Source organism: Diceros bicornis, chromosome 11 (assembly GCF_020826845.1).
Source record: "Diceros bicornis minor isolate mBicDic1 chromosome 11, mDicBic1.mat.cur, whole genome shotgun sequence".
NCBI lineage: Eukaryota > Metazoa > Chordata > Mammalia > Perissodactyla > Rhinocerotidae > Diceros > Diceros bicornis.
Genome location: NC_080750.1, coordinates 66,330,866 through 66,400,903, shown reverse-complemented (window position 1 = coordinate 66,400,903; position 70,038 = coordinate 66,330,866). Strand labels below are relative to the sequence as shown.

At 49.9% G+C, this 70,038-nt stretch overlaps 3 protein-coding genes across 6 annotated transcripts in view; 2 read left to right on the top strand and 1 right to left on the bottom strand.

Annotated features, from left to right (window-relative positions):
• Positions 1 to 21,450, top strand: part of EPHX2 (epoxide hydrolase 2) — an 83,334-nt gene extending 61,884 nt beyond the window's left edge. For both annotated transcript variants that reach the window (XM_058550462.1, XM_058550461.1), the window contains 7 exons: positions 10,457 to 10,528; positions 12,379 to 12,412; positions 14,330 to 14,432; positions 16,172 to 16,241; positions 19,007 to 19,087; positions 20,772 to 20,830; positions 20,987 to 21,450. In XM_058550462.1, coding sequence (XP_058406445.1) covers positions 10,457 to 10,528; positions 12,379 to 12,412; positions 14,330 to 14,432; positions 16,172 to 16,241; positions 19,007 to 19,087; positions 20,772 to 20,830; positions 20,987 to 21,065 — 498 coding nt within the window. In that variant the 3' untranslated portion in view covers positions 21,066 to 21,450. The remainder of the gene's footprint in view (positions 1 to 10,456; positions 10,529 to 12,378; positions 12,413 to 14,329; positions 14,433 to 16,171; positions 16,242 to 19,006; positions 19,088 to 20,771; positions 20,831 to 20,986) is intronic.
• Positions 21,451 to 28,876: 7,426 nt separating this feature from the next.
• On the top strand, positions 28,877 to 65,271 carry LOC131411521 (L-gulonolactone oxidase). 2 transcript variants are annotated; one of them, XM_058550465.1, is made up of 12 exons: positions 28,877 to 30,555; positions 31,457 to 31,558; positions 33,785 to 33,910; positions 35,416 to 35,510; positions 38,975 to 39,065; positions 42,301 to 42,486; positions 52,454 to 52,561; positions 53,431 to 53,507; positions 58,585 to 58,734; positions 59,624 to 59,788; positions 61,208 to 61,298; positions 62,295 to 65,271. In XM_058550465.1, exons 1-12 carry the CDS (start codon positions 30,553 to 30,555, stop codon positions 62,421 to 62,423), a joined length of 1,323 nt encoding a protein of 440 aa, XP_058406448.1. In that variant the 5' UTR covers positions 28,877 to 30,552; the 3' UTR covers positions 62,424 to 65,271. The 2 variants fall into 2 exon arrangements, with proteins under 2 accessions (XP_058406448.1, XP_058406449.1); XM_058550466.1 differs by lacking the exon at positions 61,208 to 61,298 and having other exon boundaries at positions 28,878 to 30,555.
• Positions 65,272 to 69,390: 4,119 nt separating this feature from the next.
• The window catches only part of CLU (clusterin), a 15,956-nt gene continuing 15,308 nt past the window's right edge, over positions 69,391 to 70,038 (bottom strand). For both annotated transcript variants that reach the window (XM_058550463.1, XM_058550464.1), the window contains exons 8-9: positions 69,888 to 70,038; positions 69,391 to 69,636 (exon numbers count right to left, since the gene is read on the bottom strand). The exon at positions 69,888 to 70,038 is cut by the window's right edge and continues 25 nt beyond it. In XM_058550463.1, the coding sequence (XP_058406446.1) occupies positions 69,627 to 69,636; positions 69,888 to 70,038 (161 nt within the window). In that variant the 3' untranslated portion in view covers positions 69,391 to 69,626. The remainder of the gene's footprint in view (positions 69,637 to 69,887) is intronic.

Sequence of the window (70,038 nt, the reverse complement as noted above, 5' to 3'; positions counted from 1 at the left end):
TAAATGTCAGAAATGTTTTGACTGGTGTTCCGTGTGAAGAATCAATTTCATTACTCCATCTAACAAATCCTTATGCACCTTCTATTATATGCCAGCTTCAGGAGGGGATCTAGAGATGAGTAACAACCTCTAAGGACTTAAAGAATTCTTGAGGAGACAGGCAGGTAACAAATACCTAGAGAATAAGGCAGCATAAGGGACCGCAGTGGAAGTGCAGCTTCCTCGGGGAGCCCATCAGAAAACGCCGTTACCTTCTACCAAAGGAGAGAGCATTTGCACTGAACCAGGATGATGAGGAGGATTTGGTTGGGTGAGTATGGGGGGTGGGGCGGGACAAGCGGCTGAAGATGCATATAAAACTCGCTTAACCCAGGGACAAAGATCATGGGAGATGAGAGGGAGTTCCTAGCAAAATAGTCAGTGATCCTTGAGGTGAGTTTCAGAAGGTCTGGAACATCTTGAGATTGCCCACAGAATTTAACGCATGCGTGCATTTTTCCAGGGAAAGAGTTCCTAACTTTCATCAGAACCACAGTAGTTCAGTAAAGGCTAGGAGCTGCTGCAGTGGATGGCCTTGGTGTTTCAGGGGAGGTGCAGGGAGCAGCAGCATCAGCATCACCAGGGAGCTTGTTAGAAAGAGGCCCCCTTTGCGGTCTGCCCAACAAGAATGTGTCTTCACAAGGTCCCTCAGGTGACTCACGCATATTAACTACCTGGGGAGGTCCTCCCTGCTTTGACAGCTCGTGTTCTGTGACTCTCACTCAGTTTCTGTGATTCTCTAGCACACTGATCCTCAAGTATCGGGGTACATCAGAATCACCTAGAAGGCTAGTTAAGACACAGATTGCTGGACCCCACCCCCAGACTTCTGATTCAGTCAGTTTTGTTGGGGTCAAAGGGTGCGCATTCTAACAAAGTAATGCAGATGCTGCTGGTCCTGGAGCCACAGCTTGAGAACCACACTGTAGCCCCGGGAAACGGTTAATCCAGCCCTTTTCCAGGTGGTGGTGGGTGGACAGCCGTCCTCAGTGGATTAGAGACCTGGGCAGCTGGTTCCAGTCAAGGGTCGCTGGAGCGGGTCATGGGGCGCGTTGACTGACTCCCTAATGTCGGTTCCCTTTATTGCAGTGATTCTCAAACTCTGATCCACACCCCCTTCACATTCTTAACAATTATCAAGGACCTCAAAGAGCTTTAGTTAATGTGGGTTATATCTCTTGATATTTACCATACTAGAAATCAAAATTTTTAAATATTTATTAATATTCATTTAAAAAATAACAATAATGTACCCATGTTAATGTAAATAAAATTTTTACTTTTTAAAGAAAACTTGATTTTCCTTAAAAAATTTAGTGAGACAGTAGCATTGTTTTACATTTTTCAAGCCCCTTTCATGGCTGGCTTAACAGAGACGGCTGGATTCTCTTTTCTGCTTTCTGCATTCAGTCTGTGATGATAGTGCATGTTGTGGAGCTTCTGGAAAACTCCACTGTACGCTTATGAGAGCATGAGAAATAACACACTGGTATTATTGCAAAAATGGTTTTTCATGGATCCCCTGAAAGGCCCTCAGAGCTCCCCCAAGGTCTCCAGATGTACCTGGTCTTGGGCCAGTTAGTGAACCTTTCAGAGCCTCTGCTTGCTTAGCTGAGAAGACGGGAGAGAACACCATAATGCTGTTGTGTATAGAACTACCTGCCCACAGACACTCAAAACAACAGTAGTTTCAACCTGAGTGTCTGAGAAATACTGCTTTTTAAAAAAAAGTTGTATTAACGTCATTATGGGAGATAGAAAAAAGGAAGTAATAGTATACAATTGTATACAATACGATACAGTAATAATACAAAATATATTGTATTTTGATCAAGCTACATTCAGAGTATTTATCAATAATATTCAGTTTATTAAAAAAATTTCTTATTTCTTAAATTGTTGTAAAAATACATGTAACATAAGGTTTACCGTCTTAGCCATTTTTCAGTGTACAGTTCAGTGGCATTAAGTACATTCACACTGTTGTACAACCGTCACCACCATCTATCTCTAGAACTCTTTTCATCATCACAAACTGAAACTCTGTCCCCATTAAACACTAACTCCCCCTCCCCCCCAGCCCCTGGCAGCCGCTGTTCTACTCTCTGTCTCTATGGATTTCGCTACTTAGGTACCTCATATAAGTGGAATCATACAGTATTTGTCCTTTCCTGACTGGCTTATTTCAGTTAGCATAATGTCCACAGGGTTCATCCATGTTGTAGCAGATGTCAGAATTTCCTTCTTTTTTAAGACTGAATAATATTCCATTGTGAGTACAGACCACGTTTTCTTTATCCATTCATCTGTTGATGGACACTCAGGTTGAAACTACTGTTGTTTTGAGTGTCTGTGGGCAGGTAGTTCTATACACAGCAGCCTTATGGCATTCTCTCCCGTCTTCTCAGCTAAGCAAGCAGAGGCTCTGAAAGGTTCCCTAACTGGCCCAAGACCAGGTACATGACTGGGTCAGGATGTTGACCTAGCCTTGTTGGACTTCAAAGCCTTCCCCTAAGCCATGCTGAGAGGGAGCTTGGACTTTATTCTGTGTGCCCTGCGCATCCAAATGGAGGGGAAGAGCAAACCACGATAAGCTCAAAGTCCTGATTGAAAAAATGACCTTAGGAGAAAGATGCTTAGTAGTAGCTGCCCTAGGAGGGCAAAGTTTTTGGTTTCAAAGATTGTTACAGTCATTGTGAAAAAATCAGTACCTCCATTGTTTTGTTGTAGCGGCTGGTCTAAAATCTGCAGGAAGAGTTTGGGGGATGGTTTTGTTCTTAAAAAACAAGCCTCTTGGCAGGGAAATGTTGGATATTCAATTTAGTGATCTGGCCACTGAAAGGGACCCAGAACTGGGTTTGGGGTGAATCCAGCAGCTGAGGCTGGTCAGGATAGGCACAGTTGGGGCTGAAGGAGAAACCATTCACGAGGTCCTGCCAGCATGTCTGCTACCTGCTCAGTAAGGAAACAGACCAACCAAGTCACTTCCTATCTCTGACCCTCAGTTTCCTCATCTGAAAAAAGATGGTCTAGTGGGATGGTTTTCAAACAGTATGTAATAGCTTCAAACTTAAGCTGAATTCAGGCCAATAAATTAAACATAATAGGTAGAGCAACTCTGTGATTCAGGAGTGGGTGCTGGGAGCCCCTCCTTCCTGCCTTTCTCCTCCCAGCCCAGTTCCCACCACTCAGCAGCCCGGAGGAGTTGTCTGTGAGCTCTCAAGGTGGATCCAGACTCTTTCAGCCCAAGGAAGACTCCGGTCTGTGCTGTGGGTGCACCCGGCCCTCCCACCTCTTGCTCGTGTTTGTTGAGCACTACAGGGTGTGGCTTACAGAAACTCCAGGGTAGAGTCAGCTCCCCTAGCTCTATGAACCCTTAGCCAGCATGTTCACTGTCTCGTCCTGTGAATTTGCCAAATCTGGTGGAAACTAAAATTAAAAGGTATGGGCCAGCCCCCTGGCTTAGCGGTTAAGTGTGCGCTCTGCTACTGGCGGCCTGGGTTCAGATCCCGGGCGCGCACTGACGCACCGCTTGTCTGGCCATGCTGAGGCCGTGTCCCACGTACAGCAACTAGAAGGACGTACAGCTGTGACACACAACTATTTACTGGGGCTTTCGGGAGAAAAAGGGAAAAAAAAAAGGAGGAGGATTGGCAATAGATGTTAGCTCAGGGCCGGTCTTCCTCAGCAAAAAGAGGAGGATTGGCATGGATGTTAGCTCAGGGCTGATCTTCCTCACAAAAAACAAAAAAAAAGTGTTTTTCTTTCCTTCTCAGAAGGGATAATGGGCTTTGTTTGTGTAGTAAGATAGAGATGAGGAGGCGGCAGCTCCGGGCAGCAAGACAAGTAGAATCTGCTGGATAATTTCAGCGTGACCTATTCTATTCTTTGAATCTTAGAATTCTTAGCTTCCTGGTTTAGCCTGGGAATATCTCACAGCCCCTTAGCCCCCCAAATCAGGACGTGTCTAGTATACCCTATTAACCCTCCCAGCACTAGTCCTCTTTACTTCTCCTTAGCAGGATATATGTATTTTTATTTCTTTGGGGAAGAGTATATGGTGTGCACCTGTGTGTGTGTGTGTGTGTGTGTGTGTGTGTGTATGTGTGTGTCTGGAACCATATAACAAGCTATAGGCAGATTTCAAGCACCAAAACCCAGTTTTTTTTTACATTTTTTTATTGACGTCATAATAGTTTATAACGTGAAATTTCAGTTGTACATTATTATTTGTCAATCACCATTTACCCCTTATGCCCACCCCCCACCCCCTTCCCCTCCGGTAGCCACTAATCTGTTCTCTCTGTTCATGTGTTTGCCAAAACCCACTTTTAAGTATTTAACCAGCTGAGAAACTAGGGAATAGAGAGAAATGTGTCGAAAGGAAATTTTAGGTGGTAGTCAAGAGAGGTGGTTTTGCCTGGCAGAAGGGCACCTCGACATCCACAAATGATTTTCTTCTTTCTCCCTCACAGTGTTGAGGCTTCCTTAATCCCTAGAACACAGCCTCCTTCAGGCTACAAAGACAGCTGGTCATTTGTTACATCATTTATTTTTTAAGTAATTCCTGCTTGCTACTTAAAAAAAACAACTGAGTTGCGTAAAATAAAAAGTTAAATCTCCCTTCACTCATCTAGAACTAGCTATTATGAGTAGTTTGGTGAGTATTTCCCAAACATTTTTTTTAATATGCTTTTAATTGTGTGTGTGTGTGAGAGAGAGAGAGAGAGAGAGAGGGAGGGAGAGAGCATAGATATAATCTTTAATATAAATGGAATCATGCTGCTGTTGCATTTAATAGATCTTGGACAGATATATAGATTCACCTCATTCTTTTTAATGGCTGCTTGGGGCTTCATAATACAGATGGACCATGATTTATTTAACCAATCCCCCATTGAAGGACATTATTTTGATTGTTTTTTACAGCTGAATAATACATTTTAAAAGAAAGTGCCACCGAGTGCTACTTATTCACCAGTCTTTAACTATCATGGTTTTAGCTTTTGTGCCTTCCATGGAAGCAACTGTCGGCGTTTCATTTTTGTTCTCTTAAATGGGCAGTGTTCTGTTGGAGTGAAAAGAACCAGACACTGAGGGGCTTGAAGTCCGGAGCCCTCATTTCCAACTTCACCATGATCTGCCTGACTTCCAGCGAGGTCGCCTCTCAGCCTGAGTGTCTCAATCTGAAAGGTGGCCTTCCCAACTTAGTGCTGTTGTGCAGAGCAGAGGGGTGCGCCCAGGGCCAGTGGCTTCAGAGTGCCTCAGGCCTCCTCACAGCCCTCTGAGGCCCGACTCATCTCTCTCGTCTGTCTGGCCAAACCACAGAGAGTAGTAAACAGTTTTCTCTTTTGGCCCAGATTTCAGATGCCTCTATCCACCGGCATCTTCAGTCCCAGGGACAACCACCCCAGCCGTATTTTCTGGCCTATTTTGAGAGAACTCTGGCCCAGAGTTTTAGAGGAATTCAAGTTATTATTATCAAGGTAGACAAAACATGAAGCAGAGTTGCTGGCCCCAACCCACCAATTAGAGGGACGACCCCGTCTTCCCTCAGAGACAGCGTCTCACGGTGTTAGGTGTAGAGGGACGGAAGTTGCTTGAGCTCAGGCCTTGTGGGAGCTGCCATTCGGTTTAAGTGGCTGTCTCCACTGTCTTAGCAACGAGACAATAGACCCGATTCAGTGTGTCCTCTGAAGCAGACCTCTTCTGCATCTTGGGAAGAACAAACGGGAAGGTTAAAGAGGAGAGGTTCCACTGGGGTGGTGCAGAGAGCATGCCTCTGGGAAGAGGTCTGAGTGGGGGCAGGTGGCCTGCTGTGGCCCTCGCAGCTGTAGGGATCGCCCAGCAAATGAGGTGATTGAGAACTCCACCCTGACAGCACTCCGGGTGGAAAGTCTAGACAAAACTTGCTCTTCTTCACTGTATCCTACCTTTCTGGGCCTCTTCTTAAAATGAGTTAAGTAAGTGCATGAGAAGTAAACTAGGGGATGGTGAGGGGTGAAGAGAAGTCTGGGTACTTTGGATCCTGGGACCCTCCAGATCCCCCATCCTGTGGTCAGCATACTTATCATCCTGCTGCTCAGGTAGGGGTATGCGGCCCCACTGACCTGGAGGTTATGCAGATTCTTGCCCCTTTCCCTCCTCATGCAAATCAAGAGACTCTTGAGGTGGTAGATTATTTTTCTAGGGCTGCTGTAACAAATTACCACAAACTTGTTGGCTTAAAACAATAGAAATTTATTCTCTCACAGCTCTGGAGGCTAAAGTCCGAAGTCAAGGTCTCAGCAGATTTGGTTCCTTCCAGGGGCTCTGAGGGAGAATCCATGCCTCTATCCTAGCTTCTGGAGGTTGCCAGAAACCCTTGGCACTTCTTGATTTGTGGCTCCATCTCTCATCTCGAGATCCTAATTTAATTATATCCACAAAAACCCTGTTTCCAAGTATGGTCACATTCATGGGTACTGGGCGTTAAGCCTTGGCCATATCTTTTTAAAGTTAATTTTAATGATCACATTGAGGAGTGTGACAAGATGTCCACACAGACGTGTTTGTCACACAGTTGGAAATATGTCTCGGGAGTAAGGGCAAAGCTGGAGATACCAATCTGGAAGCCATGGAAACCAAGGAGAAGAGAATTAGAGGTTTCCTTCTAGCTATGAGCTTCTGTGATTTCGAGTTTAAAATTAAGGAGGAGGCTGGTTAATAAAAGAGGCCAAGAGATTCTGATGAATTCTCCAAGGTTGGTTTCTTATATGCCCACTGTAGCCACACATTCTGCATCCATGGATATGGAAGGAGACCCTACTAAGGGACTTGAGCATCCACAGATTTTGGTATCCTCGGGGGTCCTGGAACCAATCCCCCATGGACACTAATGGAGACTATACTTCAAGTCATTCAGGTCATTTCTAAGTTGATTCTCGGGGAGTCTTTACTATTAAACAGCCTCAGAGTACTGAGATAAAGCCCCAGGATTCATGGAATTCCAAAGGCTTTGTTCTAGGAGCTTCTTTTAGAACCTAGAGCTGTCTTCAGTTGCCTGCTCCGGGTGATAGCTTTTGGGTAATGGTGGAGCAGATTTGTTCATTTGACTGTTCTGTAGGTTACTGCTTAGCTCCACCTCGAGCTGGAGGTAAACTACTGTGTTTGGGGCATCTGAGCGTGCAGTGGAGGGCAGAAACATAAAAGCCACAATCCATGTGCTCCTTTAGAGACACCCCACCAAAGTCTTTATCTCATACTCCTTCCTTTTTTTCATCTCTTCTTGCCACCCAGCAGGCCTTTGCTGGGTACCTACTATTACCATGCTAAGGCAGTGGGAATAAAAATATGAATAAGATACAGGGTGTGCCCCTAAGAAATTCACAGGCTGTCGAGGGGACCAGATCCAAAACTAGACAATTCTGATGCAATTCAGTAACTTTAATGATGGAGATAATAATAATAATGACCATTTATTGGCATCCCTCTTGTGTGTCAGGCATTGTAAGAAACAGGCAATATCTCATATAATCTTTACAAAACTCCCATTTTATAGATGAGAAAACTGAGGCTCTGGAAGATTAAGTTGCCTAGTTAATAAGTATCAGGACTGGGACTTGAAAACATGTTTGTTGGATTCGGAAGACTATCCTTTAGCTCCTGTGCTCAGGAGCGCAAAGGGAGGAGCCGCATCCAGCTGAGCAGATGGAAAGCTTGTCGTTGGTCTGTGGGACCTTTTATAAATTACAGAGTCACATGGTGTCAGCAGGGCGCAAAACCAGAGTACAAATGTTATCTTCTCCCCTTTCTGGCCTTCACCTTTGTCCTCCTTCTCCCTGTTGGCCTGATGTACTTTCATGTGTGGGTGGGCAGATTTATTTACCTTTTTGCTCTTTGATTTTGTTGTTGACCCTTCTGACATCCGTTTGCCCTTTTAAGGACCATTTCAGGGCCAAAGCCCTGTCCAGACCTCTGGACCTGTGGAGATTCTTCCACACATTGAGCTACATCCCTGAGCTCATGAACAGCGACTGTTACTGGGATGGGGACTGCTCTCAATAAATAAGAAATAAATTGGAATGAATAAGAAAGCCATGGCGATGTGCAGGGCTGACCAGGGCTTTCATCGATCACTTCCTTCCGTGGCTATCTCCTGCATTGGCATTCATCTTGTAGCAGAAGGGCACGATTGATTCTCTATCAGATGAATCTTACAAATGGGAGGGGACTGTAATTAACACAGACATTGCTTCCATCGGAAAATCTCAAACCGCAGATGCAGCACTGCTTGATGATAAATGTCTCCTTTCCTGCAGTGCTGCCCTCTCGTAGGTCTAAAGCTCTTGTGATGTGTGCAAGGACTAAGAGCCGCTGGCCACTAGAACCCCTTGTAGACCTGGCTTGTAGGACCCTGCTCTCTGGGAACATTCCTAGGAGGAGAGGAATAAACATACCTCAGCCTCTACTCTATCCAAGACCAGTCACAGATGCTGCGAGGAATGAGAGGAGTGGAGGCTTTCCTGCTCTCGGGGTGGTCCAGGGAGAGCACTTTAAAGGCTCTGTGGGATCCAAGAAAAGCAGAGTTATTTTATTGTGATGGGGAAGGTGAGACTGCATGGAGAAGGCAGTGTTTGGGACAGGCGTTGAAGGCCAAATGGAGGAGAGTAGTATTCTTGGTGGAAGTTACTTTCTCACCTCGCTTGGTAGACCAGCGAGATGAGAAAGTAGGGCATCCATTCTGCAAACATCGTGCAACCCAGTCTAGCTGGTGCCTGGGTGTGCTCAGGCGAGCAGGTGGAAAGGAGGGAGAAAACAGTAGATTGGTACTATGCTGTAGATGGAATGTTTATGTCCCCCCAGATTCATATGTTGAAATCCTAACCGTGATGTGATGGTATTAGGAGGTGGGTCCTTTGGGAGGTGATTAGGTCTCGAGGGTAGATCCCCCATTAACGGGATTAGTGCCCCTATGAACAATTATATATATTAAAATGGTATTGATAGTTACCCTATAAAAGAGACCCCAGGGAGCTCCCTTGCCCCTTCTGCTACCTGAGGACACAGCGAGAAGACGGTCGTCTATGAGCCTGGAAAAGGGCCTCACCAGGCACCGAATCTGCCAGGGCCTTGATCTCGGACTTCGCAGCCTCAAGAACTGTGAGAAATAAATGTCTGTGTTTATAAGCCACCCGGTCTGTGGTATCCTGTTATAGCAGCCTGAAAAGACTAAGACACACTGCCATACTCTTCCTCAGTTCCTTCCCATAGCACCGGTCCCCTCAGGGACTGTGTTGGGGAAGGGTCTTTATTATTCCTGAGCAGTTGCCCCTGGTGAGTCCCTGCCTCAGAGACAGCTAACTGTCTTTCTTTACACTGCTTCTATAACAGCTTTCAGGTCCAAGGGCTTTCAATTTCTGGAAAAGACATACTGGATTAAAATTTTTCCTTTATGCCCTAAAAAGTCATGGACCCAGGAGACCCCAGCCAGTAGATTAGGATCCACTGAAGGATCTTGAAGGCCCTTACCACCCCCCCGACCACCCCCCGTTTTTAGTCTGGAAATGCTCCTGGATGAGGGATTTGGGTAAGAAAGAGATGAGGGATCCAGACCCTGAGTTTCCAGCAAGAATCTCTCCCCCAACCCTCGCCCGCACCCTCAGACCTCTGTTTTGTACGTTAGCGTCTCTTAGCCCAGTTTGCCAGAGAAGGGACCTAGTATCTGGGGAACTGATGAAGCAAGTTCAAGTCAGAGAAATGTCCAATTGAGCACAAGCCAGAGACCTGGAAATGGCAAAGAACTGTGTGTAGATTAGGCAATTAAAGGTAGCAACGCTCCCGTGAGGCAGAAAGGCCTGGTCGTTAGTCAGCAAAAAAGGTATGTGTCCCAGCTCTCTGACAAAGGAGACCGTGCTGCCCTGTCCTTAGGGAGACCATCCACAGGCAGTTTCACGGTCTGTAATAATTTAGGCCCAAATCAAAGGAGCGAGTTTTGAAGTTACTGCAGCAAAATGAGATATGTGAATGGAACAGCTTTGGCTTTTCCACTTGGCTTCTCAGAATCCTTGGAATCTCTCTTCTCACACCTGCAGCCCCCAACCTAGTCCTGTACCAGCCCTCCCCCACTCCCTGAAAGAGATTGTTACAAGTAATACATTCTCATTGTGGGAATTTCGAAAAACAGAAAAGAAAAGAAAGCAACGTCCATAAACCTACCTCCCCGGGGGGGGGCCCCGTTAGCATCTTGTATTTTATTTGAAGCTTTTTTTTTTCAAACTTATGTTTCAATATGAAAATTCAAATTAATGTACTTCTAAGGAAACTTGGGCTGGATGGGACAGAGACTGGGGGCTTCTTGCTTTCTGTCAGGTTGGGGAGGGGTATGGTTTCCAAGATTTCTGTAGACTCCTTCATTTTGCTTTCTTGATTGTTTTAGGGAGTGGCTGAGGCCGAACTGGAACAGAACCTGAGTCGGACTTTCAAATGCATCTTCAGAAGAAGTGATGAGGTGAGGGGGGTGGAGGGGAGGGGGCTGGGGGTGCAAGAAGGGGGAACTGCAGCAGTGAGGGTCTCTGGATGGCTTCCCTGGAGGGTGGGGGGGAGGACTGGGGTGTAACAGCGTCTGGGGATGAGCAACTTGGGCTTCTTTTCTTTGACTTCTGTAGTCAGGTGAGTGGGGTCCTCACTCTACTGGTCCCCTCAATGGGGAAAGGTCACATCCTCATTGTCACACACCAGGAGGGCTTCGAAACTAAGATCAAAGAATGATTATAATACCAACAGTCTAGAAATTATACCATTACTACCATTACCATTTTAATATACACAGTTGTTTATCAAAGTCCAAAACTAATTGACATCTCTAACCCTCTTCTTTAACAACCAAAGGAGCTTAGACTGCTCTGTCTCCGTAACCCCGCCTCCTGTCGTGTGTTAGCTGTCACTGTCACCACTGTGGTTTGCACAGTCGGCGCCACCTAGACTTTCCCACGGTTGCCAGTTTCTTTCCTGATCACCCCTGGCATCTCACTCCTTTACATTGAGTTCAATTTCTTTCTTCCTGAAGTACTTGCTTTTGTAGTTCTATCAATAACAGTCTGTTAGTAGTAAAGTCATAATTTTTTGGCCTGAATATGTCTTTATTTTGCTTTCAATCTTGAAGAATAGTTTATCTGAGTATAGCATTGTGGGTGGACAATTATTTTCCTTTAGAAGCTTCTGTCATTGCTTATGAGAAATTGGCCTCAGGTCTCCTCTCTTGGGTATTATTTGTCTTTTAGCAGTGTCTGATCTGCAGAGGTCAAACCCATCTTTAAGGTTTTCTTTTTAATTTCAATAAACAGATTTTTTTTTAATTTATGAAAGTTGTAGTTGGTTCTTTTTCAGATCATTCTGATCTCTTTTGATGGAGTCTTGTTCCATTCTTGGTTTTCAGTTCCTTCTTTTATGTCTTTAATCATTTTAAGCATATTCATTTTTCATTCTCTTTCTCTCTCTCTCTGCAACTTCTGTTATTTGATATTCTTGGAGAGTCTTATTTTACTGTTTGTTATGTTTTCTGTCTCTTGCAATGGGGCCTTGGGGTGTGTGTGTGTGTGTGTGTGTGTGTATGAGAGAGAGAGACAGAGACAGAGACAGAGAGAGGGAGGGAGAGTGTGTTTTGTGATTTGGGTTTGTGAGCTCATCTTCAGCAGCACTTAATCTGCACCTGTCTGCTTCCGCTGGGATGGAGGCAAGAGCCCTCCTGAGTGCTTTAGCATGTGCTGCTCTGCCGGGCTTCCTGGTGGCATTACCAGGCTAGGCTCACTTTTGCTGTTCTTATTTACTTCGCATCTTGGGGGGTTCAGATCATGCAGATAGTGAACACTTGTGAAGGCAGGCTTGTAGCTATGAATTCCTAGGGGGGCTTTTTCGGTTTCCTCTTAGTACCAAACTGAATGGATGAACTCCTTTGATGTCTCTCTGTTATGATGGGTGGATTTTTTCTAGTCCACCTTTTAACTGAGGACCCCAGATTTACTGGATATACTGTGGAGGAATGAAGAGTATCTCATTTTTAACTTCCCATCTGCCATAGACCTAAGGTCTCATCTCTTGTTCCCATTGGTTGACACACCAAAGTCCTTACCTTACCAAGACCTGCAAGTGCCCAGGAGCAGCCTCGGCCTGGAGCTTTGTTGTCAGCTGCCTCTGCTCCTAGCTCTGAGGACTTGCCTACCTCTCTTGGGAGATTAGCATGTTTGTATAATCTGTATGGTATTTATAGGTCTTGTGTTGTGATAGGGTTTTCAGATGACCCGTTCTAGCATGTTTCCTTCACTTCACGGATAACATCATTTCTAACGTTTCTCCCTACAGGGTTTTATCTCCACGAGCAGAGTCTGTGAAGCAGGTAGGAGGCACTCTTAGGAGGGGAGGGAGACAGGAGGGCCATGGCAGGAACCAGCTGAGCATTAACTGTGTCTCCATCTGACTGCTGTGGGCAGAAGCAACCACCTGCCCACTCTGAACTATGATGTCTTGCTTAACATAGGTCCCCTCTGGGGAGCAGCACTCGCCCTCATCCTGGGCTGACCACAGGCCTTGGGTTCCTTCCCCCCAGGGAGCTTTAGATTCAAGATCTTAAACAGTAAGAGCTTAGAGGAATCTTAGAGCTTATCAGGGCAATCCCGCCCTCTACTGATAAGGACCAAGACCCAGGATAAGAGTTGACCTCTGCAGGGTCAGCTGGTGCACACAGAGCAGGAGTCAGGCTAGTCCCCAACCTGGGTCTCCTCTGCCATAGTCCCCTGGCCTTTCCGCCATCCTGTCTCCATGTCCAATCATTTCCAGTTCCGTCACATGAGACCACCGTTGTTCTCCCTGCCGGGTTGGATATAAGTGAGAGTCAGAGCCGAGAGCAGATTGGAGCTTGTCCCCATGGCTCCAGATCCAGCACTGTTCCTGCAGAACCTTACCTTCGCCCCAACACTGCGGCCTTGCCATTATTCACTTGTATTTTTATTAATAATGATGACCATTACCGCTTGTTCGAGCACCGACTGTGTGCATCAAACGCCGGCTTAGCCCACTTAAGCTGTATTCTTTATAATCCTCATGAGATCCCCAAAGATCCCATTGTTATCTCTAGTCTACAGATGAGGACATGGGTCTCAGAAGAGTTAAGGAACTTACCCAGAGTGGCCAGGCTGGGGTTAGACTCCGCTGACCCTACAGGCCGTGCCCCTCTCCCTGGCCAAGAACACCTCTCCCTCCTCCGTGTCTGCCTTTACTTGTCCACGCAGTCCCTCGTTCCTGCCTCCATTCCTCTAACATCTGAGCGCACACTTGGTGAGAGGCAGGGGTGGATATCCCCATACACAAAGCAGAGTCACTGCCCTTGGGGAGCCTGTGGTCTCTTGAGGGGGCAGACAGCGGTAATAAAGGGAGGAGGGCAGGTGGGGGCTGTCACCGAGGCACGGAGGCAGCAGCGAGCCAGGCCTGCAGCCTCGGGGGATCTCAGAGTTGCTTCAGCACGAGGAGGCACCCTGATCATGTGCCCCTTTGATACATCTCACAGAAATCTGCCTCGCCCGGCTCTGTACCTCCAAGGCTTTGAGAGCCTGAAAATGGTGAGCCAGCCCTGCTCAGGCACCAGCATTAATAGCCCTTGGGGCTGTACTCTGTGAAATGGCAGTGGTCCCTGGGCTGTCACTTGTCATCACAAAGTCACCCTCCGAGGGGACTGGGGACTGCTGAGATACAGTCTATACCCCTGGAAACAAGATAAGATTCCCCACCAAGGACACCGTGTGAGGGTCCATGAGCATGTAGAAGGCAATGGCATGCGTGCTCCCTGTCCAGATTGTCTTCCAGGCTAAAGGAAAATCAGAGCATGTGCTTATGAAAATTCTGAGCATCTCGTGGGGATATCTAAAGAGGGACGTAATTAGTTAAGCTAGTTAGCAAAGGTGTAGCCTAGGGGAGAGGTAGCTGCAGGGCTGCAGGGCCTGGCAGACAGTGAGGACAGGTGTCCTCCTGCAACTGTGCTGTGAGCTTTTGGAGGAGGGGATGAGTATGGTCTGTCTCGGAGTTTGTCCTGGAAGTCGAGGCCTGTGTGTGATACCACTGGGCTCCAGAATGACAGTGAGAGCACAGACTTGGAGCCTGAGAGGAGATGGGTTCATTGTGGAAAAGGAAGAGAGAACAAATGAAGGAGCAGAGGCCCTTTGCTGGGAGTTCAGATGGGACCTGAGAGATGGTGAGGTGCCTAACCTCCACTGGGAACCCCGGCCGGGGGGTGGGAGAGGAAACAAGTGGCTTTTTGCAGGAGGAATCTTGGTGAGATCCCCAGAGGAGCCCACCCTCAGCAGCATCCTCACTGAGGAGGACCTCCAGTTCTATGTGCAGCAGTTCAAGAAGTCTGGTTTCAGGTAAAGAGAACAGTGCCCCAAACACAGAAGAGAGGTGGTCGGCAAAGGGGGGCTCTTCTGCTCTCAGGGTGCCACAGCCCCAGTGAATGTCTGGCCAGCCTCTGCTTGAATGCCTCTAGTGTCGGGAGGCTCACTATCTTACGATGCTCTGCCTGCTCTAGTTTGGGGTAGCTCAGTTTGCTGTCCTTCATGCTTGTGGGCCCTCAGAGCAGACATTTTTAACCTTTTTTCAGTCACAACCCCTGTGAGAATCAGATGACAACTCTGAGTTCTTTCTTCAGAAAAACACAAAACCCTGCATAAACTCAAAAATTGCATACATTTTCAAGGGAGCTATAGACTTCTCAGGGCTTTTTTTTTTTTTTTTTTAAGAACAGCTTTGTTGAGCTCTAACTCACATACCGTAGAATTCACCCACTGAAAGTGTCCAATTCAACAATTTTTAGTCTATTCACAGAGCTGTGCAGTCATCACCACAGTCCATTTTAAAACTTGTCATCACCCCAAAAAGAAACTCTGTTCCCCTTAGCAGTCACCCTCCACTTCCCCTCGGCCCCTAGTCCTAGGCAGTCTCCAATCAGCTCTGTCTCCGTGGGTTTGCCTGTTCTGGATACTTCACGTAAATGGAGAACAACATGTTCCTCTGGGCCCCTGGCGTCTCTCACTCAGCATAATGCTCTAGGGTTCACTCAGGTTGTCTCAGGCGGCAGGATTTATTCATTTTTCCCAGATGTATTTTCAGGCTGAAGTTCAGGGCCCCTGCTCTGCCATCACAAAGAATCGCTCTGACAGCTCCCTTTCTGCATAGCTCTTCAAGTATGTGAATATTGCAAATCTTTGAAGCTTCAGGGCAGGGAGACCTCCCGCAGCGGTTAGCAACACTAGCAACACTCCGTCCTCCTCTTCTCCCTTACGCCTCCCTCTTTACACCCCCACCCCTCACTCAAATCCAAGGGGTAAAGAGAGCCAAACAGCAGGTGTTGCCTTTGTCGGCCCAGGCCTGGAAGTTCAGAGGCGTGAACGCCTGTGGCAGCAGCCCCTTAGGCCCCAGCATCTCCCGCACCACAGCCCGCAACTCTTCCCCAAGCTTCTCCTTTTTTTCTTAAAGCAGACACAACTTAAGATCTCAGGCTTGGGAACAGATTTGCTCTGGAAGGGAGCATTGAGATAACCTGATCCCACCTCCTTGTACAGGAGGGAAAATAAGAAGTCCCACAAGGGCACGTTGCTTATCCAAAGGATTTCCAGGGCTCTCCTTTTCTCCAAGGGCACCAACCCCAACCCTGCCTGAGGATTGGGAGAGTATTCTAGGTACAGCCCCAGAGCCACCCTTACCTGTCTGGAGGAGGATCTGTACCATCTCCTGATGTCCCTTTTCAGTGGGTTCCCTGGGGCAGGGAGTGGCCTCTGGATGGTGAGGGTGCTAAACCAAGCCCCCCACCCTCTAGGGTGACAGCCTCGGAGAACGTGGGGGTCCTGTGGGGCCGGCTTCCATGTGTTCCAGAAGCCCACCTCAGAGGCTGTCAGCCCCTCAGCCGAGCCCTGTGTGCCCGCTGTGAAAGCACGGCAAATGTGCCGGGCAGCAAGGCCTGAATCTGGGCTCTGTTCTCTTCCCCCTGCAGAGGCCCCTGCTCTTCCTGAGATGACTGGCTCTGTGCAGAGCTGGTTCCCGGGGCGTCTGCAGCATAGTCATCTACTAAAAGCTTTCCTATTTCTATTTCCTGATCTGGTCCCCCCAGGGGTCCCCTAAACTGGTATCGGAACCTAGAAAAGAACTGGCAGTGGGGCTGCAAAGTCTGGGGACGCAAGGTGAGTGCTGGTTCAGTGCTATTCCCCTCCCCCATGAGCTGCCCTGGGGCTTCCCATTGGCCCAACTGTTATGCCCTTGGGTCAGAGCTGGAGGTGGACAGACTGACCTGCTGGCTTCCTCCTTTCCGTCCTTTCCCTCTGGGCTTTTGGAAGTGCCTCCCTTGGGACCTCTTTCCTGATGATTCTCAGGGAGTGGTTGAGGTTGGTGTTGGGGCGGGGTAGGGGTCTGTCCGGGTGATGGCAGCATCTGTCTGGAAGGGCCAGATCTGAGGGCGGTGCCCCAGGTGAGGGCGGCAGATGGTCCAGGCTGACTCCCAAAGATGACAGAGATCATGGAGCCCCGGCTCACAGAAGGAGCATCAGGTGCTCCCAGAGAGATAAGGCTTTAGCCTCTGGCTGGGTCACCTTGACCAAGTCAATCCAGTCTCATTTCCTCATTTGTCAAGCAGAAGATGGATTTCCATTCTCTGCATCTGCACAGAGAGTAATGGGTCCCTGTTACATTCAAAACGTTAAAAACCTGAGGGAGCTTGCGTTTTCACGTTCCTCAGCTCACTCGGAAGCGCTGGTTATCTCATGACTCACTTGACTGTGAACGCCCTCTGTGCCAGGCCCTGTGCTAGACCTTGGGGACACCAGGTCAATAAAACAGATGAGGTCCTCACCTCCTGGGGTTAGGACTTGAGGCAGTAGAGCAGAGAACGTAGTGGTTAAGAGCAGGCTGGGCAGCAAGTTGAGCTGGGGTCTAATCCCTATGTGACCTTTGGCAAGGAACTTAACCAGTCTGTTCTCCTTGGCCACTTCTGTAATATGGAAATGACAAGAAGAGTGCCTACCTCATAGAGCGGTGTAAGGATAAAATGGATTAATGCATGTAAAATGCTTCGAACAGTGCCTAGCACATAGTAGGAGTTCAATTAATGCTCGTTATCCTTATCATCTCTCTAATCTGTGATTGACAGAAATTACACCACTGCAGTTTGATAGACAAAATCTCTCACAGCATGAAGGGACATAATGACAAAGGCTTTGGGAAGGTGAACCCCTATGGTGCCAAAGTTGGGAACCCCCTTCTTCTGTGGTTACCTTCCAGACCCTCCTCCTCTTCTACCTCCACCCATGCCCCCACCACCAATTTGCATTTTGACTTGGAAGATTCTAGAGTTTACACGATCCTACAGCAGCTTCACGATGAGTTTCAGCAACAAAATCGCTTTTGCACATCCCCTGGTTCTTCATTTGGAGGAGGGGATGCCCTGAGAAATACATGGTTCTGCGTGTAGGTAAAAAATAGTGCAGATTCCTTAAGTGGGACAAATTAAAGCTGTTTGAAAGTTATAATGGTAGAGCGAGAACAAAGAGGATAAATGGAGGCTTTCTCGACCTCGCAGTGCCCCTTCAGTCAGTAGATAAAAGTGAAGTCATTTTTGCTGCCTCCAATGTCACATTGATAACAGTTGTGGTAGACCCATTCACTCTAGGATCTTGGCTGCCCTTTTTAAGCATTCATTTAATTCAAAGAAAAGGAATAGTGATCTCTGTTCAAGGGCATTTTCCTCCTTTCCGGTGCCATCCATTCGGTTCCACGAATATCAGTCACACGGAGTGGGCCAGCATGTGTGTTCTTGGTTACACACACATGCACACAAAACTTGTGTTGGTCATTACACTGTGAAATCCATCTATGTTAGAAAACCTAGCCTTTTCCTGCTGTGTGTCTCCTTTACTTTCACACAGAACACTTCACTTCTGACACTGCCGGTCACCAGATGTGTGGAGGTTTTCCCCCACCCAGCAATAACTCTGCAACATCAGCTGGGTGTCCTACAATTCAACTCAATTCTGACAGTATCTACCCAGAAATAGCGTCAGATCCCGCAGGTTAAGGGCTCAGTCCCACAAGACTGCCCCAATTTCAGATGCCAATCATAAGCCCAGGTTGTCACCTGTGCTTCTGACCAAGCAGCTATAAATCAGAGCTTCCCAAGACTTTGCCTCAGGTTTGATTAATTTGCTAGAGTGGCTCACAGAACTCAGGGAGACTCTTCCTTAGGTTTATCAGTTTATTAGAGGATATGATAGAGGACACAGATGAACAGCCAGATGGAGAGATACATAGGGGGAGGTCTGGGAGGGTCCCGAGTGCAGGAGCTTCTGTCCCCATGGAGTTAGGGTGTGTCACCCTCCTAGTGTGGATGTGTTTGCCAACATGGAAGCTCCCTGAACCCCATACTATTGAGATTTTATGGATTTTTATGGAGGCTTCCTCATGTAGGCATGATCAATTAACTCCATTTCTGCCCCTCTCCCCTCTGGAGGCTGAAGGGTGGGGCTGAAAACTCCAAGCTTAAAATCATGGCTTGGTCTTTCTGGTGACCAGCCTCCATCCAAGAGCCCACCCAGAGTCACCTCATTAGAACGAAAGATGCTCCAAGTGTTCTTATCACTTAAGAAATTATAAGGGCTTCAGGAGCTCTGTGCCAGGAACCAGGGGCTAAGACCACTAATTTCTATTATCTCACACCCTCATTTTAGATCTCCAGTAATAGTGATGCTTCCTTCATGCCAATCATGGTGGAAACAAAGTCAGGACCACAGTGTGGGGGTGAGGGGGTAGTTAGTAGTGGAGAAAGCTGCACAGCATGAAAATGGAGTCCGTCTCCCTGCCCCGGGGGTGGAGGGCCTGAGTTGTGGAGGGGTGTGAGGTGCAGGAAGGGACCCGCTCTTTGCTCCTCCCAGCTTCTACTGCCTACTTACCTCCCCAGATCCTGATTCCCGCCCTGATGGTAACCGCGGAGAAGGACATCGTGCTCGTTCCTGAGATGTCCAAGAACATGGAGGACTGGGTAAGGGAATGGTCCTGCTCTAGGGTCATCAGTGCTTCCTGGAAGAGGGCACAGGTGTCCCAGAGGAAAGATGGCAGCCAAGGACACAGACTGGGGTGTTTGGTTGAACCACTTGCTTGACGAGCGGCCTCGTCAGTAGCATCACTGTCACTTCTTGAGAGCAGCAATCGTGACTCATGCTTCCTTTCCCCTGCACTGATGTAGGCTCTCATTCATTCATTCACTTATTCATTCACTCATTCATTCATTCATCTCACAGGCTTTTACTGTGCACTTAAATGACTTGGACAGTACTAGATACTGGGAGGTGAAGATGAATAAGATGCAGACCTCGCCCTATAGGGGCTCACTGTCCAGCAGTTAATCCCATATGCAGGACAGATGTGAAGAAGTGGGCATGATTGGGAGCGAGGCTTCACAGAGGTGCTGACCGTTGCATCTGGCCCTGATGAACCACTGAGGCTTGCCCGGCAGAAGGAGAACAGGGAGAGGGAGACACTGGGTGTTGAGGGGTGAGGAGCATGCAGGGCGGGGCACGCTCAGAGGATGGCAGGAGCTCGATGAGGCTGTGAGGTTTTGCTGAGCCCGCTGGGCCAGCTGAGCTGTGTAGACCCATGGGCATGAGACCATTGAAGGGGATGGGTGTATCAAACCCGTGGGTTGGAAGCTCACTCTGCTAAGATTGTGGAGTTGGTAGGGATTGGGGAGGCCTGCAGGTGGGGTGCCTGTGGACCGGCTAGATGCTGAGAGCCGTCCGTCTGCACTTAGCTGTGGCTTTGTTAACATCATCAGACATAGTGGAGATAGTGCGGTTAGTGAGATGCTGCCAAGGATGCCCTTCGTGGGCTCTGGAGCCAGCCGAGGAAGGGCTGTGGAAAGCTACGAGAGCCCGCGGGGACTCCTTCTCTGTGGTCCCGACCCTGGGAGGTTTCTGTAGAGACTCAAGTTCTTTAGCTGGCCCTTTCCAGCCCTTGCAACTGCCTGCTAACCTCGCTGAGGGTTGTTAGGCCTGGAAGGGGCAGCTCCTGCCTGGGGGTGGAAAGCCGCATTTCTCCCAGCATTTTCCACATCCTGTCGTGGTTGCCGCTCCTCAAGGCTTGGGTCCAGAGGGAACTCGCGTGATCCGAGCTTTGCATTCTAGGTCCTTGTTGCTGTGACCCACTGTGGGGATTCAGGTTCCAAAAGGGAGGCCCAGCAGCCCTGCATGCGCACCAACAGGGAAGAGGGAGGCAGCCTGGGAAGGGACGCAGTCATGACCAAGTGGTGAGAGCCAAACAACAACCAGGCATTTTCCAGGCAGCAAAAGGCGGAGTCCTAATGATTCGGCAGGGAGGCAGTTTGTTGAGATGAGTACGAGGCAGCCCTGAATTTGCATCTTAGCTCAGCCGCTCTCTGTGTGGCCTTGGGCAGGTTACCTAACCTTTCTGAGCCTTCATGTTACCGCACAGGATTATGGTCAAGATTAAATAAGGCAGTGCAGGTAGAGCACCTAGCACACGGCAGGAGGTCAATAAACGGTCATTCCTTTCCTAAATAACACAGTGCTTTTCTGGGGAAAATGAAATGGCCTCTGGGGAGCAGAGAGGAAGGTGTCCCCTCACAGGGGTCGCCACTGCTCATTGCACTAACCTGAAACCAGACCTGTTTACATTCTGCTATTTACTTTTCTGGGGTTTTCATGCAGATCCCCCACCTGAAAAGGGGCCACATTAAGGATTGTGGACACTGGACACAGATGGAGAAGTAAGGAGATGGGTGGGTGGGGGTCCCTGGGTGGGGGAGATCCCTGTTCACCTTCAGTAAGGGTTTTCCAGGCTTAGCCATCCACTCCATCACCTCTGCCTTGGGGTGAGCGAGGGGATGCAGATAGGTGTGAATTGCCTTTTATTTCCTTTCCAGGCCCACCGAGTTGAATCAGATCCTCCTTGAGTGGCTGGAAACTGATGCCAAGGACCCACCGGTTGTCCTGACGCTTTAGAGTTTGACATGTGCCAGCCCGCAGCAGGCCTTCAACACTGTCCTCTGCTGGGACGCTGCTCTTGGTGACCAGATGGGGCCTTACCAGCCTCTCTCACAGCCGGCAGCATTGTTCTGAAGGGGTTTGGGGCAGAGTGATTTTCTTTAAATGGAGTGGGTCAAATTTGACATGATTTTAAGTAGAGGAAGAATCACGTGTGATTAATTCTCTGGGTATAAATGCATCGCTTTATCTCTAAAAATAGTTAGTGTTCTGTGGACAGAACAGGGGGTGATTTCTCCTTAACTAACCAATTCATAGTTTTGCAGCAAAATCAGCAGTTAATTTCGAAGCATTTCGGCAGGGATTGGAACGCCTTTATTCAATAAAGCTAAGACAACTGTGATACTGCTGTCTGTGTTCTTGGGAGGGGAGCAGAGTCATTGTTCTAAAAACAATGCATTCGAATGAACACATTTCCTGTGGCTCTTGAGTCTACCAGGCTCTGTGTGGTCTAGACCAGCATTGTCCAGTGGAACTTTCGAAGGTGCTAGAAACGGTCTGTTCTGTGCCATCGGACAGAGTAGCCCCTGGCCACACATGGCCATGTGCACTTTCTGCCGGCTGCGCAAGCGCGGCACGCTCACGTACATATGCACACCTCCCTCGCTGCTTTCTGCAGGGAAAGCTTAGGGAGGAGGTGGTCTCTCCAAGCTGAATTATGAAATTTGACAAGTTCAGATTAACCAGGCAAAAAAGGTATGTGTGTTCATGTGTGTGTCGAAAGCAAAGGGAAGGTTGAAATGTTAGCAGCTTCATTTTTAAGTGCCCCTGTGTGCCTGGAGCCGTACATACACCATCTCTTTCCCTTCCCATTTAACAGATGGGGAAACTGAGGTTCAGATAATTTGCCCAAGGTCATTTGGCTAGTTGGGGGCAGAGCCTGAATTCAGACACACGCCGTCTGGTTCCAGAGGCTGAGCTGCTTCTACCGAAAATCTTTCTAAACTGGAGTCAGACTACCTAAACTAGAGTCCTGGTTTGCCACTTACCACCGTGTGACCTCGAGAAAGGGCTTCCTGTGCCTCGGTTTCTTCACCTATAAAGGGGACATTAATAGTACGAAACTCATAGGTGGTTGTGAGTCTTAGATGAGTTAATATACACAGGGCCCTATGATGGTGCCGGGCTCAGAGGAAGTGCTACAGAAGTATTAGCTATAAGATTTCCAATTTATTCTGGGACAAGGCTGTGAGGGCTTTAAATTTCCAGCCTCACCACCACCACCTCCTTCCTTTTGGATCTGAGAATTAAAGGGCTCATTTAAAAGGCAAATATGTGACCTGGGGAAATGAAAACATGAGCCAGATAACGTTATTTTACGGCCTCAGTATGTCCAAGCTCATGTGTGTGGAGAGGTGGGAGGAAAGAAAAGAAGAGTCTTAGAACACCCTTCGTTAGAGGAAGCACAGATGGGCCAACCTGTCCGCGCTGGCTGTCTTAGCTGCAGCATTCTGTGCGGCAACTCCCATAAACAATCAAAAGTGCCTCTGAACGTGCACGGTGATGGATGGTAATTAGTCTCTGGCTGGTGAACATGATGTAGCCTACACAAATAAAAATACAATGACGTACACCTGAAATTTATATAATGTTATAAACCAGTGTTACCTCAACAAAAAAAAAATGCCTCAGAGATTCTACTCTTCAGGCAAATAGGGGTCACATGAATTAAGCCATAGCATTGCAACAAAAAATATAACCAGTCATACAAGATTGATGGTCGTAAAGGACACTCGACTGGAAAAAGTCTCTAGGTTTCAAGAAAACACTAGGAACGTCCAGAGCTGTGTTTCCTGGTCTGCTTTGGGGAGCTGCAGGCCACGTGTCAACTCTGCAGTTGTGGCAACAAAGGGGGTTGACTGTAATAGGACACAGGAGATTTCAGATGCCAATTTTTTTTTTTAACACTTGCTTTTTATCTTTTGTATTTTTTATTTTATTTTTTTTGTGTGTGAGGAAGATCAGCCCTGAGCTAACATCCGTGCTAATCCACCTCTTTTTGCTGAGGAAGACCAGCTCTGAGCTAACATCTATTGCCAATCCTCCTCCTTTTTTTCCCCCAAAGCCCCAGTAGATAGTTGTACATCATAGTTGCACATCCTTCTAGTTGCCCTGTGTGGGACGCGGCCTCAGCATGGCCGGACAAGCGGTGCGTCAGTGCGCGCTCGGGATCTGAACCGGGGCCACCAGTAGCAGAGCACGCACACTTTACCCCTAAGCCACGGGGCCGGCCCTCAGATGCCATTTTAAGTACGACTTGCTGGTAGTGTATAATTAAATTGATTTAATTATAAAACGTTATTTTTCTTTCATGACTACAAAAGGCATAAGTAACAAATGTATTCACCTCTGCTAAGGGAAATAGGCTTTTTTAAGAGGCATGGCAAACCCATATTAACTCTCACACCAACACACCAGTGGGGTCATGGAGCTCTCCTGAGGGAGCTGAGGTCACTCACTGGTTCTGTCCTTACACTTAGTGGCTGTCAACTAGCAGGTCCAAAGTTTCCGGGAGAAAGGTCTTCTAAAAGTGAATCTGTTAGAATAGATGGGACAAAGCTATTTCTGTCTCTCTTGGGGTATAATGAACCCATGGTTTCAGGCCTTGAAGTAACTCTAGCCAGTTTCTGTATTGTTCACACCAGCATTACCATGAGCACAAACTAAAAGCAAACAATGGTTAAAATATCTAAGTTGGAAGTGCAAAGGTTTTTATGACAGGAATTGGGTGGGAAATGTCATGCTTTGCTCTTCAAAGGAATCCTTTCTGCCACAAATGACAAAATATTTTCTTATCTTAGCTATTGTAGAAGTTTCTCCCAAGTGTTTGCCACTGTACCGGATTTTTTTTTTTTTTTTTTTTTTTTGCTGAGGAAGATTCACCCTGAGCTAACATCTGTGCCAGTCTTCCTCTATTTTATATGTGGGTCACAGCCACAGCACGGCCGCCGACGAGTGCTGTAGGTCTGCGCCCAGGATCTGAACCTGGGCCACCAAAGCAGAGTGCGCCAAACTTAACCAGTAGGCCATGGGGCCGGCCCCTGCACCCAATTATTAGTTTTCTCCCTTAGACTGTAAGGCCCTTGGGATTAGAGGCTCCCTGTCTAGGTGATTCATCCTTGATCCTAACCCAGCACATGCCTGGCATTTTGTAGATGCTCATTAGATGTTTGCTGAATAAATCAGAGAATGTATGCATAAATGAAAGAATGGAGAAATGAGTTACTTTCAAATTCTTGATTTTGATGTCCTACTGGGTGAGCTGGATGGCCAATTGCATGACTGTTTTCACTATTCCAAGCCTTGGTGGATCTCTTATTAAGACTGCTGGCTTATCTGCTGAGAGAACTAAATTCAGAAGGAGACATCCAGACTGTAGACATCACCAAATCTTCACTAGGATTCATTGGATAAACTGCAACAGAGCATCAGTGGGTTTCTGCTGTGTAAAAGAACTTCAATAATTATTTTAATAACACAGCTGAAGTAGTTAAGGTTACTGTACATGTTTACAGCTTTCATGTTATAAGGTATGAGTGGAATCATTTTGTCAATTTACCTAAAAACATTTTATCATATTTAAATTAAGGGTTTTGAGGCTGGTACCTACTTTTGAAAGAATATCAATGATGTTTCTACTCCTGTAATCCCACTTTTTTATTGTGGTAAAATAGACATAACAAAATTTATCATTTTAACTATTTTTAAGTATACAGTTCAGTGGCATTAATATATTCATATTATTGTATAACCATAACCACCATCCATCTCCAAAATCTTTTTATCTTCCCAAACAGTTCTGTCCTCATTAAACACTAACTCTGCATTCCCCTCTCCCTCCAGCCCCCAGTAACCACCATTCTACTTTCTGTCTTTATGAATTTGACTGTTCTAGATACCTCATACAAGTGGAATCATAATGTATTTGTCTTTTGGTGACTGGCTTATTTCACTTGGTATAATGTCCCCAAGGTTCATCCATATTGTAACATGTCCGAATTTCCATCCTTTTTAGGGCTGAATAATATTCCATTGTGTGTATATACTATAAGGTTGCTTCTACCTTTTGGCTATTGAGAATAATGCTGCTGTGAACATGGGTGTACAAATATTTCGAGTCCCTTCTTTCAGTTCTTCTAGGTATAAACTCAGAAGTGTAATGGCTGGATCATGTGGTAATTCTGTGTTTAGGTTTTTGAGGAACCACCATATTTCCATAGTGGCTACACCATTTTACATTCCCACCAGCAGTCCACAAGGGTTCCATTTTCTCCACATCATCACCAACACTTGTTATTTTCTGGGTTTCTTCGTAGTAGCCATCCTAAGGGGTATGAAGTGGTATCTCATCATGGGTTTGATTTGCATTTCCCTGATGACGAATGATGTTGAGCATCTTTTCATGTGCTTATTGGCCATTTGTATATCTTCTGGGTAGAAATGTCTATTCAAGTTCTTTGCCCATTTTTAAATCAGGCTGTTTGTTTTTTGGTTGTTGAGTTCCAGGAATTCTTTATATATTCTGGATAGTAATCTCTTATAAGATATATGATTTACAAATATTTTCTCCCACCCAATGGGTTGTAAGCTCACTTTTTAATTGATTAGAAAATAACTTACATGTTTAGGGCCGGCCTCGTGGCTTAGCAGTTAAGTGCGCGCAGTCCACTACTGGCGGGCCGGGTGCAGATCCTGGGCGCGCACCAACGCACTGCTTCTCCGGCCATGCTGAGGCCGCGTCCCACATACAGCAACTAGAAGGATGTGCACCTATGACATACAACTATCTACTGGGGCTTTGGGGGAAAAATAAATAAAAATTAGAAAATGAATTAAAATCAAGATTTAAAAAAAAAAGAAAAGAAAAGAAAAGAACTTATGTGTTTAAAAGGCCCTCGGTTGGGACCTAACTTCTGTTTCTTATGTAGTTGATCACTGTTTTCCGTGATGCTGGCACCAGAATGGAAGGGCAGAGGGTATCAGCATTGTCCCCCACCCCCAGCACGACTGTTTGGCTTGTGTCAGAATTTCGAAGACAGAAACAATTCTTTGTTTATGCAACTCAAAGTAAAATTCCAAAGAAAGCCCCAAAGAGTGGTCTTTGTTGCTATTTGAATAGATTGAGAGGATGAATATGTGGTCCTTGTCTCCATCAGTTATGCTGGATTCAGATGGGAAAAGACCTCTGAGGGTCAGGGGACATTTTAGACAGTGCCATCCCACCTTGTCTTATGTGTTGCATGAACTTTACACCCTGCGTCATATTTTAAAGAGAATGAGCTGGCTGCCTTGGACAAGGAAGCCATAGCTGCAGATCAGAAACCATTAAACACTCTTCCAAATATTCAGTGTTTCCATGAAATGTGTGAAGTTTCCATGTACAAATTGTATCTGAAGGAGCTCATTCTCACCAATGAACAAGTACGGGAGGGGAAAAGGTCAAAAACAAGCTTCAGTGACCACTGACACGGTAACATTAATTTCCTTTGTCAACAAATGTTTGAAAAAGTTAAGACTCAGCAATTATTGAACAAGCTGAGTCCTTCAGACAAGAAGAAATAAGCAATAAACCATTGACCTCAACCATGGGCTGGAGGCAATGCAGATTGAATTAACTGATACACACCATTTTTGCTGATTTTTATGTTTCTTTTCATATCATTTTACTTTTTTCGATAAAGGCAATTTATAAAATTGATGTGACTGGCTTGGGGGGTGCAGGGCAGGAAGCGTTCCTTCCAAGGCAGTCGCACGGGGTGAGGAAGGAAAACCGGATGCCAGACTCCAGGCTCTGAGAAATCTCAGCAGAGGAGGGAAGGGAGCCCCTCAGGCAGGTCTGGGGCACAGCTTAGTGCAGCCAGCATCCACAGCTCCAGCTTCCTGAATGTCCCTGCTCGGAGTACATTCACCAAAAGGAGAAAACTTAGGACCAGCAGAGTTGAAAGGGTCACTGGGGAGAGGGGGGAGCAGGACATACTTTGCCTGAAGTCGTGGGGACAGGACTTGAGGGCAAGTGGGAGACAAGCTATTTATCTGGGGTGACACCAGGCTGTACCTCTGCAGTCCCTCCCCTCCCCTGCCCCAGGCTTGGGGCCCCTGGGCCCCCTTCCAGGGCTTTGGGACCATGAGTGTGGAGAAGGGACAGTAGCCAACCTGACAGTGCTTTCTCCATCCCTTGGCCCCAAAGTCCCCCCACTGACTCCCTACTCCCGCCCAAGCCCTGCCTTTCCCAGGCAAGCAGTCTGAAGTTCTATGGGGACTTCATCTCTCTTCCCTTGGGCAATGGAGCTGGTCAACGTGGTATGCACAGGCCCTACCTCTTGGATCAGGGACAGTCCCAGTGAAACAGGCGCAGAGGGAGGAGGCCCTGCTCTTCTCTCTCACAAAGGCCTCAGTGGAGACCCCAGCCTCAGGCCTTGCAGACACCATGTCTTAGTCTGCTCCGGCTGCTGTAACAAAGTACCACAGATGGGTGGCTTCAACAACAGACATTCTTTTCCTCACAGTTCTGGAGGCTGGAAGTCCAAGACCAAGCTGTCAGCAGGGTTGGTTTCTTCTGAGGCCTCTCTCCTTGGCTTGTAGATGGCCACTTCTCACTGTGTCCCATCAACCGAGGAAAAATCACTGCAATTTAAACAGCAGATATTTATTTGGGCGATTAGAATTGCAATTCAGGGAGCACAGATTCAGGTAGAAACCCAAATACTGTCCTGCTAGGGAGTCAAGGTCAGGGGCTTTTAAAGGCAAAGAAGGGAGGTTGTATTACAAAGAATTTTTGTTTGTTTTTTTGTGAGGAAGATCAGCCCTGAGCTAACATCTGATGCCAATCCTCCTCTTTTTGCTGAGGAAGATTGGCCCTGGGCTAGCATCCATGCCCATCTTCCTCCACTTTTATATGGGACACCGCCACAGCATGGCTTGACAAGCAGTGTGTTGGTGCACGCCCGGGATCCGAACCCGGGCTGCCACAGCGGAGCACGCGCACTTAACCACTACACCACCGGGCCGGCCCCCTACAAAGAATTTTAATTGGAGTCGGAGGCAGAGAGCTAGTCTTGGCTAAACAGTGATTGACTATTGATTCTATCGTCAGAAAGTCCACAGTCCTCAGTCTTGGTGATCAGGATGTACATTCTTCTGCTGCCTTCTCAAACAATTGCTTGTAGAACAGTTGCCGTCTTGGCCCAGTCCAAGGCTCAGGACAGCAAGGCAGTTTCTCTGGAAAGGCAACTCCAACTCCATTTTAAAATGGCTCCACTATAGTCTATTTTGACAGTTCTCATATCATCTTCCCTGTGTATGTGTCTGTGTCCTAAGCTCTTCTTATAAGGACATCAGTCATATTGGAGTAGGGGCCATCCTAGTGACCTTATTTTAACTTAATCACCTCTTTAAAGTCCCTATCCCCAAATATAGTCACATTCTGAGGTACTGGGGGCTAAGGCTTCAAAACAGGAATTTGGGGGGACACAATTCAGCCCGTAAGACACGGGTTCCAGCTCTTCCCCTAAGTCGTCTCTGTTCTGTGGTCCGAGCTCCACAGTCTCCTCGCCTGTCTCCAGGACCCCCTCTCTGTGACTGCGCTGCTGCTAAGCTGTCATCAACAGCAGCACCTCCTCTAGCTGGGATTTCCCTGTGGGGAGCACATGGCTGCCACTGTCACCTCACACGGACATTTGCAGTTGGGGGGTGCAATCCTGCACACATGCACATACATGCACACACACGCACACATGCACATGCATGCACGCACACGCACATGAGCATGCATGCACACATACGTGCACGCGTGCATACATGCACACACGCGCACGTGCACTTCGCAGCTGGTGAAAATCCTGGTTTAGGGGACATGGGTATGACTCTGGTTCCAGAACTTCTCATGTGTATATTCGTCCCCAAACTCCACTCCTCCAGCCCGGCCTTTTCCCCTCCAAAACTCCAGAGCTGTTGGTCACGCTTCCCACTAGACACCAGCTCTTGGCTCAGAAAGATCTGATAAGCCAAGATGCTCGGTGACTTATTAGTTTGTTGCACAAACACACTGGGCACTGGCTCTGTGCCAGGCACTGAGCTCAGGGATGATGATGTGGACAATAGTGTCCCAGGGATCCTGACCCAAGAGCTCACAGCTGGAGGCTGATGCAAGAGTTTGCTACCATTTCAAGCACCGATTGCATCCCTCGTATGTCTACTATAACCTTTATGTCGACCCAGATTGAGGCAAAAGTGCCCCTACTTCATCGAGGAAGAAAATGAGGTTCACAGAAGTTAAGCAGCACCGCATGGATGAGGAACCCGAGTCTGCCTGCCCCGGAGCCTGGGGAAAGGAAGAGCACGGCCAGAAGACTCTGCCTTGTCCCCTGGCTACAGCCACCAGTGTCCTGTTCTGTCTCCCTACAGTGGTGGGGAGCTCGGTGGATTCATCCCCTAGATCTGACGTAACACACGGATGCAGATCTCAGCTGCACAGGCTTACCACCTGTGCCCTCCTGCAAGCAGGCTACCAAGGGAGCCCCTGCATTAAGACCCCCGCCAGGCCTCCCCATCACAGGCCCCCTGACCTATGGTATTGAGGACCTAGTTTTGAAGTTGAGGGGTCCTCTGGCTCCAGAATCCCTAGAGTTGGGGTCAGAGCTGTTGGGGCCCAGGACAGGCCATCCCAAAATATCCCACAATAGCATGTTGATTATTTTGAATTAAAGTTACTTGAGAAGCAGAAAGGGCCTCTGCCCTGCTGTCGCCGCTCCCACTGAAAGCAGGAAGAAAATCACCCTGCGGAAGGTGCTCTCCCTGCACCTGATCACCAGAGCTGGGAAGGCGGGTCCCAGAAGCCTTGCTCATTTACCTCCTCCAACCTAAACTCTGCTTACATTCCTCGCTAGTTACATACTTCAAATCTAAGTTTCTTTGTCCTGTCATTCCTCACAAATTCACTGTTTCTTTGGGTAAAAGATCTACCTACTGCCTGCTTTGTTCACTCTCCGAGCATCATTTCATGATTCTCATGTGCACGTGTAATTAAATTGGGTTTTCCTCCTGTTAATCCGGTTTTGTGTCAATTTTATTATTAGTCCAGCTGTAAGAACACGAGACAGTAGAAAGTGGATTTTTCCCTGTCCCAACAGACCTTAAGCAGCTTCCAAAACAGAGCAGCTGCCCCTTAAACTCTGCACTTCCACCTCGCTGCAGGAGTGGGTCCCCGGGCAGGGGGCAGGCCTGAGCTGCTGTTTGTCTGGGAGGAGCCTGTTGCAACACTGTTTACCCACGTTTGTGGGGACCCACAGCCCCTGGGTGTGCAGCAGCTTCGGAGTCAGCCCTGAGCGCCGAGGTCGCTGTGCTGCCTGCTCAGGCCCCTTGGCTGCGCCTCTGCACCCTATTACCCAGTGCTCTGTTCCCAGAGGAAGAAGGAGTCAACCAAGACCACTGACCCACCGCTGGAGCCATGGTAGGGCCACGTGGCATGGTGGGTCAGCCCAGCCAGGCTGCGTCCACCCTGGGCTTGTGAGCCAAGCACGGGAGGGCAAAATTAGGTGAAATCTGGGGCCAAGGGGCAGCCACGGAGACCTGCCTGAATTGCACCTGTGGCTCTGAGGAGGCACTGGGGTGGTGGGGAAGGCCTGGGAGAGGAGGCCTGGGTGGGACTCCAGTGTCTTCACTTGGTTGCTCTGTGAGCTTGGGGAAGTTCACCTCTCTGAGCCTGTTTCTGCTCCTGAAAATGAGAGTACTATTACCCAGTTCGTGGCATTACTGCAAGGTCTAAGTAAGATACTATACACAGAGGACCCCAGCACAGGGCTGGGGCAAAGCGGCAGGCGGCCCACAAATGGGAGTCTTGCCCTTGGCTCCCACCGGGGCTAGATGCCAGGAAGGCTGCTATGGAGACTCCCAGGTGCACCCCTTCCCTGGAGGAGAAGCCTGGCGGGACAGCCGAAGGCCAGGTCCAAGTCCTTCATGCAGCCCTCCCCGATCGCCCTACTCAGCCGGGCTACACCTGCTGCCAGGTCCCCCAGGCAGGAGCCCCAAGTCCTGATCTTTCGGGCTCCACCCCTGCCCCCATTGAGCCCCTTCTGCCAAGCATGAGCAGAGTTTTCTGTGTGGTCTGCCCACCTGACTGTGAGGGATCAAGGGAGACAAGAGCAGGAAGACCACGTGTAGCTGCACAGCTTCAGGGCTTCCCCTGTGTTGAATCTTCCCGCCGGCGCTGAGAGGTGATTGGGGCAGAGAAAGAGCCCGGGCTGGGTGCCATGGCCCCAGCCTCCATTTCTACAACGGCAGGACAGCAGGATGGGGGTCAGGGCAGCCAGATGTCCCATATCTGTGGTCACTCGGCTTTTCTCCTGCCACAGGTCCACGGGTACAAAGGTGTCAAGTTCCAAAACTGGGCCAGGACATACGGCTGTTGCCCGGAGATGTACTACCAGCCCACGTCCGTGGAGGAGATCAAAGAGGTGAGTGTCCATCTCAGCACAGCGCCGGATGGCCCAGCCCCTGGACCTCCAGCTCATCCGGGCCCTAGAGACCAGGCCCTGCCCCAGAGAGGGGGCTGAGGGATGGAATTTGGGAGCTAAGACCCCACCCCCACCCCAGAATTGCTGGCCGGGCTAGAGCTCCGTGCAGTGGGCTCCTGGCCCTTCTTCCCCTGCTCCAGCTCCACAGGGCTGCCACGTCACCACCTACTGTGCCCACCAGTGCCTGCCGGACTTAACGTTTCCAGCTCAGGTCTCTTCTCTGAGCTACGGACTCACATATGACTTCTCTCACTGTGTGTCTCAAAGACGTTGCAAACTTACATGCCCAAATCTATGTTTTCGATCTTTTGTTTGTTCTTGCCTTCAACCTGTGTCTTCCCTCCTTGTGGATTCCCAGGCCACCTGATCTGAAGGGCGTGCTCAGTCTTCTCTATCTCAACTCCCTTTTGTGGCCTTCATTGCATATTCAAAACTCGCTATTGTTTTGTTGACTTGGACATTCTCATGCTTCGGCTCTGCCCTGCATAAGAGCATAAGACCATGCTCGTCTTGTTTTCTATCTTATCCTCAGCACCCAGCACTCTGCCCGGCACACAGGAAGCACTTAATAAATATTTGTTGAGTGAGTGAATGAGTAAGTGAAGGGATGAACAAGACCCAACCTCTACCCTTAAAAGCCTTGCCCCTAAGACAGGCACGCATACAACTAACTCCAGAGGGTGCAGATGCTGTCTCACCAGCACTAGTCGAGTACAGAAGAGGGAGAAATTCATCCTGAGTGTGTGTGCACGTGTGCAAGTGTGGGCACAAGCATGTGTGTGTACGGGTGTGAGTGTGTGAGGGTGCTCAGAGAGGACAGCAGTACAAACAACATAGTCACCATGAAGTGATCCTCTAACTCGGCACCATGTGCTTCGTATCCGTGGTCTCATCAATCCTTATGACCTCCTGCAAGGTGGTGATTGTTATCCCCATTTCACAGATGAGCAAACTGAGGCTCAGAGAGGCTTTGTAATTTTCCCATATAATGAGCGTCAGAGCCAGGATCCACACCAGGGATTGTCTGAGTTCAAAGCCCCCAGCTTCTCTGCAGGAAAAGCTACATGATGGAAAAGTGGTCATTGAGCTGGGCCCTGGAGGATGAACAAGAGTTCAACAGGGCGCTATGAGCCAGCAGAAGGAAGAGAAAGCCTGGGGCACCATCAGACAGGGCTGCGGGGAGGCTGGGCGGAGTGGAGGGCAGGAGAGGAAGGCTGGGACCTGAGGGGCTTTGAATGGATCAGTGAGCCTTGAACGCTGAGGCACGGGCTTGTCGTGAGCCAAGGGAAGAAGGTGGAGGTGTGCCAGGGTCTCTGTAGGCGGAGGCCGCTCCTAAGCTGTGCAGGCCCATGCGGTTGTGAGTGACCAACAGGATCAGGCTATGGCAGGAGGGCGAGGGTCAGGTGAAAGTAAAAATACGTTGTGTGGTCAAGGGGCCTCGAGGAAGATGGTATTAAACAGATTTTTTTGCTGCAGAACCTGTAGCCTTAAGCATGCCGCACGCGTGGCGGGGGAGAGGAGGGGTGGAGACGGGTGCTGCGAGCATTTCCCAATCTCACTGCTCGTGGAGTCCCTTGTGGTGTGGACCATATGACTAGTGTTCCGGGGACCAGACGTGCAGGCGTTTGAGCAAGGACATGGGGGTGAAGGGAATGGATTCATTTCGGTGACATCAGGCATTCATTTATTTATTCATTCAGTGATCCCTGGAGACAGCCTCCTCAGGCCAGGCCTGGGGCAGACATGGGGGGAATGAAGCCAAACAAAGCCACAGTCCCTGCCCCCAGGAGCCTTCCTTCCAGGCTGGGAGGCAGCTGAGGCCCGTGTGGGCCATGACGAGGAGGCTGGGCCTTATTCCGAGGCACCGGGGAGCCCTGGAGAAGAACGTGCCCGGGTGTGCCTGTAGGAGAGCTCCGGCTGCGGCAGGGCCAGCACGGGAGCCCCGCTTTAGGATGTTTCCTCGGTTCTCTATCCCGCTCACTTCCTGGCCCTTCCCTCTGGCTCTCTTTCCTGCAGTGGTCCACACAGCAGCCTCCAGCCAGGCAGGGGCTCTGCAGGCCTGGGGTGCATAGCCGGGGCGCCCACCCCCGGCGGGCCCTGCGTGCTCTCTGGCCGCCTCACGGAGAAGCGCCTGAGCTGGGGCTGACTCAGGCTTTGCCTTGGCAGGTGCTGGCCCTGGCCAGGCAGCAGAACAAGCGGGTGAAGGTGGTGGGCGGCGGCCACTCGCCCTCAGACATCGCCTGCACCGATGGCTTCATGATCCACATGGGCAAGATGAACCGGGTCCTCCAGGTACTGGGCGCCCTCGCCTCCCCACCTCTGCTGGCCCCAAACCCAGCAGCCTGGGCCTCCAGCAGGACCCTAGGCAGAAACTTCTTAGCCTTTCCCCTCAGGCCCGATCCCCTCCCTGCTCCTGAGTCCCAAAGTGACACCCCGATTCCTGGCCCACCCGTGATCACCCTCCCCAGTGCCCTCCCTGGGCTTGCTCAGGCCTCTTGTCTGGTCTGTGCGTCCCCTTGTGGCCACGGAGAGGATGTCCACCCCGCTCTCCTGGAGGCTTCTCTCCACTTGTCTAGAACAAGAACAACAAGTCAGGCCCCCAAAGATGGAGGCACAATGACAAACCCTTCCCTTAATCAGTCAGAGATGGGGAAACTGAAGATCAGACAGGGCAAGTGACTTGCCTAGGGTCACACAGCCGACCAGCAACAGAGCTGGGCACAGACTCGGGAGTCTGACACCAGCCCTCTGCTGGGATACTGTCCATGCAATTCAGCCGGCACTTGGTGAGCGCCCCCAGGTGCCTGCCAGGGAGTCAGGGTGCCAGACAGGTGTCCCACACGTGAGGTACTCCTATTCTCACCTGACAGAGCCAGCTCTCCTGAGCTGTAATTTTAGCCAGATAACCTCCCCTCCACCCAGCCCTGCTAGCAGAGGTTCTGGATTTCTCTCTATGATTTCCCTATTTGCTCCGGCTGACGGTCTCCGTCTCGTAGAAAATGTTCCAGTCAAGACATCAGTCACGGCAGTAATTAACTCTGATGCTAATGAGTGAAGATTGGGTTCCAGGCACTGATGCTGCTGCGCTCTGTGCTCGGGTTCCGTGGACAAGCCTGTGTGCTGATGTCACACAGATGTGGACTCTCCTCTCCTTTCCGCCACCCGTGTTTGTGTGACCTCGGGCAAGTGACTTAAAGTCCCTGAACTCCAGTCTCCTCACTGTGAAATGGAGAGAGACTGTTCCTCCCTCCCAGGGCTGCCGTGGGGTCTCAGGACACAGCACCCTCCCACCCGTGGCAGGCACCACATGGATGTCCTCCACCCACCCCCTCCCCGTTCTCGGTCACGTCCTCCCAGGAAGAGGGAGTAAGCGGAGGATTTGAACTCCTTCTAGCAGTTAAGCCCCTGCAGGAGAAGGCCCTGCTGGGTTGGTGACTTGGCACAACTCTACAAGGATCCGCACCTTCCTAGGCTGGGTGGGGTGGAGTGGGGGAAGCGCAGCTGTGGCAGCGAGGAGACCCATGTTCGAGGCCCAGCTCTGCCAGTGACCTTGCTCAAGTCCCTTCTCTTCTCCGCTGCTCATTGCCTTCCCCTGTGAGAAGAAGGCGTAGTACAGGGTATGCCCAGGGCTCTGGCTCTCCAGGGCTCCACCCACACCCCCTTCACTGCCTGCAGCGGGAGTGGCTCAAGCTGACCACAGGCTGGGACAGACACGCTCATACTCTCGGGGAGCCTGGCCACAGGGCGAGGGCTGGGCGACGGCCTAGCTCACCCCAGCTTGTGCTGGTCTCTCGCAGGTGGACACAGAGAAGAAGCAGGTGACTGTGGAGGCCGGCATCCTCCTGGCTGACCTGCACCCACAGCTGGACAAGCATGGCCTGGCCTTGTCCAAGTAAGATCCACCTCCCACCTTCCTGGGTAGGCCAGGGCTGCCCATCACCCACTGCCCTGGCCTCAGCCAGACACTCAAGGACCTGGCAGGAGCCAGAGAGGAGCACTTCCCAGGGTGCACCCCCTTTCTCCAGGCCCCTGTTCTTCCCCTATAGGGTACCTGTTTCCCCATCTCCCATGGTTTCAGGGGCTGTGTACGAGAATAGAAAGAAATGGGCCAGAGATGAACTGAGCTTTAAATAACAGGCTTGTACAGGAGTGGGAAAACCATGGATTAAGTCTTTCTTAAAACTTGCAAGAAACAACTGTAGAGACTTAAACAGAAGGATATGCAAAATAAGCACTCGGAGGAACAGAAGAGCAGGCTGATTGAGCCATAGGGCTTCCTGGTGGCTCAGCCATCCAAACATGGTGTCAGTGATTGCTCAGGTTTAATATCAGAAGACTTCCATTGAAATAAGAGTCAAACACAGCCAAAGGAATGAATTTCTAACTGTGGGATTTCAACCATTAGAACAGGTGACAGAGGGGTTTTGGACATTGGGGTAGCAATCTCTTCAGAGCTGGAAATTGTACCATAGAAGCTTGTGGTTGGACTTTAAGTGTGGGTGGTCCATTCACCCCAGCTTTCTTATCAGAGGCCCTGAGGTATCTCTATACCTTTTCACTCTGGAAACCATTCTGTTCCTGCCTCTCCAAGGGTCATGGCAACTTAAACATTTATGGAGTGTCTACCACATGCAGGCCTTGTTCAGGTCCTGGGGAGGCAGAGATGAATAAAACCCAGACCCCACTCTCAAGGAGCTCCCAACAAATGGGTGGACGCATAAAGTGACAAGCATAACGCAGGGCAACAGGGTCAATGTCAGAGAAATGGTCAGGTACTGTGGGGCTCTAAGGGGGGCCTAGGTTCAGCCTTGTCAGACGGGAATGTGTGAGGGGATGGGGATCAGGACAGGCTCCTTGTAGGAGGGGCTCCTGGGTTGAATCCTACCCGATGACTAGGTAGGAACCAGGAAAAAGAGAGGAGAGAAGGAATTCATGCAGAAGGAACACATGAGCAAAAGCCCAGGAGAGGGGAAGGGGGTGGGGCGTGCAGGGGCCTGTAAGCAGACAGTGGGGCAGAGACCGTGACCAACGACAACAGGAAGAGGCGTGTTCTGTTAATTACAGGCGTTAGCTTCTGGGCCCCGAAGCATCTCTGCCCTGTTCATGATGTGTCTCTGTCCTCCCTGGGGACCTCGTGCTCCTCAAGTGGCTGCTTGCGCGAGGCCCAGCTGGCACTCGAAGGGAATTAGGATGTCTCCTCATGTGTGTCCCAGGGGCACCTGGGTCTGCAGCTCCAAGGATGCTGTGGGGACTTCAGGAGTGGCGGGGCTGAGGGCTGGAGGGCTGGAGGGCTGGAGGGCAGACCAGAGCTGTGTCGGGCCGCCTTCTGCTGCGTGACGCTTTCTCTCATTTCATTGTCACACCGACCTGTGAGGAGGGACTATAACCCCCCATTTACGGAGGAAGAGACCAAGGTCTGAGGCAGAGGGCTCACCAAGGTCACCCAGCTGAGGGCACAGGAGTGCTCCACTGCGTGGTGTGCCACTCGAGGCAGGACACGGGCTCCCTTCCTCAGACGGGACGGCAGCATGGGGAAGACCCCAGCTCCAGGAGCCGACAGCCTGGGGGCCAACCCTGCTTCTACCTCATACTAGGTGTTCTTCAAGGTCTCTGACCCGTCTGGGCCTCAGAGTTCTCATGTGGGAAATGGGTCTATAGAACAGGGGTGCTCAGAGGACTGGAAGAGTTAGACGCCCCACATAGTAAGTGCTCAATGAACATGAGTTCTCGTCCATTTTCCCAGCTCTGTCAATGCCTCCCTCCAGACTCTGGAAGTGACCCTTCCCCTTCACTTGTTATCTCCACCCCCTCAGGGGCCAGAGTCTAATCCTTCCTTCGAGGCCCTTCTCCCTGAGGGCCCCACTTTCATCCAGACCATTTCTTTCAACACGGTCACAAGCCTGTCTCCACATGGCTCCTTAGTCCTCGTAAACTCCACGTTGCAGTTTGATTGACCGCCCCTGTGTGGGCGTTCAGGTGGTTCTCAGTTTTTCACTATTATACGCGATGCCATGATGAACACCCTCACGCTTGTGCCTTTCCACGTGCTGGAGTAATCCCCCGGGGCAGGGATTTCCGGTATTATCAGAAGGGGTGATATCACCAAGTAACCGAACTAATGGAGACAAAGAGACAAGAGTAGACCCAAGGTGAGGAGTGGGGAGGAGAAGGCTGGAAAAGGCTTCAGTGTCTCCATCCTCGTCCTGTTCTGCCAGGGCAGCCCCCAGCCCTCACCGCCCCTGCAGGAAGGTCTGAGGCTACATTTTCTAATCATTGTCAGCCTGCATTGAAAGCAGAGCAGAGCCGCCGGGGTCCCCCGATTGCGTCTTTGGGAGCCAGGGCCTGCCTGCCTCAGGGGCCCTGGGTCTGTGCTGAGGACCAGGGTTGCGTCAGAGCCCCGCCCTCCGCTTCTGTGTCCTTGAGACCAGGGGCGCCGCTTCCCCTTGCCGAGCCCGTTCCTCAAGTGTGAACTGCGGTTAGCCAGGCTCTGGTGAAGCTCTTGTGCGGCACGTGAAGCTCCCATGGCCGTGGCACTAGGAGGCCGTCAGTAATGTTGGCTTCCTTCTCCTTTACGCTAGGGCAGGGCTGTCTCAGAGAAAACTCCTGAGAAGTAAGATTTTTTTAAACTCCTGACCCATGCTTTCCTTGACCCTGAGATCTGGGCCCTTCTTTCTAATTCCTGCCCCAGGTTGCACGCCTCTGGTGGGGTACTGCTCCCCTTTAAGGGTCTGGTCCTCTGGTGCACACAGAATCCTCTTACTATTCACCCAGGGCCTGGAACACAGGCTGGGGATGCGGGCTTTATCCTGGAGGCCCCGGGGAGCCCCTGGAGGTTTATGAGCAGGGGGGTGACATGGTCTCCTTCTCCTTCCCTCACGGCTCAGGGAGGCTCCCACCTCCTCACACCTTCCTGGGATATCGATGTGTGCCATTGGGACCAGGTCACTCTCACAGGGACTCTGCAGGTCTGGACGGGTTGGGTCTGGAGAAGTCTTAGCAGGAGCATTTTGGCCTTTGGTTGGTGGAGAAGACAGTGTTGGCAGATGGAAGACAGAGGAAAGGGATGTTCTAGGCTGCAGAAACCCCAGAGGCAGGCAGGCACGCAAGCAGGCCTCCCCTCAGAGCTGAACCTCAGAGCTGACAGGCCACCGAGATGAGGGAACTGAGGCTCAGAGAGGAGAAGGGCAGCCGAGTCAGAGGAGCTAAGTCATGGTAAACTTGGGACAAGAACCCAGGCAGGAGATGAATCAACTATTCTGCTCTGAAGGGCCTCACACCACAACCCAGGGCACCCATTATCCCAGGAAAGCCTAACTGGTCCCTCCTGTTCCTCTCACTCCCTCCTGCCGAGCCCAGCCTGGGAGCCGTGTCAGACGTGACTGCAGCTGGCGTCATTGGGTCCGGAACGCACAACACGGGGATCAAGCACGGCATCCTGGCCACCCAGGTGAGTCCGCCTGCTCCACCACGCTCCTGTGACTGCCAGGGAGAGGGGAGAGTTGGACTGGAGTTCCTCTTTGCCACGGCTCCCGGTGCTCCATGGGCTGTGTTGGCTCAGCTCTGTGTAGGCCTCAAACCCACCCCAGGTCCCCACCTCTGATGGAGACTCTACAGGTGCCCTCCAGGAACATCATCTCCTTCTCTAAAGCTCATCCATCCCTGACAGACACACATGATGAAGGAGCCCTAGTACATAGAGCCTCCTGGCCACCATATGGAAAAGGGCAAGCAAGGGGTTCTATCCGCACTGAAAGGTCTGAGCCGGGAGCCAGGCAGGGCCAGGGGCCTCTCCAGGTTAGCAAGTCAGAGAGGGGCCAGGACAGGAGACCGGGCTACCTGAGGCAGAGCCTGGCATATATGGGCCTAATCCACACTGGACCTTCGTCAAAAAGCATTTCTTAAATTTCACAGGAGTCCAGTTTGGGGAACTGGTTATGAGCACAGATTTTGGACTCAGACCTGGGTTCAAAACCTGCCTCCAACGCACACTGAGTATGCACGTGTAGGTTACTTAACTCCTCTGGACATCCCTGTTTTCATCTGTAACAAGAAGAGAATAGTCCTCCACCCAGGAGGAGGAAACAGATGGCAGATGTTAAATGCAGGGCTGACCCAATGACAGTCCGTGAGGCCTGGTCGGGAGCCACCTTTTGGAGGACAAACTCCTTTAACTTCGGTATTAGGAGGGGCTTCCCAATGAGCCAGGCTGTGCCGCTGCAGAGCGGGCTGCCAGGCCACACATGCAGAGGCTGGCTGCTCATCCATCCATCACGGATGAGAGCCCCTGGGCTGGGCTGGCATCCCTGCCAGACAGCTGCCATGTGTTTCCACATGGGCCTCTGCAGAGCCTCATCCGCACTGGGGGCCCTGCGGCCTCTGGCCCCCGGGGCATCACCGCTAAGCACTGGGGCTTGGCTTTTGCATCCTGGCTCAGCCGCTGCCGTTGTCTGTGACCTGAGGCAAGTCTCTTTACCTCTGGCTGCCTCATTTTGCTCCCCTGGAAAATGGGATGATCACAACAGCAATGCATGTGGGGTGTGGAAGAGTGTACACAGTCAGTGCTCAATAAATGTTTGTGATGGGCTGTGTGTGTAAGACAAGGCGCTTTCCAGAGCCCACACTCTGTGCTGTCACAGGAATTTCAGCATTGCTGGGGGTTGGACCACAGTGACCACTTACATGTCCCCCAGTCATCTCCCCAGGGGTGTGGCTGTCCCCTGCGCAGCGGTCTGAGGAAGACAGACACCCGGGCAAGCGTTGTCTGCATGTGACTTCTGGGAGCTGGGGCCCACATGCTCCAGTCTCAGAGCAGCACCGACACAGAAAGAAAACAGCCTAAAAGCAGTTTCTAAGGGGTTCACTCTGTTTTGTATTTGTTTGCTTGAACTCTGTGAGGAGAAACCTAGTTCACGCTTCCTCTTCCTGAAAACCTCGCTGCGCTTCCTCATCAGTGTCGCACACGCACTCTGTTGCTCCTCTCCTTCTCCCCTCCCTCCTGCTACCACATCAACCTCCGAGCATCGCAGGCAAGAGAGGGGCATCGCGAGGGGCTGGGGTGAGCCAGGGGAGGGGAAGACTGAGGGCACTCGACCCCTCCCGTAGGTGAGAGCTGTACAGCAGAGTGGCAGAGGATTTGTGGGACCTGACGCCCAGGTAATGGGAGCCCTCCGTGGACACGTCTCTCAAAGCCGGCTTCACTACCCAAGAGAGCCCAGTGGTAACTGGGGGGGAGGACAGCACAGTAGCCACCCCCACGATTAGGCCACAGTCCTAGTCTACCACTGAGGGCTGGGGTCAAGCCTCAGTTTCTACAAAATGATCAGCAGAGTATGGAAAATAGTTCTGAGTGACCACAAATCAAAATGCACATGAGATTTATTGGCCCTTCTCTTAGGAAGTCCAGCTGAGCAGGACAGGCCACTGGAAACGAATGGGAGAGCCTGCTGTTTTATTTTACACGTTATGTGAATGGCGGGGAGCAAGGGGAGGGGATTGACATCCTTAATATCCACATACACAGGGCACTTAGCTGATGCTTCACATACTCTGTCTCAGATAGTCATTATCCTCATTCTACAGATGAGGAAACAGAGAGGTTAAATAACATGCCCAAGGTCACACAGCTAGTAAATCCAGGCCCACCTTTATTCACTGCTGGACCCCGCTGACATGTTTCAGTGGCCAGCTCTCGTTCACGGCTCTGGATCTTAGACAAAATCTGGTTTCTGTAAAAATCATTCTGACGCCCTCACTCCCATGGAGGGCCATTGTGCTCCCTTCCTGCCAATTTCTCCTCTCTGGTCCTGGTCACCGTTCATCAGAATTAGTTCAGCTTTATCTGTTCTCTCACCCTGAGCACCCAGCGCCAACTACACATGTCAAAAGCAATTTCCATCCAAGGTAGCAGGTACTGGAGTGTGGAGAAGTGCTTAAGCAGGCAATGCAAGAAGATTCCACTGGAAATGGGGCTGGGGGAAGATACTGGAGTTCATCATCTGTATCCAACCCAGAGTCCCACTCTTTGCAGAAACCCAGAGGTTTCTGGTTGGGTGTGGCCAAGTGGGAGAATCTAGTTCCTGCAGTGAGTGGGTCCCCGAAGAGAGGATGGACTCAGCTTGGCTGAGATGGTGCCCAGGAGGAGCAACAGGCAGAGAGAGGCTGCAGGGGACCCTGGCCCCAGGCTGCATGTTAGGACAGCAGGACCCACCCTAGCCCAGATACCCGCGTGTCCTTCCATTGCCTTGCAAGGCACCACACCCAGGACCTCACGGCTCTTTAGAGCCGGGCCTCATCTTAGATGTCCTCTGGGCACAGGAGAGGCTTGCTGCATCCCAACAGTGAAGCCCACAGAGTGAGCAAGGCAGTGGTGGGAGGACAAGCCACCTGGATCCCATGGAACCTCACATCATGGACAGTCCCCCTCCCTGCTGAGGGCTGATACCACCCAGACATAGCCTCCCTTTCCCCATTTCCCTTTCTTCCCTCCCCCAAGACTGAGAGCCCCTCCGGATGTGACGGTAGACCCGGCCGGGAGAGTCCCCCTGTGGCCAGACAGCAGTGATCTGGGAATAGGTGATACCTGGCTTCACTTCCAAGGACGAACAGGGAAGTGAGGGTTTCACCCGAAGTCTGTGGGAAATGCCTGCCGGGGTTCTGAAGTATGGCTCTTCTCTCACTGCCAGGTGGTGGCGCTGACCCTGCTGACGGCCGACGGGACCATTCTTGAGTGCTCCGAGTCCAGCAACGCAGAGGTGTTCCAGGCCGCGTGCGTGCACCTGGGCTGCCTTGGAGTCATCCTCACCATCACCCTGCAGTGTGTGCCCCAGTTCCACTTGCAGGAGACCTCCTTCCCCTCAACTCTGAAAGAGGTACTGGTCTCTTGCTCGCCACTGCGCAACCTCAGACAATAAATAGAGGACATTGACAAGTGGGCCACACTCTACTGTCAGCCCCCTGTGGCTCTGCAGGCCCCCTGAATGCGGGAGTGGGCTGACCTTGCCAGCCTTTCCTTGGCCCTCATGATACTGTGGCCAGAACCCTTTCTGATCAGGTCAGTGAAGCTCAGAGGAACTGCAGGAGGGAGGCGGAGGTATGGGCAAGAAAAGAGGTTGGGTAGAGACTTGCCACAGGAGACATGGTGCCAGCATGAGCTGACTGCTCCTTGGAGAGCATTAACTCTCAACTGCACTGAGCCACAGGATATGCCCAGGATTCCCTTTATAGTGGTTTCTTCACAGCAAAGTGGGTGGACTAACTTTCAGTCTTGCTGGCTGCCTGAGGTCACGTGCAAGGAATTTGGATCTCGATGATGAGGGGCAGAAAGGATGGCTTTCCATTGATAGTAGTGTTTTTTGAATAAATGAAAAACCGTGTCGGTTAGCTGGATGGATGGATGGATGGATGGATGGATGGATGGATGGATGGATGGATAACATGCAGCAGGCCTGAAAAGACTGGCAGGCCTGGATCTATCCCTGATAATCACTAAGCTATAGGACTCAAATTTATGGTTACAAGTTCCTTGGAGTTTGAGTTCCTCTGTAGTCACCTTATCATTCAATATGAGTAGACCCTCTGCACAGACGGAGTTGGCAGTGATGTCAGCACTACTGACCGAACATGGCTAAGGTAGGATTTGGGATCACATTGATCTGGCCTTGAATGCTGGCGCTCCCATGTCTAAGCTGTGACTTGGAGCCAATCATTTAACCTTGCTGAGCCTTAATTTCCCATTTAAAAGAGAGTTAAGAATGTCTGTCTTAAAGTATTGAATCTGAGGATTAAATAAAATAACACATGTGAAGTGTCTAGTTCAGTATTAAAACATGTCCCTCATGGCACCTAGTCAGTGATAAATGGAAAATTTGTTATCTAGAACCTGGTCTAAAATCCTTACCACTGGAATTTCTTTTTTTTTTTTTTTTAATTTTTTTCCCCCAAAGCCCCAGTAGATACTTGTATGTCATAGCTGCACATCCTTTTAGTTGCTGCATGTGGGACGCGGCCTCAGCATGGCCAGAGAAGCGGTGCGTTGGTGCGCACCCGGGATCCGAACCCGGGCCGCCAGCAGCGGAGGGCTCGCACTTAACCGCTAAGCCACAGGGCCGGCCCATGGAATTTCTAATACATTAAACCTCGAGGCAAAGGCCGTGAATCCAGAAGGTGTCCTATTCAGAGGCGTGGTGTTTGGTGGAAATTTATCCCCAGAACTCCCAGTTGATGGCTGAGAAAGTGATTCCACAGCTCTAGGGGATGCAGCATTGATCCCTAGAGTACCAGTGCTGAGCCTCCATGGGCCAATATTGGCAAATGAGCTGCCTGATGCCTTGGCCCAAGAAAGTAGGACAAGTTTGGGACAAGGACATGTTATGGAATTGCTTGGCAGTGACAAGATGTGGCTAAACCAGGGAGCCCCCTGAGAGTGGGGCTGGTCCACATGACTGCCTGGAGCCATCCCAGACTTTGAACTCTTTGGGGCCACCTTAAGCCTGCCTCAACCAGCCACAATCTCCCAGGCCGGTACTAAGGGCTGATCTAGGCCCTTTGTTTGCTCCAAGCTGGGTTCAAAAAGCATTCTACATTCTGCCCAGTACCAGGCATGCTGATGGAGGCTTGCTGTGGAGTCAGCATTTGAGAGTCATATGACCCAAGGGCTAAGACCTAGGGCCATGGAACAAGTTCTGAGCTCCCACTGCAAGGATTGAAAAGAGGTTTTCCTTCAGCTCTCATGCCTCTGAGGCGTCCTTAGCCTTTCCCTTCTCTACTTGAAGGAGTGACCACTCCTTTCTGGTCATGCAGCAGGATGAGGCAGGGACCCCCACTGAGGTACAACCCACGCATCTTCTCAGGTTTGTGCTGCGCAGCCCAGGTGCGCCTTTCTTCTCTTCAACAGACCCTGGGAAGGCCTACTTCTCTCCCTCTTAGCAGCTGCCACCATCCATCCTTTTTACCCCTCAGGGTTCTCCTGCCCCTGGACTGGCTGCAGAGGAGATAACAGATCCTCCAACTTTCCTCATCTCTGCAGCCTCTGAACCAAGCATTCCAGCCCTTCTCAGCTAAAGGGTTTCTGACAGACAGAGAATTATGGAAATAGCGTGCAGGGGAAGGTTACAAAGACAGACCGTCTTGGTCCCCACTCTGAGGATTAAGCATATATGTAACATGGCTGATGAAGGCACCATACATAGTCTTGGAGCTGGGCCTCCAGGACTGGCAGACTAGCCAGCCTGCCCTGAGGCTTGAAACTGAAGGCAGCATCCAGAGAAGATGGCCTGGCCAGGAGCTAAAGAAATAGTTCATAACAATCCGAAAAGGGCCTGGCAGAGAGGGCTGTGACCAGAGTCAGCACCATGGGAAAAGGTCTGGAAGAGGGTGAGGTACAGGGGGCAGAGCCTAAAGAGGTGCCCAAGGGGCTGAAACACAGAACCAGGTCCACTTTTTTAGAGCACAAGTGTCAGAGATATTTGGGATGAGGAAGCAATAGGACTTGGCAATTGAATGTGGAGTGGAGTACGAGGAAGGAGCCAAGGATGGTGGAGCCACCACCGAGGTAGAGAATCCAGGAGGCACAGCAGGTGTCAGGGGCAAGATGATTAGTTTGGTTTGGGAACTTGAGTTTGAGGTGTCGGGGGCAGCTGGCTTGGCAGGTCAGAAGCTCAGGCGGGAGGCAAGGGCAGGAAATGCAGATTGAGGGGTTGTATTAGTCAGCTAGGGCTGCAGTAACAAATACCACAGACTGGGGCCTTCAACAACAGACATTTATTTCTCACAGTTCTGGAGGCTAGAAGTCTGAGATCAAGGTGTCAGTAGGGTCGGTTCCTTCTGAGGCCTCTCTCCTCGGCTTGTAGATGGCCACCTTCTTGCTGCGTCCTCACATGATCTTCCATCTGTGCATGTCTGTTTCCTTATCTCCCTTTCTTATAAAGACACCAGTCACATTGGGTTCGGGCCCAGCCCGGTAACCTCATTTTACCTTAGTTAGCTCTTTAAAGGTATATCTGTCTCCAGATATAGTCACAATCTGAGATACTGGGAGATAGGACTGCAATATACGAATTTTGGGTGGACACAATTCAGCTTAAGCAGGGGTCGTCAGCCCCCTAGGGGACTGATCATGAGACTGGATGAGATCACCCAGGGATAGTGGGTTTGGGTGAGAAGAGAAGGGAGCCTTAGTGCTTAGACACGAGCATGCAGTGGATGAGAGGAGGAAAAGGGTGTGAAAAAGGAAACCAAGGGGGACCCAGAGGGGAATTAAGCCAGTGAGGAGAGGGTGGGGCCACAGAAGCAATGGGTGCTGGGTGTCCAGGACAAAGTGGTCAGCAGAGTCCAATGCCATGGGGAATCAGGGGTCAACACCTGGATCTGGTCATCAGGAGGCCATTGCTGACCTCAGTGAGAATGGTTTCAGTGGAGCATTGGGCAGGTTAAGCGGGGGCAAGCATGGCAGGCGAAGAAGGGAGATGGGCCTCAGAGACCACTTTCAACCAGAAAGGGGTTGTAACATGCTTAATTGTTGAGTCTCTTTTCCTGCCTCTCACTTAGGTCAGAACTTGCTCATTTTTAAGCTGAATATTTTGACCCAAAGATAAAGAGATTGTTTCTTTTTGCCAGTAGGATAAGTCCCAAGGCTCCTACTAGGATATTAGAGCTGTGTGGATGGACAGTCTCCTGACACCTCGTGCATTGTCATTCTGCTCCTCCTTCGACCTGCCTGAGATTTGCTCAGATTGATTACAGCCAAGTCCTGGTTCTAGGAGAGCCTTATCTTGAGCTGTCCCCCCACCCCAACACACTCGAGTGTGCACACACACACACCCTGACTGGCCTCTCTTTCTGTCCAGAGCTCAAGGGTTTTTCTCCTCCAGTTCATCTCAACCTGGAGGCTTCTGACTTAGACACGACATCCTTGAAAAGTTTAAGTGACTCTTAGGCAATGGGCTACATTCTTCTTAAAGCTTCCAATTTGTTTGACTCTGAAAGGCTGTGATGACACATAAGAAATAGCAATTTCACTTTTCTCCCTTAAAAGACAAAGTAGACATGCACACGTGTGCGTGCACACACACACACAATTACACAGCAATAAACACTCAACAAGGTGCAATGAAAGGGCTCTAGGAAGGGAGACGGGGCCTCTAAGGCTGGCTGTGCTGCTCACTCTGTGTGACCTTGAGCAAGTCACTCACACTTTTTGGGCCTTGGTTTCTTTGTGTTTTAAAAATGGGGCTGGATTAGATAAACCCTGTAGTCTTTTTCATCTCCGACATTCTGTAAGCCAGTGTAGCTCTTGGATGCAAAACTATCCCCAACCTCATCGCCTCCTCCCACCCCCAAGACAGAGGGTCATCTTGGGTCATCTCTTGCATTACTCTTTCTCTCCTTTGGAGCATTCCGGTGAAGCCCTTGGGCGTTATCCCCCAAAGAGGGGTGTGAACCCTGTGGGGACGCCCCCGCGTTCCATGCCAACTGCAGCTCATCCTGTGAGGGCTGCTGGAGCAGGATTCTGCTCCTCCCCCTCATCTGTGAGTCAGCACATCCTCTGTGGATTCTCTCCCTTCCCCCTGAAGCGCCTGCTGCTGCTAGTCCACCCGGGGCCGCAGGCCCAGCGCTGGCCTCTGGGAGGCCCACCATCAGCTTCCGTCACACCCTGCTGGCAGCCCTCCCCGCCTCCAGTCGCAGGCCACAAGGAAGGGCTGCCACAGAGGGTGGGTGGCATTTCCAGCCCTGTGATTTACTCCAAGTGGTGTGTGCAATAAATGGCCCCGCATTTAATTTGCTTTTGCTCTCTCCACTCAGAGCAGCCTTAAAGGGCACCTTCAAGGGGCTGGAAATGCTTGGGAGGAAAAGCTAAGATGGAGATAGAAAGCCGCAATACAGGCTTTGCTCCCCTCAAAGAAACCAGCCTCTCGAGGAGGAGGCTGGATCGGAAAATCGTCATTAGAACAGTTTCTCCTCACTCTTGCTTGGCCTGGGATGTTTCCCTCTAATCTAAAAGGAGCAATAATTGGACCTAAGTTCCAGGAAGCATGGAGGTTCTTGAGAAGCCATAGCAAGACAGCACGCACAGATGTCAAAGACACGCTTTGACATCTGTTCCTGGTTTCTTGCCATTTAAACTGTCCCGTGTCCACTGGGGCTGCAAACCGTGCTGTCCTGAGTGTTTGCCTCTATGTAGGGGCTGCTCCGAGATGCACGCAGCCCCCCAGTGTCTTCGTTTCCTCTCTAGGCATGGGTCTGCTCCCTGACGGCCGAGCCCTCAGGTTGGCTGGTCCTGAGCCACGGGAGGAACGTGCGAGGAGCAGGGGATAGGAAGCCAGAACAAAGGGGTAAAATGATTGCTTCTTAGATAGAAAGTTAGGTTTGAGGATTCAGCTTCTTGGCCATTTTTCCTTCCCTTATATTTCTCCCCTTCCTATTCCCTTCATTCCCTCCAGCACATGCTTATAGAAAATCTACTGTGGTCTTCCAGCCCTGAATTTTGGAAGAGCCCCAGGAGGCCCATTGTGTGGGGTGCGGGGTAGAGGCTGGAGCACTTCTCCAAGTTAGAGTCCTGGGTTTGAAGCCTGGCTTCTCCACTGACCCACTGTGACTTTGGACAAGTCCCCCCACCTCTCTGAGCTTGGATTGCTCACCTGTGCGTGGCGATAAGAGCACGACTGTCCCCACAGGATTGTTGTCAGGACTCAAGGAAACACAGCCCGTGAATCCTCTGCCCTTGCTTCCTTTTACAGCCTCAGAGAGAGGAACCCCGATTCCTCCTCTCTCCGACATTGTTCAAAGGGAATGCTACCCACTGGCACCTGCTCTGTGGATAGAGTCTAGACTCGGAGTCAATATGCGCTTTGCAGGCGAGAGGTGCTGGTCGCCCTGATTTGCTCATGAGCATTGTCACCACGTCTTGACATTTTCCCTCCCTCTTCCTGCTCTGTGATCATTTTCTGGAGGGCAGGGATCTTATCTGAGGCCTCCTTTCTCCTTAGGATCCACAAAATACATAGCAGTGCTCCATACAGGTAACTCAAGGTTAGTTGATCAAGAACTTATTAAAAATCCATCCTTTTCTGGGATTTTCCTGGTCTCCTGCCACCCATGTTGTATGTGGTCCATCTCAGATGCAGCGCCATGCTTCCCAGTACTGATTCTCTTAAATACATCTTAACACAATTTCTGAATGCTGCTCAAAGCCATGTGAGGGAAGGGGTCGTTCCCTGGCTGCCAGGAGAGTTGGAATCAGTGTTTCAAGGTACAGGGCGGTAGGGCGAGGAAAGATGGCTAGTTCAGTTCTGTGAAGGTGGAATTGAGAAAGGGGCAGCCTTCGTGGCTTTTTGTGACAAAGTCTCAGCATTTTGACTCTTGAGGTCTGATCAGTATGGAATCACAGCCAGGGAGAAGATATGAGGATTTTAGACATCATTGTCAACATTTTGTCCTTTATTCCACCCAAACCATAATGAGATGTGATGAGTGCTGCTGGCTGCCTGCACCGCCCCCTCCCCCCATGCCCTGGGAAAGCGGGATTGGTCCTAGTGACACACCACCCTTGTCAGCAGCATCTAGATGCCACCAGTCTCTTGGGTGGCTATCTGCTGATGACTGGGTAACCCCCAGTCCTGGGACATGGAGCCCTCTGCTTCTGCTCACTAGCCTGGTAACAGTTCCCCAAAGGTCAACTCAGTAGTGCTACAACTCTAAATTTGGGGGGGCAGAACCTGCTAGAGTCCTCATGCCCTTAACATGCCAACGAAGAGATTCCTCTGGGGCCCAAACTCCTTTGATAGTTGTTCCCAGGAAACACAAGTCAGATCAAGGAAATCTGTGATCCCGGGGACCATCCTTCTCCAGATAGGATTGTGGACCCTGAAGGGAAAGGGTTTAATTCACAATGGGACAAGGCCTGGGGTAGTTCCATCCTTCAGTGACCATTTGGTGCTAAGTTAGGGGACATGGAGGATACAGAGCTGAGTCATGCATGGTTCAGGCCTCCAGAAGCTTATAATTTAGTGTGAGGAAAAAGATATGCCCTGTTTCTCTAATGCAGGGAGGAAAAGAAATGACAGATGCCAGGAGAGAGACACATAATGTGACGTGGGGGCGACTTTCACCACTCCATTCTAGGTAGGAAGCTAGATACGCATCTCCTAGGTGCCAGACCTGAGAAAAGGGCGCCATTACATTTACTGCTGCTATTCTGGGCAATATAGTGGGATGGCCCAGGATGCTAAGACATGAGGAAACAAGGGTTTTTCTGCTTTCTAGTGTCCCAGCCACATCCTCCAGGCCAAGCCTCCAGGCTGTGTTCCCTGCTCCCCCAGGAGAAAATCGGCTCTGCCCAGAGGTTTCTGCATGACAGCTCTGTGTGCCATGTGTCCATCGCCCCATCAGGATGGAATTGATAGTGACAGGGACCCTGGGGTTTCTTCCTGAACTTTTCCCAGGCCTACAGCACAGCAGGAAAGGCCCTTATCGTCAAATAAGACATCATTGGGTCCTGCAGCATTTACTACCTGTGAGGCCCTGTGCCAGCAGCTCTAGGGTAGGGGATGGAAAACCAAGCACACAGGCCAAATCTGGCTGACTGCCTATTTTTGTATATAAAGTTTTATTGGCACACAGCTGTGGTCATTGTTGATATATTATCTATGGCTGCTGTCACACTAACATTGCAGAATTGAGTAGTTGCAACAGAGACCATATGGCCCCCAAAGCCTAAAATATTTACTATCTGCCCTTTATAGAAAAACTTTGCTGATCTCTGCTCTAGGGGGGGAAACCAAAGGTGAGTGAAATAGTCCCTGATCTATAAGAGACTGTTGACGGATCTCAAAGACAGATGTCTGCTTCAATAACTGCAATATAATTCTGGGATGGATGCAATATAAGTAGAAACCACTTAGAATGGGAGGAGGTGGCTTTATGGGGAGCATTTAAGTTGAGCATTTAAACTACAGCCCATCTCAGTTTGGATCAGTCACTTCTCATGTGCTCAATGGCCACTTGTGGCCAGTGGCTACTGTATTGGACAGTGTCTGTGTAAGGAGGCCTGTGAATGCTGAACTAAGATGTTTGGGCTTTATTCTGTAGGAAATGGAAAGCTGCTGGCAATTTTTGAGCTGTGTTTTGGGATGCTTCCCTGTAGATTCTATCTGGAGAGATGAGAAGTGGGGTGAATTATGAGGTTGGTGCAAGAGTACAGGTGATAGCTATGAAGGGCCTGGGCTAGGTCACAGCAGCAGCAGTGGATTACAGGAGGAGACTGGAGAGACATTTGCAGGAATACAATAGGGTGACCAACAGATTGGGGCGGCATGGGGTGGCAGAGGTTCAGGACAACAGCCAAACCACTTGAATGCAACAATCGTCCATCCACTCCTTGTAACCCCCAGGCCCCATCATGCATCAGTTAGTAAGTCAGGGGTCCTCCCTGACAGTTATGACAAGGATCCAGAATTCTAAATCCACTGTTCTCACAGACACTCCAAACCTAAGTTCTAGATGGGCTCATCTCAGTGGTTTACCTTGGCTTCACCTTCCTTCCTGGTCTGATGTGGAAACGGTGATTCTCCCTCAAGCTCACCAAGCTCTTTGGACGTGTAATGATCTGCAGTTGGATGCAACCATTCATCTATGCTGGGTACCAAATTCCCCACAGTGCATTTGATCAGTAAGCTTTCTCTTCTGGCGCTACAATCCTCCCTCGCTCACATGTTGAGTTGACAGCTTATAAAGTTCTTTCAAATCCATGATCTCCATTTTCCCCACAACAGACCCGGAAGGAAGGAAGGAAGGAAGGAAAGATATCACTGTCTTCACTCTACAGGTGAAGAGACGTACCCAGAGGCCTCAAACGGCTTTCTGAGAGTTGCAACTAAGAACTTCGGGGGGAATAGGACTGGTGCCCTAGACGTGTGCTAGCCTTGCTCAAATTCAGAACCAAAACCGTTCACTGGGCACATGCCACGTGGTAGTCACTCTACTTAGGAGCTTCAACATAGGTTATCTCATTTCATCTGCACAAGGGCCCACATGTTATTGATGAGAAAACCAAGGTACATGGCTCCTCTAAGGTCGTGCAGCTGGTAAGCTGCAGAACCAAGACTTGAATCCAGGACTTTCTCCAAGACCAGTGCTCTTCCCCAACCTCCCAGCTGCCTGAAAACCCAAATCTGTCTATGCTTTGGCTCATGCCTTGTCCTGTATCAACTTGATGAGTTCCAGGGAGATACGATTTGCTCTGTACTATTAAATCCATGTGTGCAGTGATGAGCCATACTAGAGCAGGACTCCCCTGTTCATTTTATTGAGGACCTGCGATGTGTTAGGCATTATGGGGATGAGAGATGATGGTGAGAATGGTGATGATAATGATGATGAAGACAACAATGTAAGAGTACCAGTAGCAGCAGCAGCAGCTTACAACTACAGTGCTTACCTGACACCATTTTAAGCACTTTCTAGTCAGTAGTGCATGTAATCTTCATAACAGTTCTGACCTGAGGACTGTTATTAGTCCCATTTTACAGAAGAGGAAGCTAAGGCCCGGAGATTTTGGGTAACAAGCCCAAACTCATGTAGCTAGTAATTGTTCAAGCCAGGACAAATAAGAAATCATTTCTATCCTCTCAGCTACTCAGGGGAGTCAGCATGTAAGTGGACCATTTCAATGTCCGGCATATTATAAGACACATTCCATGCCATTTGGCAACGTTAGGACAATTTTAAGCATTTTCTTTTGATGGGGAGAAACTGAGGCACATCCAGGGTCCGACTTCCAGTCCTCCCCACCATCATCCTGTGACCAACACAATCTTTCCTTTTTCCTTCTGCTGGGGTCAGGTTCTTGACAACCTAGACAGCCATCTGAAGAAATCCGAATACTTCCGCTTCCTCTGGTTCCCGCACAGCGAGAACGTCAGCATCATCTACCAGGACCACACCAACAAGGTAGCCGTGGGCGTCATCCCGTCCTCACACACGGCCCGCAGTCCCCACGCCCTTCCAGCTCCCAGGGCAGCTGACACTTGTTATCATCCTGATGGTTAGAGGACTGTGCGAGGGAAAGTGAGGGTGAGCGCCCCTGCACATGATGAGAGAAGCAGAAAAGGCCAGAGGCTGGAGAAAGAAGGAGGGTGGGCCCAGTGTGGGTCAATGTGTCCGCGGGTAGAGACGCATAGGGGGAGGTCAAGGGACAGCCTAGTTGTGGGGGAGGAGAGCAGAGGACAGAGTGTGGGCAGGACAGGATAAGGCAGAGTCCTAGGCAGGTGGGCTAGACCTCAGAAACCATCTAATACAACCCACCTTCCCTCCAACACCCCCACCTCTCCCACCCCCCATTGTGCAGGTGAAGAAACCTTTTGTCTCTCCCCCACATCCTTAGCAAACAGGCTGCTTCTCAGCACAAGAAAACAAAGCCACCGCTCAGGATGATTGTTGATGGGACAAGTCAGGCAAAGGCCATGACACCTGCTGTGTCTAAGGGGCTGGTGTGGGCTTCACAAACGGTGATCGCTGGACACCTGGCTCACAGGCTCTGAAGAGGAGGGACAAATACACGTCTTTGTCTTGAGCAAATAAATACATATATGCATAAACACATAAACAAGCATGAAACGAAAGCGGGTAGGACATAGGAATTGGCTATGCCACCAAGAAGCCAGGCTTTCAATTGTCCTGGCAGGTGGGTCACCCCTCCACACAAACACACACACTCCTGGGACACATCTGCCTCTAAGGGGACGCTGTGATGCATAGCTGATGCTGTCCAAAGGCAGCTCAGCTCTGGCCCTGAACTGACCACATGTTCTGTTTCCCAGCCCCCCTCCTCTTCAGCCAACTGGTTTTGGGACTATGCCATTGGATTCTATTTACTGGAGTTCCTGCTCTGGATCAGGTAGGAATGCAAGGGTGCCTTTTTCCGGCATCCACCATATGCTGTGGAGGATGTGGTCCATCGGAAGAGTAACACTCTGACCTTCATGCACGCAAATTGGGTCTGTCTGCTGGGTGTGGAGCAGTGGTTTTCAACCCCACCTGCACATTTGAATCACCTGGGGAACTTTTTAAAAAATACCAGTGCTCAGGCCCCACTCCCTGGCCCACAGGTCATACGAATCTTGTCATATTGTCCTGTTTTCTCCCTCCTTCCTGGCCTAAAATCTGCTCCTGCTCAGGCCCCATGTCTGCCACTGGGCATGTAATTATGAGTATTGCGGAAGGTTCTATGGGGCCTTGGTTGGTGGCTTTGTATCCAGCCGACACAGGGATGGCATCATGTAAAACTTTTTGAAATATTTTATACAAACAAAATAATTTAGGCAACATACATTTAAAGTATAAAGAATAATATAATAAGTACCCATGTCCTCACCACCAGCTTAAGAAATGAAGCAACCCTAGTACAACTGGAGTCCTCTTTGTGGCACTCTCAGATGACAGCACCTCCCCTCGAGGGGAAACTGCCACCCTGAACTTCATGCTTATCTTTCTCTTGCTTTTATTTACACTGTAGTTTTATGAATCCTGAAATAATAAATCTGATAGCTCAGCTTTGTTAGTGATACCGATCCATGTTGATACGGATAGCTCTAATTATGCGTTTACCACTGTGCATTTGTCTGTACTCTTGTTGATGGATGTTTGTGTTGTTTCCAGGATTTTTTTGCCATTGCAATCAATGTTGCTGTGAGCATTCTTGAACATTGCTCCTGACGCTTTTTTTGTCTTGAGTGTACACTCACGAGTGGAATTCTTGGGCCGTCAAGTATGAGCACCTTCAGCTTTATTAGGTCAAATTTTCTCCAAAGAAGTTACACCAAGTTAACTTCCCAGGCAGATGTAACAGTCTCTGTGCCCTACAGCGGGCCAAAATTGGAACTGTCAGGCTTTTAAATTTTTGCATGATATGTATTAAATGGTGTCTCATTGTGGTTTTTAATTCTTATTTCCCTGATTATTAATAAGGTTGTACAGCTTTTCAGTATATTGATCCTTCAGATTTCTCTTCTGTGAAGTGCCTATGTATGTATTTTGCCCTTTTTAAAAACTGGGTGGTGGTTTTTTTCTTACTGTTTCATAGGGTTTTATTTACCTATATTTTGGGCACTAATCCTCTGTGGTTTATATGTGTTGCAACATCGCCTCCCTGTTTGTATCTTGTCTTTCACTTTCATGGTGTTTTTTGGTGTGTAGATGTATTTAATTTTCATAGAGTCAAATTTATCCATCTATTCTTTTATCTGTGGAACTTTTGTACTTTATTAACAAATCCTTCCCTACCATAAGGTCATGAGAGCCCATCAAAGGTGGCACTGATGACAGGACCTGGGGAACTGGCTGGTGTTCCTGTCAGTTCTGGATGCGGCTGAGACCCTTGGCACTTTAGGTCTGAATCCAGGCATCCGGGAAGAGTTGGCCTCTTTCCTTCAGGGTGTCAGCCTCTCCTGAGGGTCAAGGAGCTACAGACGGCATCAGATGGGCCCCATGTTCGGGGCAGACACCGAGCTATGAAGAGGACTAACTACCGGAAGGTGTCAGGAAAGTGAAACAAGACGTGACTTCCTGGACCTGGGCAGGGAAGGTGGAGTTGCCATGCGTGAGCTCAGCCTGAGGCCATCACTCCATCAGATGATGGATTGGAGGTGAGAGGGAAATGCCGTGTCAGGCTTTCTCTCCAGCGTCCATCACAGCAGCTCGGCAGCTTTATGTGCCCGCGTCTGTGGAGTCCGAGCCCAGGGAGCATCTAAATAAATTGGGTTCTAAATCATAGCTGCCACATCCCGGCCGGGGCTGGACGCTCTGCAAAAGCTCTGTGGCCTCTGAGCCCAGCCCATGGGGCTCCAGCTTAGCTGCTTCTGGAAACTACATCCACCCTGCCTCATCCCTGCAGCTCTGGGCTGAGCTGTGTGCCTGAGGGTGCAGGAGGGAAGAGTAAATAACAGGCTGCGCAATTGGTGGTTTAGTGGCTGCTTGCAGTAAGACTCACCATACCCCTGTGTGGGCAGAGACCCTGTCTATCCTGTCACGCTTGATCTGTGGTGCCCTGAACAATGACTGGCACTAGAGGAGGCTCATAGATTTTGTGTAAGAAATGCCAAATGAAAGTCTGGTCCCTGTCCTTGAAGAGCTCAGTAGCAGTCAGCTGTGGGGGTGATGGTGGTGGCCATAGCTGACCAGGACAGAGAGGCAGGCTCTCTGTCAGAAACTGGTCCCTGGAGGTTGAGCCAGGGCCAGGACGAAGCTCAGTGCCTGTGGTTAGAACAGCCCTGTGCCCTGGGGCCAGTGGAAGCCCCGCCACAGCCAGGCTGGCCTCTGAGACACCAGAGAGCATCTCCCTTGAGAGATAACATCCTCCTCACCTCACACCCCTGCAGCATGTATCCATGCGGAGTCTCAGGAAACCCAGGCAGCTTGGGACCATGGAAGGAGCATGAGCTGTTGATTCAAGTGGACCCAGACTCTGATCCTTGCCCTTTCATTCACCTGCTGTGTGACTCTGGGTAAATGACTCAGCCTCTCTGAGCTGTGGTTTACCCATGTATCAAGTACAGTTGGTAGCAAGGATTGGGTTGTTGAGAGGATTCAATATCAAGTCCGCGTGAATCATTAGACATCACTTCCCTCCCTTCTCACAAAGGCGCACGAAGTGTTCTCATGCCCCACCTAAGTGGCAGAATGCAAGAATCCGCTGGTGTCATCTGTAACCCCACACGAGGTGCTCTGGGATGGATTTATGGCAGACAATGAGACGGCAGGGATGGGACGAGGGACAGACCTGTGGGGAGGGAAGGTGGCTGCTGAGCCTCTGGGCAGAGGCCACCTGCAGGGAGTGAGGGGAGTAAACCAGAAGAACAGGCCTGCTCTGTGCGTGGTTCCAGGCCCACAGATCTCAAAGCAGGCAGCCCATTGGCACTTTAACCAGACCCAGAAAACCCCCGAAGCCAGACTGAGCCTTGTCACCAGGAGTGACATTAGAGCCCGCTCAACTCACAGGGCCCTGAGCCGGCAGGAGCTGAGTTCATGAGGGGGGCGACCCGACAGGCCTCTGTGAGCTGTCCCGCATCGAGCCTCTGGACCTATGTCCCCTCTGGCCCCTGCCAGGACCGGCTCCCCCTGCCCCTGCCCCATAGAGCCCCAGGTTGCACATCTGCGGTCAGCCCTCCCTGAGGCTGCCTCCCAGCCTCTGCATTTACAGCCTGCAGCCCCAGCTCTCTGCCCTTAACGTGCAGATTACCACACACATTCAAGGACACAACTTGAGTTGTTCACCTCCCTGGACGATTTCCCCGCTGTCTTTCCCGTGTCCCTGTGTCTTGAGTGCATGTAATGTAGTGGGAGAGCATGGGCTTCAGAGAGTCAGGCAGACCTGGCTGGAATCTATCTGTCATCCATCAGATTCAGATATAAATGTTAGACAGTGCACGTGGCACGCAGTGAACAGGCCCGTGGAGCGAGTGCCTGCCCACAGCAAGAGCTCCCTTTTCCCCCTCCCCTCCTTCTGGGCAGATACCACAGGCCTTAGGTCTGACATTGCACAGCATGGAGAAGGCTGATTTTGTTTTCTTGGCCTTCCAATATATCTACAGTGAACATTTGCTTCTTTTATAAAGAGAAAAAAAGGAACTTTAATCTGTGTGTGTGTAAATACAGATTTTGAAGAATATACTTGATGAGTGAGTTTCCTAGAGTAAAAAGCCAGGTGACAGCTCTTTCTTGGCCCAAGGGGCACAGAGCCTCCCTTTGCGATGACTTGGGCAGTTCTAGCAGCATTTCCAGAGACAAGAATCTGTAAACCAAGATCCCATCCTAGGACACTGGCCCCCATTGGCCACTTACAACACTCAAGGCTTCCCAGGATGGCCAGGTGTGGAAGGAGCGTGAATTATGACAGTCCTTATGGAAATTAATCTGGCAGCAACCTGCTGAAATTAAAACTCTACTTGCCCTTTGCCCCAATAATCTGGCAAGGATATAAGCAAAAAGACATTTGTTGTAGTGTGCATGTGGTGGCCAAACACTGAAAGCAAAGAACAAGTGTTGGTGAGGATGTGGGAAATGGGACCCTTGTGCACTGCTGGTGGGAATGTAAAACGGCGCAGCATGGAGATTCCTCAAAAAGGTAAAAATAGAACTATCATGTGATTCAGCAATTTCACTTCTGGATATATACCCAGAAGAATTGAAAGCAAAGTCTCAAAGAGATATTTCAATGATCATGTTCACAGTGGCATTATGCACAATGGCCAAAAGGTCAAAGCAACACAAATGTCCATTGATGAAGAAATGGATAAACAAAATGTGGTACATACATACAATGGAATATTATTCAGCCCTAAAAAGGAAGAAAATTCTGATGTGTGCTACAACATGGATGAACCTTGAAGGCATTACGCTAAGTGAAATAAGCCAGTCACAAAAGGACAGATACCGTATGATTCCACTTATATGAGGTACAAGAGTAATCAAATTCATGGAGACAGAAAGTAGTATGGTGGTTACCAGAGGCTGGGGGGAGGGGAAAAGAGGAGTCATTTTTTAATGGGTACAGAGTTTCAGTTTTGCAAGTAAGTATCTGGAGATATGTTGCACAGTGACCTGAATATACTTAACGTTACTTAACTATACAGTTAAAAATGGTTAAGATGGTAAATTTTGAGTTACTTGTTTTTGAGCACAATTAAGAATGAAAAAAAAAACCCAAACATAGAAAGCAATCTAGTCATTCGTGGGTGAATAGTGGGATAAATCATGGGGATCCACACCGGGACTGCTGTGCCGCTGTTGAGAGAAAGATTGAGAGCGATGGTCGCATTTCCTGGCAGGATTTCCAAGCTCTAGACAACGTTCGTGGCAGAGTGTGTAAAGAATGAGGCCTGGTTATAGAGAACTCGGCCCAGTGCCTGGCACACAGCTGGCACTCACTAAACACTGGCTGTTACGGTTATTGTGTGCTCCCCTGCCCTCCCCTCCAGCACCTTTCTGCCGGGCCTCGTGGGCTGGATCAATCGCTTCTTCTTCTGGCTCCTGTTCACCGGGAAGAAGGAGAACAGCAACCTCAGCCACAAAATCTTCAGCTACGAGTGCCGCTTCAAGCAGCACGTCCAGGACTGGGCCATCCCCAGGTAGGGCTGCGCGGGGCCAGGCTGCGGCACGTCAGTGACAAAGAGGTCCCCTCGGTCCTTGCCACAGCACCCACACGTAGATCACCAACCAGGCTCCCAGGCCCACCCATCATTAGTGGGGGCACACCAGAGCCCGAGTCCCTTCCAGTGTCTTCCACTAAACATTCTGCGTCTCGAAGAAACGAGCCACGGAGTCCCCTCCGCTCTCCCCTCTACCCCTCTCCAGCCGTGAGGCCGGTAACGCAGCCTCGGGCTACGAGCAGAGCACGGCGCTTCCTGCCCAGCTTCTCGTTTACCTGCAAGACTGTGCCCTGCATTCAGTCCCTCGGCAGAGCCCACCCATGATGGGGGCCTGTACTCTGCGTTGGGAGGGACCCCTGGCAAGGTACGAGGCTGGGTTTGTACTCCAGCTCACTGCAACGTTCTCTCTGAATTGTCCCCTCTCTCTGTCTCTCTCCAGGCAAAGGAGGGGATGGCGCCCTGGGCTTAGGGGATGCCTCTGTCCCTGTGATCAGGGCTGGGGCCCCCAAGCTCTCTAGGCAGGAATATTAGAAGAAGGAGAAGTATTAGAACCAGAGTGACCTTACTGTGAAGAAGAGGAGGCCGGGGGTGTGGGACAGCTGTGGCCAGAGATCCGAGGGGAGCCCCTGATTCTGTGGGGACCCTTGGAGCTGCACCAGGAGCAGTGGGTAGATCTCCAGGGGCACACTCACAGGCTCGCTTCCGTGAGGAAGGCTTTGAGAGCAGCCGTGAGCTGGGAGCCCCTGTCGCTGAGTGTGGCCCAGGAAGGCAGAGGCCCCCTCGGCTGAGAGGCCATGCAGAGCCTCCTGTGATGGTTCCCGGAGGTCCCTTCCTGAGGTCTGACTTCTGTCCCCTGGGCTGAGTGCAGAGAGAAGACCAAGGAGGCCCTGCTGGAGCTGAAGGCCATGCTGGAGGCCAACCCCAAGGTAGTGGCCCACTACCCCGTGGAGGTGCGCTTCACCCGGGGGGACGACATCCTGCTGAGCCCCTGCTTCCAGAGGGACAGCTGCTACATGAACATCATCATGTACAGGTGACCAGCTCGCTGAGGGGCAGGGGCGGGGGAGACCCCTCTGCTTTGGAAGGACCCCTCTCTCCCCCATCTTTCAAGGCCAGTTCAAACGTCACCTTCTCCAGGGAGACTTCCCTGATCCTGGCAGCAGAAAATACGTAGTCTCGCTCTCTCCTTTGAGTTCCTACAACTACCGTTTCTAGCCTCTGTTATGTTAATACAATAATTTATATGAATAATAAGTACTGTTAACATGAATAGCTACCATTTGTGAAGCTGATATTACGGAATGACAAATGTGTGCTGTCTCACGTGCCTACTCTGGTCAATGATTCTGAGAGTCTGCAATGCTATGCTGAGAAGGATTCTAAGGCCCGATTCAAGTTCAGCAGAAGAGAGGACCGTGCTTGATGCGAGGTGCCTGCCCAGATGCATTTGCCCCCCTGACCAGCTCCGCCAGGCCCTGTGCCGACACCTTACGCTCACGACGGCATTGTCTCTTTCCTAGTTAGTTACACAGCGGTCTCCAGTGCGACGCTTATGGACATGCATCCTTTAAGAAGCTCATCTTTTCTTAAGCGGTGTCTTCCTTCTGCCTCTTCTTTCCCTTCTCTCATTGATAATAGCTCTTCTGTGACTTTGCAAAAGAAAAACACACCTCTCACCCAGCCTGCATCTTATGTGGTGCATTTGTCCAGCATGTAAAAACCCTAAACTTGTAGGATGCTCAAGACAATTCAAGAATGCACTGTTCTGGAGGGGAGTCCCAGAAAGCCAGAAAACAGAGTTTCTGAAAGACATACTGAATGAGGGGCAGCTTATTTCACATAGGGACAAGCTTGTGGCAAGGCTCAGACCTCATCTGTCTGTCTGTCTGTCTACCTTCTCCCTACGTGTGAACGCAAATTCAGAAGCGAGAAAGTTGCCATGGAGATGCATCATGACACGTGTATTTGAATTTTAAAAAGTTCTGATGTAGACTTTTCCTGTCAGTAAGTCTGACTGGCTGACTTGGCTGCGAGGAATGACCAACTAGGTTGTGTGGCCGTGCTTCCCATACGTCGAATGAGGCAATTCTGAAGTTCCTAGGCTTTGTCAAACGGATATCATATATATGTATATATATTTTAAAGATTTATGTGTGTGTATACATATGTACACAAATCTTTGTAATTATTTAAATTCATTATAAATTTCAGATGCCAACTGAAAAATATGTGAGAGAATGCAAATTTTTCCAAATCCCTCTGGGGACGAGCAATGAGTGAAAGCCCTCCCATTGCTGGGTCTCTGCTGTCCATGTCCTGCGGGCACAGCCACGTCTTGATGTCCATGCCACATGCCAAGTTCAGGGTGTGGCCGGGAGAAGGTGCCAGATAACTATGGGAGGGACGATACAGAGCAGGGACAGGGCCTCACCTCCTTCTGCCCCCTCCCCAGGCCCTATGGAAAGGATGTGCCACGGCTGGACTACTGGCTGGCCTATGAGACCATCATGAAGAAGGTCGGGGGCAGGCCCCACTGGGCCAAGGTAGGACTTCCAGTGAGAGTCTCACCTGGGCGAGTCTGCAGGCAGCTGCTGTGAGCTGGGGGTTCCACCAGGGGGCGCCTCTCTCCCCTGTTCCTCAGCCTGCCCAAGGCTGGGATGTCTGGAAATGTGGGGCTGGGCAAATTCCAGGAAGGAGGGGCTCCACCGCCCTAACCACCCCCAGCTTCCCTCTGCATTCACATTCCAATAGCCCAGTGATTGCTGTTCCCTCCAAGTTTTCAGAGAAATTCTTCATCTTTCATTTCATTTGATTCTCACAGAAACCACGTGAGCAGGGCCAGCCCAGTGGCGTAGTGGTTAAGTTCGCACACTCTGCTTTGGCAGCCCAGGGCTCACAAGTTTGGATCCCAGGCACAGACCTACACACCGCTCATCAAGCCATGCTGTGGTGGCGTCCCACATATAAAATAGAGGAAGATGGGCACAGATATTAGCTCAGGGCCAATCTTTCTCAAGCAAAAAGAGGAAGATTGGCAACAGATGCTAATGTTAGCTCAGGGCCAATCTTCCTCACAAAAAAAAGAAACCCTATGAGCACGATAAGGCAAGAGCCAGTGAGCCCATTTAACAAATGGGAAACTGAGGGTGTCTCAGAGATGATGGGACTTACTTACTAATTAGCAGTAGAATTGGGGCCAGCGCTCTCTCCACCATCGCATTGCCGGGTGGCAAAGGGAATGGGGGTTTTAATGCCACATTTTAACACCTTCTTACTTTCCAAGAACTTCCTCCCTCCTGTTTGAGTCTCTACATTGCATACGTGTGCATGAATGTGTGTGTGTGCGTGCATACACATGTGGGTGTGGGTATGTGCATTTGTATGCATGAATGTGTGTGTGTGTGCATGCATGTGCTGTGTGTGCCTGGGGGTAGGGATGTCACGCATACAGGCACACAGACTCAAGGGTGCCTGTTTGCAGCCCTGCTGAAATGCAAGCTTCAGGGAACGAGGCCTGTTGTATCTGGTTGCTTCTACAGGCCCACAACTGCACCCGGAAGGACTTTGAGAAAATGTATCCTGCCTTTCCAAAGTTCTGTGCCATCCGAGAAAAGCTGGACCCCACTGGGATGTTCCTGAATGTGTATCTGGAGAAGGTGTTCTACTGAAGCAGTAACAGAAAATAAGTCAAGCCCGCCCCATCCCATCCCGCAGGCCCACCTCTGATGAGGTTAAAGGTTCAGTGTCCCCCTGGCCTGATGGGAGCAGACTTCTCCCCCAGAGCCCTCTGCTACAGCACCCACAGCTGCTCCGACCCACAGTGATGAGCCTGGATCTGGGCAAGCCCCCACCCCTCTCCTACCTCCTTTATCCTCACAGCAAACCATGCAAGGGAGAGCACTCAAATCCCCATTTACCCCTCCACGTGGCATCCTCTTTCCCTGAGCCTACGATCACCACATCCTGTTTTCCCAGGAGATAGAGAAGCCCCAAAGTGTTAAGTTTGCCTAGGAGGTTAGAGATTCCGTCATTCGCAGGTTCCACCTGCCAGCTGGGCGTCTGCAGCTCCAGGGGTCCTCTCTCCAGGCCTCCTGGGAAGGGGCCCACTGACACGTGTTTGGGCACAGAAGTCATGTGTACTGTGCTCCGCTTTCTTTCACTCTCGAGGGTCTTTCCAATGCTCAGGTGAGCCCCCTGCCCTAGGACTGCCCTCTTCCAGATGGGTCCATCTGTTCATCTGACCTCGCACAGCCTGACCTTCAGCATGTGTATTTCAGGGGATGTTTAGGGAGTGGGACTCTCCTTGTCTTCTCCTCAATAAAGGTCAAGACGTGATTCACTTTCTGCTCCCCCTTCATCTCCAAGGGAGTTCTTCGGGGGCAGGAGGCTCGCTGTTCCCTGGCTTCCCTCTGGAGGCAGCAGGTCGTGGATTTCCCTGGAAAATGCTCCTTGTTTTCCTTTTGCAAACTTCATTTCAGTTTGTGTCTGACCTACCACACTGTGTGGCTATTCTTTCATGGAGCGTTCATTGAACATCTACTAGGTGCCAAGTGCTTTTGCAGAGTTAAAAGAACCCTAAGACAGATTCCTGGCCTCAAGAAATTTATATTCTAATCATATATCTCATAAGAGGTTAATATCTACAATATATAAAGAACTCCTACAACTCAACAACAAAAAAACCAAACAGCCAATCAAAACATGGGCAAAGGACTTGAGTAGACATTTCTCCAAAGAAAATACACAACGGTCAATAAGCACATGGAAAGATGTTCCCCATCACCAACCATTAGAGAAATGCAAATAAAACCACAATTAATACCACTTCACACCCAATAGGATCACTATTATGAAAAAAAAAAAACCAGAAAATAACAAGTGTTGTCAAGGACATGGAGAAACTGGAATCCTTGTGCATTGCTGGTGGGAAGGTAATAAAATGTGCAGCCACTGTGGAAAATGGTATGGTGGTTCCTCAAAGAAATTAAACATAGAATTACCACACGATCCAGCAATGCCACTTCTGGGTATATACCCAGAAGAACTGAAAGCAGGGACTCAAACAGATATTTGAACATCCGTGTTCATAGCAGCATTAGTCACCATAGCCAAAAGGCAGAAGCAGCACAAGTGTCCACTGATGGGTGAACAGATAAACAAAATGTGGTGTACACATACAGTGGAGTATTAGTCAGCCTTAAAAAGGAAGGAAATTCTGACACATACTACAGCATGGAGGAACCTTGAGGACATTCTGCTAAGTAAAATAAGCCAGTCACAAAAGGACAAATACTTTATGACTCCACTTAAATGAAGTACCTAGAGTTGTCAAATTCTTAGAGACAGAAAGTAGAATGGTGATTGCCAGGGGCTGGGCGAGGGGGAAATGGGGAGTTATTGTTTAATGTGGATAGAGTTTCAGTTTGGGAAGATGAAAAAGTTCTGGAGATGGATAGTGGTGATGGTTTCACACGTGTGAATGTACTTAATGCCACTGAACATAGTGAAAAATGATTAAAATGGTAAAGTTTTTGTTATGTATTTTTCATCCCAATAAAAATAAGGAAATTTATATTCTCGTTCAGGGAAACAAGACTAATGTGCATAGGATGGTAAATAGCCATCCCAGGGAGAACGGGATGAAGTGTCAGGGAAATGGCACAACTACAAAGACCAGGCCAGCCCACCTGGACCAGACTTCCTCAGGAAGTCTGGCTCAGCAGAGGACCCAAGTCCACGGCCGTAAGAACAAGAACTAACCCTTCAGCAGGACCAGCTATGTAATTCTCAGGGCCCAGCGCAAAACAATTAAGAATTTCAAGAGGGTGACAGCAGAGCATTAAACCAAGCACAGGGTCCTTCTGAGTACTACACAAGTCATGCCCCCGTGAAACTAACCCTGCTCACCACTAGCAGGCATGGCAGTTAGTGTTATGTGTCAGCTCACTAGGCTATAATACTGAGTTATTTCATCAAACACCAATTGAGGTGTTGCGCTGAAGGTATTTTGTAGATGTGGTTAACATTTACAATCAGTTGACTTTACACTAAGGGAAATTACTCTCAATGTGGGTGGGCCTCATCCAATCAGTTGAGAGGCCTTTAAAGCCAAAATGGAGGTTTCTGGGAGAAGACTAAATTCTGCCTCAAGAGCTCCTGACTGAGTTTCCAGCCTGCGGGGCTGCCCCACAGATTTCAGGCTTGGGAAATCACATGAGCCAGTTCTTTGAAATAAATCTAATATAAATATATCCATTGGTTCTATTTCTCTGGAGGACCCTGACTAATACATAAGGAAAGAGATGGATTCGTGAAGTTAATACAAAGAAAAGCACAGCCGGCTAAACCCTGAGGCTTTGGAAATCATGGAGTCCAAATCACTCCCATGTTCTCCAGACGAGGAAACCAAGGCTCAGAGGGGAATAAACTTGTCCAACGTCACACAGCCAGTTAGGCAAGGCAGTGCCTTCAAACTTTTCAACCAAAGTATGTCTCGCAACTCTATATTTTCTATAGCTTGAATTTAATTTTTAAAGTCTATGAATTTTGCATTCTATTCCATTATGTAACTGTTTTTTAAACTTTTGAATAATGTTTTATTTTCCGAATCTGTAAATTTCTGCTCTAGGAAGGAGTGCCATGCTTGTTCTGTGGTCCCTCTTCTGGCACCTCACATCCACCCTGGTGGGAGAAGTACAGACACCGAAGGGATGCAGCACAATGGCCTAAGTCCGAAACCTTGAGGTTCAGTAAAACTTCAATTCCCGGAATGCTGAGGCAAAAGAATGTTCTGGAAAAAGACTTCCTAATTACCAGAGAACCTGGGTGCCCTTTCTCGTTCAGGACTTTGGTGAATATAATTTACTCTCCCTTTGATTTGGGATCTTTTGAAGCCTGAAGGTCACCCTTCCCCAAAACTTCTCATTGCAGAGTCCTCTTGGTATTGAGTGGTGTGTTCTGAGCCTACAAACGGGGCTCCTGAGGGCATCGCTGAGGTGAACCCACGTTTTCTCTCCTTCCTCGCTTCCTCCTTGCTATCTGTTCCAGGTTCCCACTGGCTGGCTTCCCTCTCCCAGTGCTGCCCTCCGGTAGCATGAGCCGGCAGTGTCCTCACCTCGGGAGACTCGGAGAGTCGTGGGTGCTGAGGCTCGGAGCCTGGCGCTCTAAGACTGGACTCCCAACAGCGGACGGTGATTGCCAGCAGCATCTAAGAAGAAACAGGATGGAAGGAGGAGGAACGGTGTCTCCTCGGGCCAGTGTAAAACTAAATCGTAGTACAGCATCGGGCTGTTGGGCCATGAGCACCTCTCAAAGTTGAACGGGGCTGAGAGGTCGCCCTCCAAAAGGAAACGTGCAAATTTCACCAAGTAGAGTAAGTGAATTGTGGGCAGCTTCTCCCCTCAGGGGGCCGCCTGGCCCCTACACTCCACGGGTACAGATCCCAGAAAAGGAGGGGTCCGGGTGAGCTGTGAGGGTCCCAGAAGGATGCACCACCACTCAGAAAGCCTCCCTAAATGCAAAGATGTGGGATATTTAAACGCCCAAGACGGATGCCCCCTCACTTCACTTGTAGGTGTCTCTGCTTGGGGATAACCCAAAGTCAGCGGAGTCAGGCCACCTGCGTGGCCGGGGCCCAGAGGACAGAAAAAAGGGAGGAGGGAAGTCGAACTCACTGTGGGGAGGGGGCAGCAAAGCCGACCATCAGCAGGGCCACAGCACAACTCTGGGCCTTCTCTCAGGGTAAGCATCCGCGGTCAGCTCTGGAGCAGGGACTCAAGGCGCCCTCTGGTGGTCAGCTCTGGAGCAGGGACTCAAGGCGCCCTCTGGTGGCAGCTGTCAGGATCCAGCCGAGGTATACAGAGGACAAAGCAGCCCCCTCGGACCTAAACCTTGTGTAGGCTGCTAGTCCCAAACTATGAAGTGACCAGGAATGCCACAGAGAAGAGAGCAAACCCTGAGGGAGGCGCTAGGGGGCTGCTGAGAGGAGGGAGTTCTACAAAACAGCAGGTTTCAAATTCAGAGGGGGTATCTCTGGGTCCCCTCCAAGGAAGATCTTACCTGTAGGTCTCCAGTTACTAAAATGAGGACTAAGGCAGGAGCTATGCCAAGGAAGGAAGAGTGGAAGCCGGGGAAATAGCTACGAGGACCCTGATCCCAAGGTGCTCCAGCAGCCCATGAGCTAAAGGGGAAAGAAGAAGGCAGTGGCGGGGCAGAGCTGCACCAGACCCCCGAGCCTGGCTCATCTTGGTTTTTACCCTGGTTCTCTTCCCAGGTGACAGGGCCTTTCAGAGCTCCAGAGAGGCCCAGACATTTCCAGAAAATTCCAAAAGACAATTATCAAAAGTTTGGTGGGTTTCAATTTTCTACATCCACAAACGAACGCCTTTACACACAAAGTGAGATAACATTGTGCTGTGCCCTGGATAATTGCAGGATATTGTTTTAAAGACCAATACCTCCTCGTGCACTCCGGCCAGGTGGGCAGGTGATGTGACACAGGTTTGAATTTGGAGATGAACACCTTCATTTATTGCTGTCAGCGCATCTCTGCGATTTTATATATGTGCAGTCATTTGCAAAGAGGTCAAAAGTCTCCTTACGAATGTGAGGCTGGAGTAAGTGGTCCACCTGTCACTCTACTCCTGTGATGTGCCTTCTTTGGGATAAGGCTGGGTCAGGTGCCAGTTTTTTGTTTTTTGGGGGGGTTTTTTGGTGAGGAAGATTGCCCCAGAGCTCACATCTGTGCCAATCTTCCTCTATTTTGTATGTGGGACTCTGCCACAGCATGGCTTGATGAGTAGTGTGTAGGTCTGCACCTAGCACCTGAACCTCTGAACCCCAAGCCGCTGAAGTGGAGCACAGGAACTTAACCACTATGCCACCGGGCCGCCCCAGCTAGTTTCTATTGACTGGAGAGGAACTGGAGATCAAGAGGAGGACCTAATGGGATCATATGAAGCAATTGCCCAGGGGTTAGAGCACTTTGGTTGGCCCAGGGCTGCTGGTTACAGTTGCTTAAGCTGCACCCTGCACACCTCTGGTGTCATTTCACCTTGTAGTCCTCAGAGATGATATCTTATCACAATTTTCTGGCAGAGGGCCGTCGAGTGTCAACATAGGGGCTAACAGCAGGTTGGTGCCACCCCCCTTGCCAGGTAGATGCCAAGCCCTCTCTTCTCAGAACATCAAGCCCTGCTCTGACTTTGCCGCAAGAATCCTAGAAGCCAGACACCAACGGCTCATTATTCAGTCCCCCAGTCAGAATCATCCACATCTCATCGCCGCACCTTGGTGATCTCCTGTCCTGCCTCAGTCTTTCTAGTGCCTCAGGCTGGAACTTCTTTTGGGGATGGAGGGACGTCGAAGGACCCTCACACCAGGCCACTGCGCAAAGGGGGAGAGGGGATGGAGAGAAGGGGGCCCGGTGAACCTCAAGTCAGCTGTAGACTGTGTCTTTTAGGTTGCTAGTCTAGGAGAGTTTAAAGTGGGTTGTGTAAAAAGAAGCAAGTACTGGATATAGTGACTGCCAGAATCTAGCAACGTGATGGAAAACAGAAAACAAATTTTGAAACATAATGTGTGATATTACTGTAACATATAATTTACAATTATGGTCATTTTAGCAAATGCCTTCTGATGAATGTATTCTTTACATTAATGTATTCTTAACCCTAATGAATGTATATCTTTAAGTGAATCATACTAACTTTACTCTGAGTGTCCTTGATGGCAATCCTGAAATACTAGCTTCTTTGGACACAAGCCAAGCCTTAGAGTCTGTTGCTTGTGTGGTAGAGGTTCATGTAACTTAGGAGAGAGACAAGGAATGGTGACCTAAGAATATTCTGAGCTTTTAATATGTGGACTTTGCTACAAAGCTAGGATGCAGACAGATCTTTTTTTCCATTTGAAGTGTATTTGATGAACAGAATTCTATAATTAGAGCATATTCATAAGTGGGAAGGCTTGACGACAATGTTGAGATGAGCACCATGGTTAGTCAGGGCCACCTGCTGGCAGCACGCGGTACTGCAGCCCAGCTATATTCCAGACTGCCAAGTGAGTGGTCAGCCCCAAAGACCCAAGCAGAGGAGAGAGTCCTGCGGTCGAGGGAAAGGTATAACAGTTGCATGGACTGACCATGGACAGACATGGCCTACAGTCAAGAAGGTGCCACAGGGATTCCAAGCAATTACAACTAGAAAGAAATCTGCCTCCTTTTGTCTTTTGGGGATTACAGTTTCCATAAGGAAAATGTCGATTATGTATTAAAATACCCAGTATGCCTTATTTTCACCCCTTCTTCACCCTAATTTTCAATGTATTCCTTCAGGAGATCCCCCTACCCCAATCAGAATCCGTCAACAGTTTTGTAACGGAATGGAAAAGATTCACTTTTCAGAAATTCATTTTAGTTGGTTGTTGGAACACATTCCTCTTCCTAAAAGCAAGAAATCTTGGAATTGGATCAACTTCATCATCACACTCCTTTTAGTCTCAACTATATGATACTTCCCGTACCATCCTAGCCACGGCTTTTTCTTTTCCACCTAGTCTTCTTTTTTATTTCCATACCAAAACAAAGGCATATGGGAGGTAGAAAAACCCAGCATAAAAAGAGGACACTCCAGTGCATCCAGATTACAAGGCGGTTTATTGTGTTAGTGGCGTGCGGGGGAATTCCTCCCGTGATCAGCAAACGCAGGCATTAGAGGGTGGAACCCAGAAGGAGGAGAGGCTGGGGGTCAGGAGGCCTTGAGGCCAGGGCCTGGTCACTTGTGACATGCAGAACTCTCTCTAGGGGCTTGTGGCTCATCTCGGGGGCAACTGGACTCAGACGCCCCCGTACTTGGAATAGCGATGTTCACATCTCACTCCGCCCTGAAAAAAAATGAAGGAGGGGACAGTGAGGGCTCAATATTCACTGAGAGGCAGCAACCAACACTCAAATTCTTATCCTCCCAGAAAGAACACTCTCCAAAGGAAAAACAAAATTCCCGGTGATTCCCTGCCTTCGTGCCTGGGCTCTGGCTGCAAGAGCCGTCACTCCCAGGCTGGGTGCTCTGCTCTTTTGTTGGCTCCCAGGGACCTGCTGGGCCCGGAAAAATCACAGGTAAGGCCTGCACACTCACCAGTGCTTTTGGCGGTATTCCTGCAGAGCTTTCTCTGCCACAGTCTCCATAAATTCAGGATTGTTCCTGGAGACTACTTCTGGGACCGTCACAGTGATGGGGTTGGAGTCAAAGAGCTTCACAACCACCTTCGTGAGGCCAGAGGGAACGT

Coding starts and splice junctions, on each gene's coding strand:
- LOC131411521 (XM_058550465.1), top strand. Junction 58,735..59,623: donor CAGGACTGGGCCATCCCCAG/GTAGGGCTGCGC, acceptor GGCTGAGTGCAG/AGAGAAGACCAAGGAGGCCC. Junction 61,299..62,294: donor GCAGGCCCCACTGGGCCAAG/GTAGGACTTCCA, acceptor TTGCTTCTACAG/GCCCACAACTGCACCCGGAA.